The 72,089-nt window shown below is 39.6% G+C and overlaps 1 protein-coding gene and 2 pseudogenes across 1 annotated transcript; all 3 read left to right on the top strand.

Moving 5' to 3' along the window:
* Positions 1-13,106: 13,106 nt before the first annotated feature.
* LOC111880092 (leucine aminopeptidase 2, chloroplastic-like) lies at positions 13,107-42,631 on the top strand (annotated as a pseudogene).
* A 5,046-nt stretch (positions 42,632-47,677) lies between these two features.
* LOC111880091 (putative disease resistance protein RGA3) lies at positions 47,678-51,698 on the top strand. Its single transcript, XM_023876496.3, has one exon. The coding sequence runs from the start codon at positions 47,743-47,745 to the stop codon at positions 51,484-51,486; it is 3,744 nt and encodes a 1,247-aa protein (XP_023732264.1). The 5' UTR covers positions 47,678-47,742; the 3' UTR covers positions 51,487-51,698.
* A 2,524-nt stretch (positions 51,699-54,222) lies between these two features.
* LOC111880101 (AP-1 complex subunit gamma-2-like) lies at positions 54,223-61,666 on the top strand (annotated as a pseudogene).
* Positions 61,667-72,089: the final 10,423 nt, after the last annotated feature.

Raw genomic sequence — 72,089 nt, 5'->3', positions numbered from 1 at the left:
GCCCATCGGTCTGAGGATGAAACGATGTACTAAAATGCAACTGTGTGCCCAGTTCCTTGTGGAACTTCTGCCAGAATTGAGAAGTAAATCTAACATCCCGCTCGGAAACAATGGAGAGTGGAACCCTATGGCGAGCGACAATCTTGCGAACATACACGTCGGCCAACTTCTCGGCCGAGGAACCCTCTCATATAGCCAATAAATAGGCACTCTTGGTCAATCGATCTACGATGACCCATATAGCATCAAACCCCTTTGCCTTCCTCGGCAGTTTCGTAATGAAATCCATCGTGATCTGCTCCCATTTCCATATGGGAATCTCCAGAGGCTATATCATACCATGCGGCCTCTGATGCTCGGCCTTGACCATTCTACAGGTCAAGCACCTCTCAACGTACCAAGCGATTTCTCGCTTCATACATGGCCACCAGTAACTCAAACTCGGGTCCTGTACATCTTGGTGGCCCCGGGTGTATAGAGAAATGAGATTTATGAGCCTCCTCCATAACTGTCTGTTTGACCCCATCGGACATCGGAACCCAAAACTCGACCGCATCGGGTCAATAATCCTCAGCTATCCTGCACAAACTGGGTGTTCTCACCCTTGATCCTCTCCATCTTCCAGTTCTCCGATCGTATGCCCTCAGCTTGGGCATCTCGGATCAAACTCACAAGCGGAGAATCCACCACTATCCTCATACATGTCGCTGGGGTGGACGACCCAGCTGACTTGCGGCTTAAAGCATCTGCAACTACATTCTCTTTACAGGGGTGGTAAAGGATCTCGCAATTGTAGCCCTTGACTACATCCAGCCACTTGCGCTGCCTCATATTCAGGTTCGGCTAATCCATGATATGCCTCCAGCTCTTGTGGTTCGTATATATGGTACAACGGACCCCATACAAGTAATGTGACAACCCGAAATTTCTTCCATCATTTTTAACCCACCTCCGTAAATAAAAATTTAATTTTTTTTTAAATTTTTCGTCAACTTCTTGGGTTAGAAAATCAACTAAGGATTATAGTTATGATTCTATATGAGTCGCAAAAACCAAAAATCGTGCGAAAAACCTTCATTTTCTCGAAATCGACATGTTCACGGCCAGGACGAGTTTACGGCCGTAAACTCGTTTATGACCGTAAACTCGTTTACGGTCGGTGCCAGGTGGACCCCACCACCGACCATACCACATGGCCTATAAATATAGGACCCCCATCCTCATTTGAACTTTATTGGCCGAAAACACCCTCTTTCTCTCTCTAACCCTGTAACGCCCATAGATCCGGGCTAGTCAATTTAGAGATAATAGGGGTCGAAAATGACTTTTCGACAAAAGATTATTTAGAATAAATAATATTAACCAAGTTATAGTATATGTTACAAGGGTTCCGTACATATAAAGTGTTGGATTAGTGTCTAAGTCCATAACTATTTTGGTATGTACTTGACCCGATGGTGCATGGTCCTTTTGGGTTGCCTTCACCAAAGCAACTTGATAGGAGGAATTATGGAGAGAAAGGATTAAATATGATTTATTAATATATTATGGGAATAATATATTAAAGGAGAAATCATATTGTTTAATTAATATTAGTCAATAATTAATTGGTAATTAGTTTTGTGACTAAAAGAGATTAATTAAACTTAAGGGACTGGAATTGTAATTATAAGATAATTGCAATTTGGGCCATGGATTGTCTTAAATCAAGAGGTGGACGAATTCTTATGGGAAGCCCATAAGGAAATCGTCCAAGGGCTTGATTAAAGGAGTCTATGGGTTGCTTAGGGCTTAGGCAACCAAATTAGGGTTTCCTTGTTAGATAACCCTAATAGCCTTACTATATATAAGACCCTTATGACCCAAAAACGTGGGGAAGCTTTATTCTAGGGTTAGAACACGTTTTGGGAAGCCTCCATCCTCTCTCCTCTTCATCCTCTTGCTTATGGTGTTTGTGAGCCATTAGAGGAGTGACACTTGTGACTCTAAGCCTTCCAAAGTCAATTCAAGGAGGAATTGGGATTGTTATTGCTACATAACAATCAAGGTAACATTATAAACCTATTCTAATATCTAATATGATTACTTGTATGATAGAATTAGGGTTTGTAGTCTTGGATTCAAAGCATGTACAATAGAGAAACCTAGATCCAAGCATTAGGGTTTGTATGAGCACATATGATGTCTTATGACCAAAAACCCATCAGTGGTATCAGAGCCTAGCTTGGTTTCAATTGTATTGATGCATTATATAACTGGAAAATTCGTTTTTTGAGTTTCTGGAGGCTGGACTCGCCGAGTCCATAGCTGAACTCGCCGAGTCCATGCTGACTCAACGAGTCCAAGCCTGACTCGACGAGTCAACTCGTCAGATGGAGGGTTTCTCGGGTTTTCTTGTTGTTTTTGCTTATGGATTGTTACCTTATCACGTTAGATCAATATTAATCCGATTATATGATACATTTGACTATAATTTTGATCTAATTGAAGATATTTATCAATTAATAAGATAATTGTTTCCTTATGTGATAATTGATTAATTATTTTGAGTAAATTGATAAATTGTTTTGTAAGAAATCATTAAATAAATCAAATATGGATAATTATGTGATTAAATGTTAATTTGAATTATTTCTTATTTGATCCTTGTTGTTATGAAAAGTTTCATATTTTGCCCTTTAGGTTTTATAGTTTAAATTTGAACCCAAAAGTTTTGTTGTTTTGAAATTTAAATAGTTGAAACCCTAATGTTTTGAAAAAGGTTTCAAAACTTTCCCTCAAGTTTTGGAATTTAAATTTTGATTAATAGTTTAATTTTGATGCATATTTAAATTCTAAACCCTAATGTGTTGAAATGTTTAAAAACTTGCCCTCAAGTTTTGGAATTTAAAAGTTGATTAAAAGTTTAATTAGGAATGTTAAATTCTAAAACGCTAGTATAGTTTTGAAAAAGTTCAAATCATACTCTTATGGTTTTATTAATTAATTAAGGTGTATAATTAAAAGAGGTTTAATAAATCCATAAAAGTTTTGGTTTACAATTTAATTGAATTAAAGGTATAATTGTTAAATTTGACCACCTAATATTTTAAAAGTATAAAATACACCCTATACTATATATAACATTAAAAGTCTAACATTATATATATGTATGAGTAAAAGTCAGTCTTACCGTTAGTAGGCCTCATTCACGAAGCTGGTCTATAAGGGGTGTTTAAGGAAATTGCCTATAAAATGGCGATTGAATGGGTATCCACTCTTACCCACCGCACTCTTGACTAGTGGAGGGTCGTTAGCCGAACGGGTAGGATAGGACGAAACCTTCCATTATAAGTATAATGAATTATTAAAGTAACTAAATGTTTTCATAAAATTCCCAATCTTAGTTACTTAGGCAAAAGTGAATTGATGCAATTCCATGAAATTACACTTTGTACCCTTGCGAAGACGTTAGTGGAGCGTGTGTGGTTTACCGGCACACTAAATGGGTCTAAGCAAAGGTAGCAAAGGGTGACTCAATGTTTGTCATAGTTCGGTGGAGCGTGTGTGGTTTACCGGCACATCGAATAGGTGACTGTAACATGTGAGGGAACCATGTAAGTTTGCATGGTTATTCACACCCGCTTTGTGATCCTCGGCATCCCAGTCACAAAAAAGAGGGGCATATCGAGATTTAAACATGCCATTGAAAGTTCAATGAATCTCAAAGGATCTAGGAGTTTTCATAGATTTAAAACTTAAATTTCTTTTTCGTTTTTCGTGGTGGAAATTAGTGAATCTTCATTCACTTACCTTCAAATATTCTTCAATTAGGGTTACGACATCCCTATCCCGAGTTGTAGAATATTGTGTTGGGTCCTTGCCTTAGTATCTCATTTGGGTGATTTACTAAGGACTTAATCTATCAACTAACTTGAATTTGTTTCTCTCCCGTTTTGTAGATGTCAAAGTTTGACAACTATGGTCTTCTCAAATCCCGTGGAACAAGCATTCCACATGAAGATGATATTCCACGATTCGATCAAGGAACAAGAAATCATGCTTCACTTCCTCCTCCTCCTCCTCTCATTCTCCCTAACCCACAAGTTCAAAGGCTTGAAAAGTTCAAGATCACTCAAGCCCTTTTGGCAAGTAAACATAAAGAAGGAAAGTCGGTGTGTGCACATGTCCTAGGGATGAAGTCACACATTGATAGGTTAAGAATGTTGGGATCCGTTGTCTGTGAGGAAATAGCTGTTGATTGGGTTCTTCAGTCACTTCCTAACTCATATAGTGAGTTCGTAAGAGAGTACTATATGATGAACTGCGACGTGACCCTTATAGATCTCACCTATATGCTTATTGCTGCTGAATCAGCAATAGTTTGGCGCAATAGAAAAGCAAAGTTGATTGGTGAATCTACCTTCAAGACCTCTATGGATATAGACAATGGCAACGAAATACATGCTATGATCGAAAAGTTTGATCATAAAAGAAAGGCAATGTCTGAAGTAGTTCCATGTCATGTTCCAAAAGAGTCAATTTGCTTTTATTGCCAAGAGAAAGGACATTGGAGACGAAGTTGCCCCATTTACCTAAGAGATCTAAGAGATGGGAGAGTCGAAACGTATGGCTCTAATATAGGTAAAATCCATTAACTAACTCTTTTAAGCTTCTATTCTATATTCTTAATACATAATGTGATAAGATTACAATTGATGTTTTGTAGGATCGAAGAAAAGAAAGGAAGCTTAAGGGAAGAAGTGAGCAGAATCTAACCGTGAAGGAATAGATTTCGATCGCATTTCTCGAAGATTAGATTCTTGAGCTACTACTTAGAGTTAGAATTAGATTGTTAAGACAGATGTATTAGCATAGTTTTTCAATGAATTGCATTGTAAGGACAAATTTTTCCGCAATAAAATAAATTTTGATTTTATATTATTTATTTATCCTTGCAATGGCGTATATGAAAAATTGATCTTTGAATGTTTCTATTATTAGCAATAATGGATTTGGTTCTTATTATGTTATTTATGGAAAGTCGAGAATTTTACAAATAAGGAGAGTTTCTGATCGCCCAAGTTTCAATTGGACATAAATTTGGAATCATGCAACTTGGTTGCACGATGAATGAGAAATTTCATATTTGGAAATTAGACTAATTCATTGACAAAGTGTCAAGTGAAGGACTAGGAGATCGAGTACACAAAGTTGTGTGTTGATCAAGTTCACCATAAGAGTAACAAAGATATTCGTCATGATTTACTAAAAGCTTAGTAAATATGATTATACTTACAAGATTAAGTATAATTCTGAATTGATTAAAGGGTTTAGATCAATAGCAGAACGAATAAGAAGAATCAAGTAGGCAGAAAGATAAAAGTTTCTCCATTCTAAGAAGAAAGGAGAGTAGCTTTTATGCTTTATGATAGGTCTTAATGATTAAGAACCATATCTCAATTGATCCTCTAAGTGAGTCTTAGTACAATCGTATGTATAAGAAGAGGAATAAAGAATTGAAGAAATGGTTAAATCAAAAAGTCAATCATACTTCGTTCCAAAACAAGTCTTAAAGTTAAGATTGTGACATTGAGTGAAAAGTATTAAAGGTTTATAACATTCATCAAATGTGGAAAGTTGTGATGTCTTGGTTAAGAAAAAGACCAACTTAGACCAAATTTATGAAGTGCTTTGATAAAAACTACACTAACTCTTGAATATTTGTTTGTCAAGAAATGTTTTGACAAGAGAATCTTATATGTCAAGGAGTAAGTGAGAGTTTTAATGGTCTTGAAAGGTTTCAAGAACAAATCAAATAAACCTTATCGATCATCACTAGCACACGAGTTGAGGTTTACAACCTATCGTGTTGACATTGTTTTATTTCTGTGCCAATCCAATCGAGTTAATTATGCATGTGAGTTCTATGAGTTCTCATTTTGAACGCATAAAAGGGAAAGCACCTTAATCAATGAAAGGTACATTGATAGGAAAGAGTGAGCTGCTTAACTACTTGGAAGAAATGGTGGGCAGCTATGCTACCATAAGGCAAGAAATCAAGATTAAGAAAGTTCGGTCCATATGAGTTTGAATTTGTCGTAAACTTTAGTTTTGACAAATTCACATGGATAGGAACACATACACCGTTTAAATCTAAGTGTCATAAGATTTCCTCCTTCATGAAAATGATTGTGAGGAAATGCTTTCACTAAGAGAGATTTTAAGATGATAGTGATTGTAAAATTGCATTCTCGAATTCGATTATGGTTACGGTATCCCTTTCCATAATTTGAATTGTGAGGTTTGGCAATTGTTTACACACACATATGAACTATCTAAGGCAAAGGTGTATAAGTTCAAGAAGCCTTGATAAAAGATTATCAAAGCACTAAGTATTAGAAACATGAACTTAAGAAATTCAATAAGCATTGTTTTTCTGAAAGTTAAGATGTTTATGAATACATGTCGAAGCTAGTGGGATCATAAGTGTTATGTTTTATAATAATCATCATGATAGTGGGAGCATAAATGTTATTATTGTATGATTATTAAGGCACGTATTGCAAGTTGGCAATATTAATTATAGAAAACAAGAGTCATTCTTTGCAAAGTTGTAAGGATGGAATAGTTGTTTTGCTATAATTAAGGGAGAGAATATTATGCTTCATTTCAAATCTAAAGGCTTAGGTTGAGAAATGCAAATAAATTTAGTCAAGGGTACATAGTGTGTTCTTAAAATTTCGATTATGATTACGGCATTCCATCTTCACAATTCGAATTTTGAGAACATAGCAAATAAAACATGATGCGTCGTATCCCATACGCTTCGGGTATAGGATCGATTACAAATGCTTTAATGTTTGACCATTCTAAAATTTTCCAAATGTCGAGCGCATTTAGAGGGAAAAAGGGACTAGAATTGGTTTTGACTAAAATAATTAGGCAACTATCAAAGGACAATCCAAAGTTTGACAAGGATTGGTCGCTTGTGAGTAGTTGGAAGCATGGTATTGAATGGACCATATCGACATTATTATGAATAGATAAGATTCTATTAAGAATAAGTTGTCATATGGAAAATATGGAAGTGTGTCCGTATTGGGAATTGAATATGACTAGATTAGAAACCTTTATGCAAAAGGATGTTCAAAGGAATGTACTTTGAGTGAGAAACATCACGTCTATGGAATTGTCTTGTGACAGTCTCCGATAGAGGACTTTGTAATATCATTGGCAATAGTCTTTGTGACTTTGGTGTAGTGACATTACGAAAGGATAGTTGCATAGAATGTTAGAATCTGGCATATTCTATAAGTAGCAAGAATTTGATATTCTTTAACTTATGAAAAACGGATTTGGAGTTGTGAAATGAGAATGATTGGAAATGTGTTCAATTTGATCTATTTCACAAAGTGAGAACCATAGGTAAACATTGTGTGCATGCTAGGAGCATGGGACAAGTGTAATAATTCAAGTAAGAAGTTGATTACCCGAAACGACAAATAATGAGTAATCGATATGGTGATAAATAAAAGATGTTTTATTTATGCTCAAAGGTTTGAGGCCATATGGGATTAGTATTATTCTTGTGTTTCACTTTGCATGTTTTGACTTCCAGAATAATTGAGTTTATTAAGAATAATCGAATTATTCGAACGGGCCACAGTCGTTCATATGTTGGAAGTAGGTATGAATGAAGACTGTCATGAATTGGTGTGTGGATTGTCTAAAGAGCATTAGACATAAGCAAACGTTTGCTGCAACGTTCATGAGTGCTTATGAATGTGATTTGAGCATTGGATTAAACCCACGCTCACTTGGATCACTCCATGAATTGTATCACGAGTGATTGGTGAGACGATAACATCTTATATTCTTGAAACTGAGATGTGTGAGTTGTATCTTGCAAATCGGTTGCACATTGATAATATGTAAACGCACTAGTAACTTGGTGTTATAAAACATATTGTTGTGTGTGATTCGGTGCGTGAGTGCAAGAAAGCATTGTATCAAAGTTTATCCGTTCCTTTTATCCAAAGTAGGATAAAAGCGATATCTTTGGGCCCCTCGATGGTTTAGTGATGACAAACGTAAATGCTCGGCCGGGCTAGGGCTCATTTGATTTGTTCAATTAGTCAGTCGTCATAAATCGGAATCGAGATATAGTACAAAGAAAAGGATTAGAAATCATGTCTCATACGATATCTAGAATGGAGGAATATATGATCCCTTATCTAAGGACACACGTATCTGATAGGATCAGAGTTGACAACGGCTTTGGAAAGCTACGATTGTAGATCAGGATCTGAAGTCATACACAGAATAGTTATTAGACTTATCCAAGTGGGAGACTGTTGGATTAGTGTCTAAGTCCATAACTATTTTGGTATGTACTTGACCCGATGGTGCATGGTCCTTTTGGGTTGCCTTCACCAAAGCAACTTGATAGGATGAATTATGGAGAGAAAGGATTAAATATGATTTATTAATATATTATGGGAATAATATATTAAAGGAGAAATCATATTGTTTAATTAATATTAGTCAATAATTAATTGGTAATTAGTTTTGTGACTAAAAGAGATTAATTAAACTTAAGGGACTGGAATTGTAATTATAAGATAATTGCAATTTGGGCCATGGATTGTCTTAAATCAAGAGGTGGACGAATTCTTATGGGAAGCCCATAAGGAAATCGTCCAAGGGCTTGATTAAAGGAGTCTATGGGTTGCTTAGGGCTTAAACAACCAAATTAGGGTTTCCTTGTTAGATAACCCTAATAGCCTTACTATATATAAGACCATTATGACCCAAAAACGTGGGGAAGCTTTATTCTAGGGTTAGAACACGTTTTGGGCAGCCTCCATCCTCTCTCCTCTTCATCCTCTTGCTTATGGTGTTTGTGAGCCATTAGAGGAGTGACACTTGTGACTCTAAGCCTTCCAAAGTCAATTCAAGGAGGAATTGGGATTGTTATTGCTACATAACAATCAAGGTAACATTATAAACCTATTCTAATATCTAATATGATTACTTGTATGCTAGAATTAGGGTTTGTAGTCTTGGATTCAAAGCATGTACAATAGAGAAACCTAGATCCAAGCATTAGGGTTTGTATGAGCACATATGATGTCTTATGACCAAAACCCATCATAAAGAACGCTGAAATCCGAGTTATAACGAAGGAGTTATGACCCGTCGAAGTTTCGCGACAGAACCGGCACGACACCGGGAGACGTAAATAGTGAATTTATGATAGAGTGACTTTAGGCTTAGCAATCTAAATAAAAGTAGTAGAATGCATTAAACCGAGAGCGTGCATGAAAAGAACTCCCAAATCTGACTTCGTATGAGGAAGTTATGAATTTTCTAAGATTTGGCTTAGTAGTGCACGACCCGAAACTCGAATTTTAGTTCGAGCGGTTTTTGGCTTACGCGACCTAAATGAGAGTTGAAGATATCATTAATAGGAACTCAACGATAAAAGGAAAAACGGAAACGGAGTCTGTATGAAGAAGTTACGAATTTTCCGCGGTCATTTAACAGTCTAATCTCCTCCTACTGTTAAATTTAAGATCAGTCGATAATTAGCCGACGGAGTCAAAATGAAAGTTGTAGATCTTATTTTTACCTACGTGTGGATATAAAGAATTTCGAAAACGGAGCTCGTATACGAAATATATGAATTTTTGAAAACCGACTGTTTTACCCCTGTGTGTGATGCCACGTGTCAGCACCAGGCTTTGCCTTGGAGCCTAAGCAAGCTCACGAGGTGAACACTAAAAACTCACGAGGTGAGTGACCCCAATTCAGCCTATAAATAGAGATGCACCCCTCCTTCATTTCTCACACCATACCCTTTCTTTCCTCTCTCTAATACCCCCCCTCCCAAACCCCCCTAGCACGAGGCGAAAGCCCCGGAGCGCCTGACGGGTCCAAAAAGAAGAGCCTCCGGCTCAGAAACTTTGCTCCGACGAAGCCCGGTTTCCAAGGAAACCCGCTGTAAGTGAGCTATACCTACCCTATCTTTAGTATAACTTATGTTTTAATATAGTAACATTATTAGGACCTTAAAATAATTATTTGAGCTATTATTGTGAGTTATATAAGAGTTTTGCTTAACCTTATATAATAATAATAATAATAATAATAATAATAATAATAATAATAATAATAATAATAATAATAGTAATAGCTAGACTATTAATTAGTCGCGGTTAACGTTAGACTAAACCTTAGTGGTATTGATACTAGGTTTTGTCAAAGGAAAAATTATTTTGGGATAACGAAGTGCTGTCCGAGTACCGAGTCACCACCTAATCAGGTGAGTGCATAGTTACTTTCATCTTACACATAGATATGAAGTATTTTATATAAACTACGTGCTATGTGTGCATATTATCTGTATACTTGCTATCTATGCTGGATGAACGATTTTATACAAGTTTTAAATGATTTCAACTGTATATGTATTTTATATCTACAAATATGTTAGGTGTGACATGGGTAGATGAATAATGAGAGATAAAAAGATGATGTGAGTAAACATTGGCAGCTATAGACTTAGTGCCTAATAAATAACATCGACAGCTATGGACTTAGTGCCTATTGGACAAACACTGGTAGCTATGAACTTAGTACCTATTAGGTAAACACGGGTGGCTATGGACTTAGTACCTGTTAGGTGTTGGTAGCTATGGACTTAGTACCTGGTAGCTATGGGCTTAGTGCCTGTTAGATAAACATTGGTAGCTATGGACTTAGTACCTACACTGATAGCTATGGATTTAGTACCTGATGAGTGAACTTTAGCAGCTATGGATTTAGTGCATTGGTAGCTATGGAACTAGTTCCTGTCTTATAAAACCTGGAAGTAAGGGACTTCAAAATGAACGAATGCAGGATAGATGACTCTTAGGGTAGACCCTTAAGAGTAAAGAAGATAATGGGGATGGGTAATTGGGTTGATTGTTTGATGTTTAAACATAATAATTATATTATTGTGGGTTGAAAACCCTATGTACTCACCAGGTTTCCCAACCTGACCCACTCAAGCTTATTTGTATAACAAGTGTCGATATGAAGCTACTTTACACTGAGAGATTTAAAAGAGATGTAGATCACTAGTGTAAATGAATGTAAGTTCTGCTTATGCTTATATTTCTATATTGACGATGACATCCCAAGGTTTTGAAAATGAATAAAAATACATTTCTTTATAAATGCTTTGATAACGTATTTATCATGTTTTTCTGGGAACAAATTCCGCAACATTTTTATTAAAAGAGGTACTCTGATTTTTATAAAGCATAAACATAATCGGTCTTTTCTGGCCGTGAAAATGGGGATGTCACAAACCTCTTGACCGTAAACACCAAAAATCCCTCCTTTCACCCGAAAAACACTGGAAATCGTCATTTGGGAGCATCTGGAACACTTTTTCGTCGAAAACAAGAACCCTTGTTCTTGAGTTTACGGCCGTAAACCCTTCAATCTTCAAAAGCCGTAAACTCAGTTCACGACCGTTAACCCTGTTCACGGCCGTAAACCCAGTTCTCGGCGTAAACTCTATTCTAGGCCGCATACCCAGTTCATGGCCGTAAACCCCATTTACGGCCGTAAACAACTCTTTAGTGGTGAAAAGCCTGTTTCCTCGATTCAACCAAGTCCTAGTAACATTCCTTAACCAAAAACAAGTGTTTACCTGACACTTTATCTAATGAAATCGCTAATTTAGATACATATTGTAACACCGTAAAAATTTGAACAATTTTTCACTTTTTAAAAACATTAAATATCATTTGCATTCATAAATAAAACATTGTATCCATCATTGTAATAGTACAAATCCCAAGATCAAATATATATAAACTCCAATGCGCGTGTGTACTAATCATGTCGTCGCCTTCCCGTGATCATCACTGGTACCTGAAAAACATAACACATACAGTGTAAGCATAATTGCTTAGTGAGTTCCCAAAAATACCACTCTATCACACAATAGCCACTCGAGGATGCAACTCTGTTGACCCTTAGGTCAATGTGTCTCAGTGGGGCCCTCCAGCCCCAACTCTCTGTGGGCCCTCTGGCCCTAACTCTGTGGACCCGAAGGTCCTAACTCTGTAACTCTGAATCATACATATCACATATCACAACACATAATAACATGCAATTACACTGGCATATAACTCTAAAATACTCTATCACATAACTCTGTTACCATACTAGGTAAAGTATAGTGAGAAGACTCACCTCAAGCGTCTCGGAAATTCCCTTACTCGGTAGAAATATCGCCTACCCTCCGCCTATTCACATAAGGTAAATACTCACATAAATATAACTCTCGAGACTAGACTCACCCTCTATGGGCACCTTCGGAAGGGTAAAAGTACCCCTCTCTTGACTTAAAGACTCCATTGTTGGTCAAACCCTAAAAGTCAATCAAAAGTCAACGGTCAAACTTTGACCTAACTTGCCGAGTGCACTCTGACGACTCGGCGAGTACACACGATTACTAACTCTTTGTCCCGCTTGGCACGTTGAGTCCCTCCTTATGCTCGATGAGTCACACCGGTCATGAATCGCGGGGCCACCCCGACTCAACTCGCCGAGTCTCAAGAACAACTCGGCGAGTACCGCCTTGAACTCCAGTCCTCTGACCCCCTTCTGACTCACTGAGTTATCCCCCAACTCAGCTAGTCTACCCACTGAGTTATTTACGTGAAGCCCTAACTCTACTCGCCGAGTCTCAAGAACAACTCGGCGAGTTCATGGCATGCACAAACTCTATTGACCTCCTGAGGTCAGATCTGTGCCCCTAAGCCATAGATCTGGCCTTCCCAAGCATGATTGTCACGTAAAGGTCGAAACTTGATGCTTAAAAATCAACAACAAGGCATCAAATGGTGGTTTGGTCCCATAAATGGCAACCTAAGCCCAATAACCCCAAACTGATTCATAAAGCTCCAAGGGTTAAGGTCTCTGGACCTCTTTGAGTCCAGATCCAAGGCACAACTCGATGAGGGGCTATTTGTTCCACACCACCACCCTAAAAGGGGTTAGAAAACCCTATCTCTAAAGATCAACACCAAAACTGGAAAAAGGGGTCGACTATTACCTCAAAAATGAAGTCTCTGGACTCTGGAACTGCTAGAACCGCACCTCCTGTTGCTCTTGGTCACCTTCTTCTTGCTAAATCAAAGGTACAAGGTTCAAATGAGTCTTCTCCTTCCTCACAACGATTTGGCTCACTTAGGGTTCACTCAAGGGACTGGTAGCCGCAATGGGAGGCTATAAGTGCCCTTAAATAGGTCCTAAACCCGGGGGATTAGGGTTTCATAAAATAGCGTGGATTCGTCGAGTCTGCACGCGAACCCGGATGAACATCCGCGACCATACTCGGCGAGTCTTGGCACCAACTCGCCGAGTTCCTCCACAAACTTCAAAAATAAATGAACAAAATAGTATACCTGGGAGTCCGGATGTTACAATTCTCCCCCACTAGAATCAGACTTCGCCGTCGAAGTCTCACTCTGAAAATAACTCCGGATGCTGCTCACGCATCTCACGCTCCGGCTCCCAAGTAAGCTCTGACCCTTTCCGATGCTGCCACTGGACCTGCACCAGAGGCACCTCCTTGTTCCTCAGTACCTTGATCTTTCGATATACAATCGCAATTGGTTTCTCCACGTAGTTCAGGCTCGCATTTACCTGTATGTCCTCTAATGGCACTACCGCCTACTCGTCGGCTATACACTTCCTCAGCTGGGACACGTGGAAGGTATTATGAATTTGATCCAATTCCGCAGGTAGCTCCAAGCGATATGCTACCCTGCCCACCCTTGCGATCACTCTGAATGGCCCAATATACCGGGGCCCTAACTTGCCTCTCTTCCTGAATCGAATCACTCCTTTCCAAGGAGATACCTTCAGGAGAACAAAATCACCAACCTGGAACTCGAGCTCGGATCGGCGCCTATCAGCATAACTCTTCTGGCGACTCTAGGCGGTCAGCAATCTCTGGCTGACCTGCTGTATCAGCTCTGTCGTCTGAAGCACAATCTCCGTGCTACCCATCACACGTTGCCCTACTTCTCCCTAGCAAATGGGAGTCCGACACCTCCTCCCATACAACAGCTCAAAGGGTGGCATACCGATGCTCGAATGATGGCTGTTGTTGTAGGAAAACTCTGCTAAGGGCAAATACGTGTCCCAACTCCCTCCAAAATCCAACACACATGCTCAGAGCATGTCCTCGAGCGTCTGAATCGTCCGCTTGCTCTATCCATCCGTCTGTGGGTGGTATGTGGTGCTAAAATGCAGCCTCGTACCCAACTCCTCATGGAATTTTTTCCAGAATCTGGAAGTGAAACACACATCTCGATCTGACACAATCGAGATTGGCACCCCATGCCGCGATACCACCTCTCTCACATATAGTTGTGCCAATCTCTCCGCAGAAGAACTCTCACTAATGGCGAGAAAGTGAGCGCTCTTCGTCAAGCGGTCTACTATCACCCAAATTGCATCAACACCCCTTGTTGTTCTTGGCAATTTGGTGATAAAATCCATGGAAATCTGCTCCCATTTCCACTCCGTAACCTCCAGTGGCTGCAGCTTACCATGCGGTCTCTGATGTTCGGCCTTAACCCTTCGACAGGTTAGACACCTCTCAACGAACGACGCCACATCTCTCTTCATACAGGGCCACCAATACTCCCTATTAAGGTCTAGATATATCTTAGTGGCCCCGGGATGAATCGAGAACCTCGATCTATGCGCCTCCTCCATCAAGAGGGTACGCGTTCCGCCTACAAACGGTACCCAAATCCGGCCCTGAAAAGTCATAAGCCCCCTGCTATCGGTAACGAATTCTGACACCTTCCCGATAACCCGCTCTCTCTTACGGTTCTCCGGTCTCACTGCCTCAGCCTGAGCCCCTCTGATAGCGTCCAACACCAGAGTCATCACCGTCAATCTCATACAAATACCCTGAATCGGGGCACTCTCTGCCCTACGACTCAGGGCGTCAGCTACCACATTAGCCTTGCCCGGGTGGTACAGGATCTCGCAATCGTAATCCTTTACCACATCCAACCATCTCCACTGACGCATGTTCAGAATTGGCTGACCCATCAAATACTTCAAGCTCTTGTGGTCCGTATATATCGTACACCAAACCCCATACAGATAGTGACGCCAAATCTTGAGGGCGAAAACCACAGCCCCCAATTCTAGATCATGGGTAGGATACCTCATCTCATGAGGCTTCAGCTGCCTCGATGCATACGTGATCACATGCCCCCTCTACATTAACACCGCACCCAACCCTGATATCGATGCGTCACAATATACTACGAAGTCCTCCATCCCATCCGGAAGAGCCAACACCGGGGCTTCTCACAATCTCTGGCAAAGAGTCTCAAATGAGGACTGCTGCTCTGGACCCCAACAGAACGCTACCCCTTTCCGAGTCAACCTGGTGAGAGGAACAACAATCTTGGAGAAATCCCTGATGAACCTCCGATAGTAACCGGCAAATCCCAGAAAACTCCTGATCTCTGAAGGAGATTTCGGCACCTCCCAACTCATTACTGCCTCGATCTTGGCCGGATCGACCAGAATTCCATTCTGGTTAACGAGATGACCAAGGAACTGCACCTCTCGTAACCAGAAATCACACGTGGAGAATTTGGCATAAAGCCTCTTCGATCTCAACACACTGAGGATCTCTCGCAAATGCTCCTCGTGCTGCTCCCTGGATCTAGAATATACCAAGATGTCGTTAATGAATACAATCACCGATCGATCCAACATCGGTCTGCATACTTTGTTCATGAGATCCATGAATGCTGCAGGCGCATTGGTGAGCCCGAAGGGCATCACCACGAACTCGTAATGCCCATAACGAGTCCTAAATGCGGTCTTCTGGATATCCTCCTCTCGCACCCTCATCTGATGATATCCAGATCTTAGATCAATCTTGGAAAACCAAGATGCTCCATGCAACTGATTGAACAAATCCATGCAACTGATTGAACAAATCATCGATCCTCGGCAAAGGATAACGGTTCTTGACCGTTAACTTGTTCAGCTCTCGGTAATCTATGCACATCCGGTGCGAACCATCCTTTTTCTTCACAAAAAGGATCGGTGCTCTCCACGGCGAGCTGCTCGGCCGTATAAACCCCTTCCCCAGCAGCTCCTGAAGCTGCGAGGATAACTCCTGCATCTCTGGAGGTGTAAGGTGATAGGGCGCCTCGGCGATAGGTGTTGCCCCCGGAATCAAATCAATGCGGAACTCCACCTGCCTCTTGGGAGGCACACCTGGTAACTCTTAGGGAAAAACATCCGGGAACTCGCGCACTATCGGAACCTCCTCAACCGAACTAGGTCGCTCTGTATCAACTCTCGTATCCATCACATATGCCACAAAACCACTACAGCCCTGCTGTAGACTCTGCCTCGCTCTAGCAGCCGAACAAAACGCTGAATCTGGACGGGTACCCTCGCTGTACACCGTAAGAACTCCCCCACTAGGATCTCACATGATCACCAGCTATCGCTCGCAGTCGATGATCGCTCCAAATTGGCTCAATCAGTCCATGCCCACGATGACGCAGACATCTTCTATCGCAATGGGGACTAAATCGATCGGAAACTCTACCCCGAAGATCTCGAGTACACATCCTCGAATCACCTCCGTGGCATAAACTGCTCTCTCGTCAGCTATGGAAACTCTCAGAGGTCGAATCAACGCCTCTCGACTAATACTGATGTGCTGACTAAAAGCCAACGATATAAAAGATCGACTCACACCCGAGTCAAATAACACCAAAGCAGATACATCATTCACAAGAAAAGTACCTACGCATAACAGAATATAAGCACAACATCTCAATAATAAAATGAATACATGAAAGAATAGATACCGGCCACGACATCGGGTGCTGCGCGGACCTCCTCCGCAGTCAACTGGAAGGCTCTCCCTCGCGCCTTCGGTGCCTCGGCCTTCACCGGCCTACTGTCCGTAGCTCTCAATGCTGCAGGGGCAGATCCCAGAGGTGCTCCCTGCGCTGTCCCTCGCAACTGTGGACACTCCGCCTTCCGGTGTCCAGTCTGGTTGCAGTGAAAACACACTGCAAACCCCTTGGGGCAATCCTTGGCCATATGCCCCTCCTTGCCACATTTGTAGCAAGACCCTACTCTACACACTCCATCATGGCCCTTGTCGCACTTGCCACAAGTGCGGCCCTTCTGGTTCCCAGATCTCGAATCAGTGGGTTTGGCCCGCTTGGCTGCCGGCTGGGACTGAGCCGGCCGTTGATCCCTTCCCTGAGACTCAGCCTCCTCCCTAGCTTGGGTCTCCAACTCTATCTCCCTCTTCCGGGCATTTGCCTGAAGCTCGGCAAATGTCAGGTACGTCGATTTCGCCACGAACTCTCGTATATCCCTCCTCAGAATGCTCAAATATCGGCTCATACGTGCCTGCTCGGTCGACACGTGCTCAGGGCAGAACATCGCCCTCTCATGGAACATCCGTGTAATCGCTGTAACTGACTCAGTACCCTGCTTGAGGGTCAGAAACTCCTGTGCCAACCGCTCCCTCTCCACTTGGGGAACGTACTCATCTCGAAACATAGTAGTGAACCTCTCCCAGGTTACTGCAGCAAGCTCAACAGGCGTGAAGTGCGCCGTCACAAACTTCCACCAGTCCTTCGCTCCCAGGCGAAGCTGGTTCAAAGCGAACCGAACTCTCAAATTCTCAGGAGATGAGCAGGTAAAGAAACACCCCTCAATGTCTGATATCCACCTCATCGCTGCAATCGGGTCCTAAGTCCCATCGAACTCTGGTGGTTTCGTGTTGCTGAATTACCGGAACAGCAACGCATCACCACCCTGCGGCCTCGCCGCAGCTACAGCTGTAGTGGCCGCAACAACAGCAGCCTCAGAAACAGCAGCGTATCTCTCATCAAATGTCTCAATCAAAGTGGTCTTAATAGACCCGAACATCTCTGGTATCTCTGCTCTGATGGCCGCAACCACCTCCTCCTGGATGATCCTACGGATCTCAGCATCGCTCGAACTGCTGCCCTCAGGGTTATGGCGTGTCCCAACCATGATTTCCCTCTGAAATACAACATAAAAATATTAGGGACCCCCTTGAGTGTAATCAAACTCGATAACTCCAGCCTACTTGTTCCTTAGTGCTCTAAGGATTCTTACTTGGACTGCGCACCAACCCGGTATCTTCAGTAGTACGGGCCCAATACTACCGTCCATACCGCATCAGCACTCATCCCAAGTCCTCCTCCTTGAGCCCCAAATCCCAAGTACTCTACTCTCTCTATCATGTGCTACATACTAGAAAAACTCGCATATGCACCTCGCTGCTATCTAGACACTCTTAAACATCTCTAGCAGAAAAACCCCTAAACTAAGGCATTATATATCAGGTCACTCTAGTCCTAATGAGAATACCTAGTCTACTCTATCATGCATATCATAATTCAGCATATAGCATAACATATCATATTTGATAACACTTATTATGAGGGTATTTTGGGAAATCACCGTTCGAGCGCTGGCTGATCGTACACACGGCTCTGCTCTGTTTGTCTTAAAATTCTCTTTTTACTCTTTTCAAAAATTCATTATCAAAATTTCCCTCAAATCCTTAGTTTGAGTTCAGATGCGCCCGAAGATGCATCTGAATCCCTCAAACCAAGGCTCTGATACCAACTTGTAACACCGTAAAAATTTGAACAATTTTTCACTTTTTAAAAACATGAAATATCATTTGCATTCATAAATAAAACACTGTATCCATCATTGTAATAGTATAAATCCCAAGATCAAATATATATAAACTCCAATGCGCGTGTGTACGAATCATGCCGTTGCCTTCCCGCGATCATCACTGGTACCTGAAACACATAACACATACAATGTAAGCATAATTGCTTAGTGAGTTCCCCAAAATACCACTCTATCACACAATAGCCACTCGAGGTTGTAACTCTGTTGACCCTTAGGTCAATGTGTCTCAGTGGGGCCCTCTAGCCCAACTCTCTGTGGGCCCTCTGGCCCTAACTTTGTGGACCCGAAGGTCCTAACTCTGTGGGCCCTCTGGCCCTAACTCTATGGACCCAAAGGTCCCAACTCTCTGTGGACCGACAATCCCACACCTGAACTGTTAGCTACAGTTAGGCAGACATGCCTGGGGTGACAAATTTTGTAACGTACGACGCCTGAAGAAACGTCAAGGAGGTTCCCAGTCATATTAGTATGGTTATACGAACTCACAATAGTATAAACTAACCTTTGTTTACGGGATTTTCATTCTTCAATAGTTTTATTTTAATTAATAAGACTACCTACATACTACACTGGAGGGTATTCCAGGGATACAACCTTTGGTTTTATTTTAAGTAATAAAACTACCTTACGTACTGGCGGTAGCCAGGGTTTTCGAATAGAACATACCTTACATACTGGCGGTAGCCAGGGTTTTCAAACAAAACATACTCTACATACCGGTGGTAGCCAGGGTTTTCAAATGAAACATACTTCACTTACTAGTGGTAACCAAGGTTTCGATACAAATGATGTTTTACTTATAATGAAAAGAAATCATTTGTACAAATTCAGTGACTAGTTTCCAATACAAAACATGCTTATGAATTTACCAGCTTTATGCTGATACGTTTTCAAAACCGCTTGTATTCTCAGGACAACGATAGACAGGTACCATTGCCAACTTTTGGAGAAGACGGAGCACGTTAGAGTTGCGTCTTTTACTTTTGTTATATACTGATGTGTACAAAATATGTTTTCAAACAGATGTAAATATTTATATTGCAATGTAATGGTTGTGTTTACTTTGATTATTATGATACAATTGTTGTGATACTACGCATGACGTCAACCTCCCCCGGACGTTTCCGCCGTTATTTCTGACGGTTCGGGGGTGTGACAGATTGGTATCAGAGCGATTGTTTATAGTGAACTAAGTATACCAAACTTACATGGTACACAACTTTCAACACTAAGGGGCCGAAGCGCTCTGAACTAAAAGTATACTTTCAAAATATAAGTATTTTACAAGAAGTATACAAGTATACCTACGTACCAGAAACAATATCGTAAGTAAAACGAAACAATAGTATTTGGATGTTGGACACTGCGGTTAAACCTGTGCAGTTATGTAATCATGTTTAGGGTCAATATAGCCTGATCAACTATATTTATTCGAGACATGACCAACATGTGCTTGGGAGTGACTATGGTATTGCAGTAGGCCTATAACTTACCAAGTATTCCTACCACAAGAGATCGATAGAACGAAACATACAACTTAAAATACTATAGGAGTATTTTAGTCTGAGCCGAATACATTATAGAGATTCATTCCAAGTGTTGCTACTCATTCTTTCTTAGCGACAGTTTACTTGTATTAGTAGCTTTTCATTATTTATCGCTTAGTAGCACACTTTATCTATCAGATAGAGATATACCTTGTTTCGTATCTCTTAATTCGAAAGTCTAAGGGATTTACCATCTTCTTCTTCCTGATATAGACAAAGATGCCTCCAAAGAAAAGACCTAACAAGAAGAACAACAATCCTCCAACAGATCCAGCTCCACCACTGCCTCAGTTCGATCCTGCTATGTTTCAGGCAGCTGTTAATGCCGCTGTGGCTGCCGCAATGTCACAGATAAATTCTGGTGGCTCTAGCGGATCGGGAAGTGGTGCCCAACCCCTTAACCTCGATGGAAACCATGGACACCAGAAGGAGTGTTCCTACAAGGACTTTATGAACACAAAGCCTAGATCCTTTGACGGCAATGGAGGCGTCATTGCCTTAACCTGATGGATCGAGAAGATCGAATCAATCTTCAAGATCTGTGCATGCTCAGAAGCAAGTAAGGTGAAGTTCGCTGCTTGCACCTTCACAGACAGAGCACTGACCTGGTGGAATAGTCGAGTCAAATCCCTAACCCTGCCGATAGCGAATGCTATGGGTTGGGAGAGCTTGAAGGAGCTCATGCTTGCTGAGTACTGCCCGCGAGGCGAGATGCAGAAACTGGAGCACGAACTATGGAACTTGAAGATGAAAGGTTCCGACATTGCTTCCTACACTACTAGGTTTGAAGATCTAGCACTTCTCTGCCCGGGAATGGTCACCCCGGAAAGTAAGATGATAGAGAGATACATTTGGGGATTGACGCCCCCAACTCAAGGAAATGTCTTGGCTGCTAGGCCAACCACTTTTGATAGCACCAAGTGCCTGGCGCAGGCTCTCATAGATCACGAAGTTGATCTTGATAAAGTGACAGCCGCTCTCGAACCAACAAAGGGCAGTGGTGAGAAAAGAAAGTTCTGGAAGCAGCGAAAGGGTCAGTCTTCGCATGAGCCCTCCAAGAAACAACATACGGTGGCAGTTCACGCTGCTACTACTCCTGCCGCTGTTCCTGTAACTCAAGCACCTACCAGTGGATATGCTGGTACCCTCCCTCATTGCGACAAGTGAAACTATCATCATCACATTCCCGAACCATGCTGTGAAATGCTCTGCAACAACTGTGGCAAGAAGGTTCACACGGCTTGAGGCTGCAGTACACAAGTCCAACCATCCAATCAGGCACCTGGAGTAGGTGTTGGTCAAGCCTGTTATGGCTGTGGGGAAGTCGGGCATTATAGGAGAACTTATCCCAAGGCAACAACAACCGGTAGCACAGGGAGAGTGCTAGTGATGGGCCAGGAGGAGACAGTTGCAGATCCCACAGTTGTTAAGGGTACGTTCCTCCTTAACAACTCTTATGCACACATTCTTTTCAATTATGGTGCGGATAGAAGTTTTTTTAGTCATGCATTCAAGCATCTCCTCAAACATAAACCTCAACCCCTAACCGAAACGTTTACCGTCGAGATGGCCGATGAGAAAGAGATCACTAATGATATATTCGTGGGCTGTACCCTTATCCTAAACGATCATTCCTTTCCCATCGACATTGTGCCAGTTTCCATAAAGAGCTTCGATGTCATCATCAGCATGGATTGCCTGAGCCCCAATCGTGCTGATATCCTTTGTTACGAAAAAGCTATTCGTCTCAATCTTCCCTCTAGCGAAGCCCTCATGATTTATGGCGATAAACTCAGTTCAAACCGCCGTATTATTTCATGCATCAAAGCCCAGAAACTTCTGCGAAAGGAGTATCATGCATTCCTAGCCCATGTCATTAATGAGAAGCAGGAAGTTAAAGACCTCGAGAGCATCCCCGAAGTCTGTAACTTTCCTGATCTCTTTCTCGAAGAGCTTCCGGGAATTCCTCCAGAGCGCCAAGTCGAGTTTCACACCGATTTAATCCCCGGAGCTACCCTCGTAGCTAAATCCCCATACCGCCTAGCGCCAGCAGAATTGCAAGAATTATCCAGCCAGCTCAACGAGCTGCTCAGCAAAGGATTCATCAGACCGAGTTCCTCACCCTGTGGAGCCCCGGTTTTATTTGTGAAAAAGAAGGATGGATCTTTTCGAATGTGCATCGACTACCGCGAACTGAACAAGCTCACCGTCAAAAACTGTTACCCTCTTCCTCGAATCGATGACCTTTTCGACCAACTTCAAGGAGTCAACTACTTCTCCAAAATAGACCTAAGATCAGGGTACCATCAGCTGTGAGTCCACGAGAGTGATGTTCCTAAGACAACATTCCGGACTCGATATGGTCACTACGAATTCGTAGTAATGCTCTTCGGTCTAACCAACACACCGGCAATATTCATGGACCTGATGAATCGGGTGTGTCGTCCTTTCCTAGATAAGTTCGTTATCGTGTTCATCGACGATATACTTGTCTATTCCAGAAGCGAGGAAGATCACAGACAACACTTGAGATTGGTGCTGGAAACACTAAGGACGGAGAAGCTATACGCGAAATTCTCTAAGTGCGAATTCTGGATTTGAAAAGTAACCTTCCTAGGTCACGTGGTAAGCCAGGAAGGTATACACGTAGACCCGTCCAAAATCAAAGCGATAGAGAACTGGTCAGCACCAAAGACGCCCACATAAATCTGTCAGTTCTTGGGCCTTGCTGGCTATTATCGCATGTTTATCCAGAATTTCTCCAGAATTGCCAAACCCCTAACCACTCTGACTCAGAAAGGTGTACCCTTTTGTTGGAGTGAAAAGTAAGACATTGCGTTCCAAACGTTGAAGCAGGCGCTATGCAGCGCACCTATCATGTCTCTGCCCGAAGGGACGGAGGACTTCGTTGTCTACTTTGATGCAACTAATCAGGGCTTAGGTTGTGTGCTCATGCAACGAGGACAAGTTATTGCTTATGCCTCAAGACAACTGAAGGCACACAAAGTCAATTATACAACTCACGACCTGGAGTTGGGAGCAGTGGTCTTCGCATTGAAGATATGGAGACATTACATCTACAAAACAAAGTGCACAATCTTCACTGACCATAAAAGTCTGCAGCACATCTTCGACCAGAAGGAGTTGCACATGAGACAACGGCGATGGGTAGAGCTACTCAACGATTACAAGTGCGAAATACGCTACCATCTCGGGAAGGCCAATGTGGTGGCGGATGCCCTTAGCCGGAAGGAATGCTCAGGTCGTAGAGTGAAGGCACTGACAATGACTATCCATTCCCACTTATCCACCCAAATCAGAGAGGCTCAGCTGGAAGCCTTAAAACCAGAAAACATGCCAGGTGACGCCTTGAGAGGAACGGAAAAGAACTTAGAGATCAAGGGAGACGGAGTCTATTATTTCATGAACCGGATCTGGACCCCAAAGTTCGGTGGTTACAGAGAGGTTGTTATAAATGAAACTCACAAGACTAGATACTCCATTCACCTAGGTTCGGACAAGATGTACCTTGATCTCAAGAAATTATATTGGTGGCCAAACATGAAAGCAGAGGTCGCTACCTTCGTGGGCATGTGCCTGACTTGCGCCAAGGTGAAGGTTGAATATCAGAAGCCCTCAGGTCTGCTACAGCAGCCAGAGATACCTGAGTGGAAGTGGGAGAGGATTACTATGAATTTTATCACTAAATTTGCCAAATCTCCGAGTGGGTACGATACCATCTGGGTAGTAGTCGACCGATTGACAAAATCCGCCCACTTCCTGCCAATCATGGAAACTTTCAAAATGGAGAGACTCACGCGAATCTATATCCAAGAGATAGTCCGACTGCATGGTGTTCCGGTGCCCATTATTTCCGATCGAGAGAGTAGGTTTACTTCGAGATTTTGGCAATCACTGCAGAAAGCTCTTGGAACTAAGCTGGATATGAGCACAGCTTACCATACCTAGAAAGATGGGCAGAGTGAGAGAACCATCCATACCTTGGAAGACATGTTGAGAGCATGTCTCATCGATTTCGGTAAGTCGTGGGACACCCATTTTCCCTTGGTTGAGTTCTCCTACAACAACAGTTATCATACCAGCATCAAAGTTGCGCCTTTTGAAGCCCTGTATGGCCATAAGTGCAAATCCCCTCTGTGCTCGGCTGAGGTGCGCGACACACAGCTAGCCAAGGGGCAAGTCCTTGATAGCACTCTCACTGGTCCAGAAATCATCCGTGAAACCACAGAAAAGATCATACAAATCAGGGAACGACTAAAAGCTTCAAGAGATCGACAAAACAGCTACGCCGATAAAGGAAAAAAACCCTTGGAGTTCCAGGTCGGAGACCGTGTTCTGTTGAAGGTCTCACCCTGGAAAGGCATGATACGCTTTGGAAAGCGTCGAAAGCTAAATCCAAGATACATAGGACCCTTAGAGATCCTTGCTAGGATCGGTCCCGTAGCCTAAAAACTTCGTTTACCCCAAGAACTTAACAACATTCATCCTGTCTTCCACGTCTCGAATCTTAAGGAGTGCTTATCCGACGAAACCCTTATGATCCCTCTCGATGAGATTGAAATCAACGAGAACTTGAACTTCATGGAAGAACTGGTCGAAATCATGGATAGAGAGATCAAACGAATGAAACAAAGTCGCATCCCTATAGTGAAGGTTCGCTGGAATACCAAGCGGGGACCTGAATCCACTTGGGAGCGTGAAGACCAGATGAAACAGAAGTATCCGCATCTCTTTCCAAATCCATGATTCGTATTCTATGTTCGAATTTTGGGACGAAATTCCCTCTAACGGGGGGATGATGTGACAACCCGAAATTTCTTCCGTCAGTTTTAACCCACCTCCGTAAATAAAAATTTAATTTTATTAAATTTTCCATCAACTTCTTGGGTTAGAAAATCAACTAAGGATTATAGTTATGATTCTATATGAGTCGGAAAAACCAAAAATCGTGCGAAAAACCTTCATTTTCTCGAAAATCGACATGTTCACTGCCATGACGAGTTTACGGCAGTAAACTCGTGTACGGCCGTAAACCCGTTTACGGTCGGTGCCAGGTAGACCCCACCACCGACCATACCCCTAACCTATAAATACAGGACCCCCACCCTCATTTGAACTTTCTTGGCCGGAAACACCCTCTTTCTCTCTCTAACCCTCTTGACCGTAAACACCAAAAAACCCTCCTTTCACCCGAAAAACGCCGGAAATCATCATTTGGCGCCGTTTAGGAGCATCTGGAACACTTTTTTGTCGAAAACAAGCACCTTTGTTCTTGAGTTTATGGTCGTAAACCCTTCAATCTTCAAAAGCCGTAAACTCATTCACGGCCGTAAACCCTGTTCACGGCCGTAAACCCAGTTCTCGGCCGTAAACTCTATTCTCGGCCGCATACCCAGTTCACGGCCGTAAACAACTCTTTAGTGGTGAAAAGCCTGTTTCCTTGATTCAACCAAGTCCCGGTAACATTCCTTAACCGAAAACAAGTGTTTACCTGACACTTTATCTTACGAAATCACTAATTTAGATAAATATATGTATTTATTGATATTAGGATTCCGTTAAGTGTCACGTGCGTCGACCCAAGGATCTTCTGGTTCAATCCTTGCAACCAACAAACAGTGAGTTCATACCCTTACACTTTTATAGTTTTTAAAACATTTTCAGAGGGGGGGGGGGATACAAGCTAAACATAAAGGTTTTCACAAGTTTAAAAACTGATGCAAATTCAACGGTTTTACATAAAACATTTCGATACTTTATCCCTTGTGTAACATGCGGAGCATAAGGGACATTTTCTAAACATAATGGCATAGTTTTTCAGATCAATACATGAACACAACTTACCAGTCAAACTATAATAGGTATAGTTTGGGGAATCCATTACCGGTTTTACAAATTCAAACTACGTACAAAGTCAAACACTTAAACTATGACATATTTAGTTTATCCATTATTACGTACAGATAACAAGAGTATCATGCGAAATAATTATTTTACGTATAATTATTTATACTCTACACCGTATACAAACGATTTCGAGCACGAGAACAACAGAACAACACGTAAACTAGTTAATACAGGATTGTGAGACCTCTCTTCATTGTAGCCTTCGGGGTACTGGTAAATCCTCACCTTTAGTATAACCAGAGTCTCCTGGAGGGAGAACGTGAAATTTATGAATAGATCTATTCGGGACCGACAATCCCACACCTGAACTGTAAGCTACAGTTAGGCATGCATGCCTGGGGTGACAAATTTTGTAACGTATGACGCCTGAAGAAACTTCAAGGAGGTTCTCAGTCATATTAGTATGGTTATACGAACTCACAATAGTATACTAACCTTTGTTTATGGTATTTTCATTCTTCAATAGTTCTATTTTAATTAATAAGACTACCTACATACTACACTGGAGGGTATTCCAGGGATACAACCTTTGGTTTTATTTTAAGTAATAAAACTACCTTACATACTGACGGTAGCCAGGGTTTTCGAATAGAACAAACCTTACATCCTGGTGGTAGCCAGGGTTTTCAAACAAAACATACTCTACATATTGGTGATAGCCAGGGTTTTCAAATGAAACATACTTCACTTACTAGTGGTAACCAGGGTTTTGATACAAACGATGTTTTACTTATAATGAAAAGAAATCATTTGTACAAATTCAGTGACTAGTTTCCAATTCAAAACATGCTTATGAACTCATCAGATTTATGCTGATACGTTTTCAAAATCGCTTGTATTCTCAGGACAACGATAGACAGGTACCATTGCCAACTTTTGGAGAAGACGGAGCACGTTAGAGTTGCGTCTTTTACTTTTGTTATATACTGATGTGTACGAACTATGTTTTCAAACAAATGTAAATATTCATATTGCAGTGTAATGGTTGTGTTTACTTTGATTACTATGATACGATTGTTGTGATACTACGCATGACGTCAACCGCCCCCAGATGTTTCCGCCGTTATTTATGATGGTTTGGGGGTGTGACAGTTAATGTCTCCATATCTTGAGGGTGAACACCACCGCTCCCAGCTCTAAGTCATGAGTAGGGTATCTCGTCTCATGCGGCTTCAACTGTCGCAACGCGTAGGCTATCACCCGTCCTCTCTGCATGAGGACTGCCCCCAACCCTGTGATGGATGCATCACAGAATACTACAAAATCCTCCACTCCCTCCGGGAGCATTAAAACCGGGGCCTTAGATAACCGCTGACGGAGGGTCTCAAACGCCCTCTACTGCTCAGGGCCCTACCGGAAATCCACCCCCTTCCTCATCAGATGAGTGAGGGGTACTGCAATTTTGGAGAAATCTCGAATGAATCTCCGGTAGTACCCTGCCAATCCCAGAAAACTCCTGATGTCCGAGGGAGATCTCGGTACCTCCCACTGCATGCCTGCCTCGATCTTGGCCGGGTCAACCAAAATCCCCTCCTAGTTGACGAGATGTCCGAGGAACTGGACCTCTCGCAACCAAAACTCGTACTTAGAGAACTTGGCATACAGCCGTTCTCGTCTTAGAACTCCTAACAACTCCCTGAGGTGCTCCTCGTGCTGCTCTCGGGTCTTGGAATACACCAAGATATCATCTATGAACACAATGACCGAACGATCAAGCATCGGTCTGCAGACCCGATTCATCAGGTCCATGAATATTGCCGGTGCGTTGGTGAGCCCAAATGACATCACCACAAACACGTAGTGACCATAGCGAGTCTGAAACGCAGTCTTCTCGACATCATCCTCTCTAACCCAAACCTAATGATACCCCGACCTCAAATCAATCTTGGAGAACCAAGATGCACTCAGGAGTGGATAACGGTTCTTCACCGTCAACTTGTTCAACTCCCTATAGTCAATGCACATCCGGTGCGATCCGTCCTTCTTCCTGATGAAGAGGATCGGTGCTCCCCATGGAGAACTGCTAGGTCGAATGAACTATTTGCCCAACAGTTCCTGCAGCTGTGACGACAACTCCTGCATCTCTAGCGGTGCCAACCGGTATGGCGCCTTGGCGATAGGGGCCGCACCCGGCACCAGGTCGATCCGAAACTCGACCTGCCTCTCTAGAGGTATCCCTGGCAACTCCTTCGGAAACACGTCTACAAACTCCCTGACCACAGGAACCCTAGAAACTGAAATCTGATCCCTGACCCGCGTATCCACCACATACGTTAGATAAGCCGCACACCCGTGCTGAATATATTGCCGAGCCCTGGAGGTGGAACAAAACTCTGATCCCACTCTGGTGCCCTCGCCATATACAATCAGTTCTCCCCACTTGGGGTTCGAACTACCACTCGTTGGCCTTCGCAATCTATCATGGCACCAAATCGACTAAGCCTGTCCATCCCGACAATCACGCATACTTCCCCCATGGGAATCAGAATCAAATCAATCGGGAAGGACACTCTGAAGATCTCCAACTTGCATCCTCGGTAAACCGAAGAAGCGGAAAATCCGTGTTCGTTAGCGATAGAAACTCGCAACGGACACTCTAGCTCGCCCACTGGCGCACTAAACTCCCTACTAAAAGCCTGGGATACGAAGGACCGACTCGCCCCCGAGTCAGATAGAACCAAAGAGGGCAATGAGTTTACTAAAAACGTACCTAAACACAGGTACAACAGTTAAGCATAACACAGACATAATAAATGAGATAAGGGAGAGAAACGTACCAGCAACCACATCTGGTGCTGCCCTGGCCTCCTCGGCACTAAGCTGGAAGGCACGACCCCGAGCGTTCGGAGGCTCTGCCTTAGCTGGCCTCCCGTTTGTAATCCTCAGAGTAGCCGACGCTGGAGCCAGTGCCGGCTTGGCAGCTAGAAGAGGACATTGGGGCTTCATATGGCCCACCTGCTCACAGTGATAACAAAGTCTGACTCCGGAAGCTGGAGTATGCTGTCTGCAATCCCTGGCCAAATTGCCCTGCTTGCCACACCGGTGGCACCCACTCCCTGATCGGCACGTCCCTGAATGAGCCTTTCCGCACTTTCCATAAGTGCGGCCTGGCTGTCCCCCAGTCCTGGTATCGGTGGTCTTGGACCGCTTTGGCGCCGACTGCGACTGTGCCGGGGCCTGCCACTGCTCCCTCAACTGCAGCTCGATCTCCAACTCACACCGTCTCGCGGCCTCTTGTAACTCCAGAAGAGTATCACATCGCTGGGTAGACACAAATTGTCGGATATCGGTCTTGAGCATGCTCAGATAATGGGTCATCTGAGCTTGCTCGGAAGCAAACTCTGGGCAAAACATTGCCCTCTCAGTGAACATACGGGTGATCTATGTCATCGACTCCCCATCCTATCTCAGACTCAAAAACTCATGAGCTAATCGTTCCCGCTCAACCCTTGGAATGTATTGGGCGCAGAACATATCCCGGAACCGCTCCTAAGTAACAACAACTCCCTGCTCATCAGAATACGACCCTGTCATCAACCTCCACCAGTCCTTGGCCCCGAGCCTGAGCAGGTTCAGGACATATCTGACCTTCAGGTCAGAAGGACATGAACATGTAAAGAAACATCCTTCCACATCGGAGACCCATCACATAGCCTTGATGGGGTCCTGGGTCCCATAAAAAGTAGAGGGCTTCGTGTTGTCGAACTCCCTATACTAGAAGCCCCGACCTGCTCCTACTCCACCTCCTACCACTATTACAGCTGATGTAGCTGCCGCGACAGCTGTCTCCGCAAGGGCAGCGTATATGTCATCAAAGTACTCAATCATGGCAGACTTAATAGTCCCAAACAACGCCGATACTACCTTCCACACCTACCCATATTTGTCTCAAGTACATCACCACAACACCCTAACAATATACATAATCATAGCGGGCGCTCAATCCGCAGTCCTAGAGGAATGCTAAAAATCTAATAACTGGCCACCCGGCCTCTCACAACCCACCCATCCATTAGACTTCCACCACCTATGCAGCGCTAGTGTATACTAGCCATACATAATGTTGGATCCCATAGACTTTCGAATATCCGATCCTACCCTAAGCCCTAATCAAGAGAACAGAACATAAGGCCAAATCAACATTCTCAGGCTATAAGATCATAATTATGTGCAGTCATGATCCATACACAAGTAACTACAGTAATGATATCAATCTCATATAAAGAAAACCCTAGGCTAGCAGGCATTATGTAATCAGGCAATACTATCATACGATTCCTGAAGATTCCTAGCCTAGCACTAGCATGCTGTTCTAACATATCACATAATCAATTATTGTATGGTATTTTGGGGTCTACTTACTGGCTTTGGTTGATCGTACACCCTACATCCTCATTTACTTATTTTGAAAACCATTTAAAACCATTTTGAAAATCTTTCCTCGATTTGAGATTGGATTCACACGAATGTTCCTCCAATTCACTCAAACCAAGGCTCTGATACCAACTTGTAACACCCATAAAATTCAAGCCAAATTTAAACTTTTCAAAAACACTTTAAATCAATAATCATTACAACTTTGTTTCCAAAATAGTTTATATCAGAGTTTTCCCAACAATCATAACAAAAGCTGAGGAGCTGTACGATCACGCCTTAGCTTTGCCGCGATCCCCCGATGTACCTGAAACAATAAACTGAAACTGTAAGCCCGAAAGCTTAGTGAGTTCCCCCAAAATACCCATACACACAGCTATACACATAGAATCACAAACAACATACTATGAGTCCAATCAACCATCGGGTTGGAATACCCCAGGCTCACAACCAACAGGTTGGAATGCCAACATACTATGGGTCCAATCATCCTCGGGATGGAATACCCCAGGCCCACAACCAACAGGTTGGAATGCCCACATACTATGAGTCCAATCATCATCGGGATGGAATACTCACGGCCCACAACCAACAGGTTGGAATGCCCAGGTCTATTGGCCTCCGCACAAAGCAGATAAGCCTCAACCGCCAAACAAATATGTGCACATATATATAACAGATAATCACATAACAGTCTATAGATAACAACTAATCTACCGGATCATACCACATGGCACATAATACAATCCTATCTACAAGGATACCGATCTAACAGATCAACATATACCACGTAATATTATCCTACCCTCTAGGATACTGATCTAACAGTTCATACGAACATAACATAACCAGATCTGAAGTTACAACTTCAGATCTTAGCTCAAACATAAGAAGCCTTTCATAACACCCATCCAAAAGAGGTTTTTGATGAACATAAGCCAAAGAGAAAAGTCTAATACCTTCAAGAGAATGCTCACTGATGTAGATCTTGGATCCCACGAGTCCTTGCTTCTACTTGCTTGATTTCCCAAAGTGTTTCCTTCTCCAAAATTCCTCCTTCAACCTTGAACACACCAAAAGAACACACACACTCGATTTAGGGTTTGAGAGGGACAAGAGGCAGTAAAGGGGAGGCTGGGGGAGGCCAATTATCCTTTAAATAGGGTGAAATGCCCCGAAATCTAGGGTTTCATCTGCCAGCTCCTACTCGTCGAGTCCACTCTTGGACTCGGCGAGTACATCATTAAAACACGCGGACCAACCCACTACTACTCGACGAGTAGGGTAGCCAACTCATTGAGTAGACCCAAAAACCAAAAAGATTCATACATAAATCAATACATGAGAAGGGGGTGTTACAGTTTTTGTGGAAATCACCATCATCTTTGTTTGTTCATCTAGGTAATTGACTCCCCTCTTTCTATAGTTGCAGTTGTAAGTTTGTAACAACTTCAAATGGTGAATCGAATAGGCAGAGCAAGTAATGTCGGTAAGTAATGTAACACCGTAAATTTCAAAACAATTTTTCATTTAAAAATAATCGTTTAATTCTTAAAAACACTATTCTTAAAATCTCATTCATAATCGAATTACAAAACATAACTCCCTTTTCACTTGCATAATAAACCAGGATCCTCAAAACATGACTCTTTCTTTGGTGTGTACACTCGAGCCGGTGCCGTCCCGTGATCCTGAGAGAAACCTGAAACACATAACACAAAACACTGTAAGCACAAAGCTTAGTGAGTTCCCCAAAATACCACACATAACACATATTAGCCACTCGAGGCTATAACTCTGTGGGTCCGTGGACCCTACTCTGTGAACCTTCCGGTTCTAACTCTGTGAACCTTCCGGTTCTAACTCTGGGAACCTTCCGGTTCTAACTCTGTAAACATGCACAGCATAAATCACATAGAAATAATGTAGTACAACACATAACATACATAGCATACAAATACTCTGTCACATAACTCTGGTTACCTACTCAAGGTAAAGTATAGTGAGAAGACTCACCTGGCAATCAGAAAGCAATTATCTGCACATGCGAACCTCGGACTCGCCACCGCCTAACACATAAGGCAATTATCTCTAATTAATGCTCGAAGTCCCAACTCTAATCAACCGGCGATTACTCTTTCCCTCTCTAGGCAGGTAATGGGTAAAAGACCATTTTACCCCTCCCTGACCTCTATTACCTCTGTTGACCAAAACTCCTAAAGTCAACATAAGACAACTCAAGTCAACGGTCAACATTGACCAGACTCGGCGAGTACACAAGAGTGACTCAGCAAGTCCATGCGGGTTCTCTAAATCGTTTTTAAACCTCTTAGACACGACGAGTTCCCTCTCCACTGAAGGCCATAAGGGCCTTTAAATAGGTCCCAAACCCGGACAATTAGGGTTTTCCTTGACAGCGCCGACTTGGCGAGTCCAAATACCCGACTCGTCGAGTCCCTTCATTAAACTGGTCCCCAGAACGCGATCCTACTCGACGAGTTGAGGCGTCAACTCGCCGAGTCTCCTCATTCCCCAATATAAAATACTCAAATTCCCATACCTGGATATCCGAATGTTACAATTCTCCCCCACTTGAATTAGATTTCGTCCCCGAATTCACTCCCGAACCACCGAAAACTAAAATCATTAACCTGAATGTCACCACCGAAATGATCCTCATACCGCCCGGATATCTTTCTCTAGAGACATCCAAAATCACATGGAACCTCCAAAACAAAGTCTAAACCAACACTTTTGTCGCTAGAAATACGCCTTCCCAATAACCGGAAACTCTAGTGGCCTGAACCGCCTCCAGACCGCCTACTCAAGTGATCACCATGATAATTTTTCCTCGAATAACAACCCTGCTTTCTCACTGGTTTTCCGATTCTCATACGACCATCTCCAACAACCGACTATCTCTCCACCAAAACTGATCATGCCATAACTGACGAACCCCACCCCTGCGAATAAAAGGGTTCACACTCCATCGGGGCACATCTTCTAAAACTGCTATCAGAAACCATCCGAACAAAAATCCCGACACTCTGCCCTTAGACACAGCAGCATAACCATGCTTGCTCAGAAGTGTCCTCAACATCTCATTCATAAGCCTTTGCTCCAAATTCCATATCTCTTTTAACACCACACAAGGTCTGACCTCAGCCCCAAAAATTGAACCTCCACATTTACCCATAATCATGATCCAAAATGTCTCACTGAATTCCTCCTCGCATCAACTATCTCAGCCTAATGGCACACCAGTCACGAAATCCTCATTAACTCATACAAGGACTGCAACCCAACCGAAGATCAACTCAACCCCGACCTCGGATGTTAGCTGCGTACATCTCCTATGCATCTCGTGATATCTCTTGCACCCGAGTACTGACCTATACAGGTATCCGACGATAACACTACCTCCCATCCGAGAATTTACCTCAGAAGTCTAGAATCTCATCTCGTTATCCTCCCACTATCAAAGCCAAACTCAACTCAAGAGTTTGGGTCCGACCCAAAGTTGAAACCTCGTGTCCCAATAAAACATTAGTCTCATGACTCACCCTACACCCTGCGCGAATACCATTTCCCAATTTCCTCATGCTGCGACAAACACAACTCAACTCAACTCAAAATATTATAATTCCCGAGAGAGAAGGAAACCCCCGTCTCGCCCCTCGCCTAACCACCAAGCTCCAACAACTTGATACTAGGCTACTCGAGCCTAAAACTCCTCTGCATCATACTCTGATTGGAGAACACTTCATCATCACACTCTCTTGCCGCCTAGAATACTACGGCTCCTCAACATCTCCAAAAACTTCTGACCAGTGAGTACTATGGCTCCCCGTAGCATCACAACACCCTCTAACCAGTGAATACTACAGCTCACCGTAGCATCACAACATCCTCTAACTAGTGAATACTACAGCTCCCCGTAGCATCACAACATCCTCTAACTAGTGAATACTACAGCTCCCCGTAGCATCACAACATCCTCTAACTAGTGAATACTACAGCTCCCCGTAGCATCACAACACTCTCTGACTAGTGAATACTACGACTCCCCGTAGCATCACAATACTCTCTGACTAGTGAATACTACGGCTCCCCGTAGCATCACAACACTCGCTCCCAATACCCCATAATCTAATTCTCATATCACACCACACTATGTCCACTAGCTCATGCTCCGCGGACTATCATAGTTGTCTACACACACTTGCCCCAATTATGCATCATAAATTATGACGACAATCGTCATAATAAAATACCTCTTTCTTCAGAAAATCCACATTCTTAAATAATCCTTCCTGATGACAACTCCCAAGGCTACCACTGGAACCGTAGATACTTGATACACCACAAGTCGTCTCAACTCAAGATTCTCGAATAACTCCGAAATCAAGATATCATACCTGGATACCTCAGAACACCCTAACAGAACATCACAAGATCCTACCACAACCACTGATCTCCTGCCCCAAGCATCATATAGATACAATAATACATTTCCTCTTAACCCCATAATCAGATCTTCATTTTTCCCGATGCGCAACTTCGATGTATCCAAATACTCAATTGGAACACGAGAAAACGCTAACGCTATGGAATACGTTGATAATTCTCCTAACCCCCTTTTTCCTACTGCTCAAAATCCAACAAGAATACGCATACCGACCCGGGAGTTGGCCGCTCAATCATTCTCTACCTACTTGCAACGACCCTGACCACTACCAGGTTCCTGACCATTGACCATTTGCCGTGGAGACATTCATCCTTCTCAAACAAGTACTTCCTGCATTAGCTCACTCTGACCCTTTCCTCGATCACCAATAACTCTGGTCTCATGAATTCTTACCGCAGATCTCTATACCCCGCTTATAACCGCTCTTGACAAATCTCTGCTTTCTTCCATACGGTACCCGGTTCTCCCCCACTTGGGGTTCAAACCATCACCAATTGGCACACAACCATCCCACAAACTATTTTCACCAGCAAAATCGCACCTGCCCCTGGAAAGTGCTACGCAACGCCCGATAATCCCTTTAAGGAAATCAATCGATCTCATATACTCTGAACCTCAGATTAAATCCTCAAGAACTTCTCGTCACGACTGCCTCTAGTCGTTCCAAGTCTCATACCAATCCAATACCAAACAACTCAACTGTCCAATAACATCACTGACTCATAGACTGAACCACGAAATCACCATACTCCCCCACCTCGACTCATCAACCAACGTTCCAACACATGGATCATCCTAAGAATAGGGACCCACTTCCATATTCAATACCCAACATAGATAGAAAAACCACTGCACTGATAAACTCGACTAGACTCCCCACTGATACCACTACAATACGCCCTACTATACTCAAATAGGTGCAACGTGGTCCTCGACTATCTCAGTTCCAACTGACTATCTGCTCATGGTAAATCACTGCCTCGCGGCACACATGCTACCTGATACTCTGGTGGAAAATCATCATCAATGACAACCTGCAGGGTTTACCCCCAAACCCAAAACTTAAACATCATGCCTCTCATGTTTCGCACACGAACATAAATAGCACCACCCAGGTCATAGAAGGTGACATCTCCTCTATCGACTGATTGCTCAAGTCAGACCGAAATTCTCCCCTCCCTCTGACTCCTTACCAAAATACTCTGAAAGGCTCTCGACCTCCCTCTCAAGGGACGCCTCTTCGTACTCAATCATGGCCCACAGGCCTAAAACCCATAGCGTCCAATCTCTACCTCATCAATCATGACCGGATAACCGGAGAACCACAAGCATCATTCACTACGAACCATGGTACTCATCCCATGACATCTCTTCTTAATATGCTCCGGTGTATGGTACCCGAACCATAGCATCACTCCTCCATCGGCTCCGATGTATGGTACTCGAACCATAACATCACTCCTCCATCCGCTCTGATGTATGGTACTCGAACCATAACATCACTCCTCAATCCGCTCCATTGTATGGTACTTGATCCATAACATAACTCCTTAATCCGCTCCGATGTATGGTACTCGAACTATAACATCACTCCTCAATCCGCTCCGATGTATGGTACTCGAACCATAACATAACTCCTCAATCCGCTCCGATGTATGGTACTCGAACCATAACATCACTCCTCAATCCGCTCCGATGTATGGTACTCGAACCATAACATCACTCCTCAATCCGCTCCAATGTATGGTACTCGAACCATAACATCACTCCTCAATCCGCTCCTTAGAACCTTCAGAACACTCCCTGTATCAAGTATGGGTCCTCTGCTTTCAGTAGTACGGGCCCATACTACCTGCCACATCTACCCATACTTTCCACACGGACTATCTTGGAGCTCCTAAGTAGCTACTCGGCCTTCTCGTTCACCAATCCCGTCGCGCGTGATCGCTCCCCAGCGAAATTCTCTACTCTGCCAGCGCACTCATCTGGCTAAGGTTACTCCCTAGGCTCTTCCTAGATTCCCACACTTCTCTGCCATCAGCTGCTAAAGAACTCCTAATGATGTCAGCCATCTACCTCCTGAATATCGTCATATTCACTTAATAGCTGACTCCCATCATTGAGAGCTCCACAAAGCACGAAGCAAGCAGCATTCGGGCATTGAAGCGTCCCCTTCAGCACGAAAAACCTCCTTAGGTTATTATCCACTCGCTTTCCTCATACGTGATGGATATCACTGCACTCTAACAACTCCGCCCCACGTGGGCATCTGGCTACCCTCTCGGCAAGCTCCTCATATGCTCATATAGATACCTCTTCCATATTACTCCTCTAATCGAATCCCTTAAAAAGATTCCTGCTGGACACTCTCACTCAGCACATACTCGAAAGCACATCACATATAACAGCAACCCTAGGCTAAGGCATCACAAATCAGGCCACTCTAGTCCTAAGATATGAATTGCCTAGCCTGTCTCTAGCATGCATAATATCTCATAAAATGTATCACAAATATCTCATAACACAAAATAAGGGTGTTTTTGGGAAATCACAGTTCGGGCTCTGGCTGATTGTACACACTTCTCTTTTTGCTTTTTCTTTGAAACTCTTATTCGCTTTATAAAAACACATTTCTTTTTGAAAAATTGTCTTAAATCCTCAGTTTGAGTCCAGATTTACCCGAAGGTGCATCCGAATCCCTCAAACCAAGGCTCTGATACCAACTTGTAACACCGTAAATTTCAAAATAATTTTTCATTTAAAAATAATCGTTTAATTCTTAAAAACACTTTTCTTAAAATCTCATTCATAATCGAATTACAAAACATAACTCCATTTTCACTTGCATAATAAACCAGGAACCTCAAAACATGACTCTTTCTCTGGTGTGTACAATCGAGCCGGTGCCGTCCCATGATCCTGAGAGAAACCTGAAACACATAACACAAAACACTGTAAGCACGAAGCTTAGTGAGTTCCCCAAAATACCACACATAACACATATTAGCCACTCGAGGCTATAACTCTGTGGGTCCGTGGACCCTACTCTGTGAACCTTCCGGTTCTAACTCTGGGAACCTTCCGGTTCTAACTCTGTAAACATGCACATCATAAATCACATAGAAATAATGTAGTACAACACATAACATACATAACATACAAATACTCTGTCACATAACTCTGGTTACCTACTCAAGGTAAAGTATAGTGAGAAGACTCACCTGGCAATCAGAAAGCAATTATCTGCACATGCGAACCTCGGACTCGCCACCGCCTAACACATAAGGCAATTATCTCTAATTAATGCTCGAAGTCCCAACTCTAATCAACCGGCGATTACTCTTTCCCTCTCTAGTCAGGTAATGGGTAAAAGACCATTTTACCCCTCCCTGACCTCTATTACCTATGTTGACCAAAACTCCCAAAGTCAACATAAGACAACTCAAGTCAACGGTCAAATCTGACCAGACTCGGCGAGTACACAAGAGTGACTCGGCGAGTCCATGCGGGTTCTCTAAATCCTTTTTAAACCTCTTAGACACGACGAGTTCCCTCTCCACTCGTCGAGTTACTCGGCAACGAATCGTGGGGCAACCCCGACTCGACTCGTCGAGTCTGCCTATGGATTCGGCGAGTTGCTCCCATGACAACCCTCATATGACCTTCTGAGGTCAGATCTGCTTCACCAAACCATAGATCTTACTCCCTCAAAGCCAATAACCACAAAAAGGTCGAACCTTGGGCACTCATTCAAGGTTCTACAAGCTCATTTGGGTGAAACCCTTCATTACATAACAACCCTAGCTCAAAACTCCAAATAGAATGCATAAAGTAAGATGGAAGGGACTCTCTGGACCTCTTTGGGTCCAGATCTATGGCTTCACACTCAAAGGGACACTATACTCCACAAATCAAGCCATAAAAGAAGCCAGAAAACCCTAAAATCACCAATCTTACCCAAAACAGAAAAGGGAGAACGATTTCTTACCTCTATGGTGAAGATGCAAGCTCAGAAGCTTTGAATCGACACCCCCTTGACCTCCCTTTGCTGGAAATGACTACTCCATTGCACAACCACCTCAAGAATGCTCCAAAATGGCTCTTCTTCACTCTCTCATCTATCTGGTTCGATAGGAGTCTCTCAAAGGTGTAGGTGGCCGCCACTGAAGGCCATAAGGGCCTTTAAATAGGTCCCAAACACGGACAATTAGGGTTTTCCTTGACAGCGACGACTCGGCGAGTCCAAATACCCGACTCGTCGAGTCCCTTCATTAAACTGGTCCCCAGAACATGATCCTACTCGACGAGTTGAGGCGTCAACTCGCCGAGTCTCCTCATTCCCCAATATAAAATACTCAAATTCCCATACCTGGATATCCGGATGTTACAAGTAAAGAAGATTTTCTCTAATTATACAAGAAGATTTTTTTACTTGTAATTTGAAATTTTGTTCTAATGATGTCTTTTTTTTAGGGTTTTGATTGAACAATGGTGGCCACGAGAGGTTAAAATAAAAAAATTATGTGTTGAAAGGTAATGATATTCATTCCCGATGTTTTAATTTGTTTTGATTCTAATTTTCCATTCTCTTATTTTCGGCTATCATAGTTTAAGTTTTTTTTTTCATTTCCTTTCCCCGGTTTGATTTCAATTTTCCAACCTGGGATTCGATTTATCTTGGGATTAGCATAGCTTGTGGGTTTGTAATTTGTTGGAAAATATCTTTATGTATCTTGAGATTAGAAATTAGGGTTCTTAGTCATTTTCTTTTGTCATTCCATTCATTTTTTATTTCATTCTATCCAACCAAATTGGTTTTTGAGTTTCTGACAAAAATTTGATTATTTTTACCATATTATTATGCTTATATAAGTGGTTTGTTTTTGTATATTTTTGTGTAGGCAAAGAAGAAAATGAGATATTTTGTTCTTGGATGTTCTATGGTTAGCTCTTTGATATTTAATGTATGTTTTATGAAAAAGTTTCAAATGATCTTATGTTCAAGGATGAAAATACCCTTATAGAATTATGAAATCTCACTATGCTTATTTATTGTTTCATTGATAGAATGTATCATCTGATAATGTGAAGAAGATTCCGTTAACACTTAATGTTGGTCAAGTTGCATCCAACATATGTTTAGCTACTGAATCAAAGCTTGCTACTGCTTCACCAATAACAAAAGGTAATTTGTTTCTTATCTTTTATTAGGTAGGTTGCACCTTGAATTTTATAGATAATTAAGTCTGTTGACCCTTTTTGGTCTTGGATCTGGACCCAAGCTAGAAAATAAACTTAAGTACACACAAGAAATTTGCTCAGGGGTAATTTTGGGAAAAGAGCTTGTAAATGCCCTTGCTAATGTTCTCAATCTTGTTTGGTCATCCTTTTTTACTAACTTTTTTACCCTTCTTGGGCCCATTTGTTACATGTTTAAGTTTATGCTTCAGGGGTATTAGCGGAAGAAGTTGAAAAGATTGATGCAACATATAGTGATGTGCTTACAACAAATATATTGGATATAGAACAATGCAAAGAATTGAAAATGGGTTCATATCTTGGTGTTGCTGCTTCTGCAAATCCCCCAAAATTTATCCATTTATGTTATAAACCTCCAAGTGGTTCCATTAAAACCAAGCTTACTTTAGTAGGAAAGGGGTAGACTTTTGACAGGTGATAATAATATTCTCTTATTTTGTTTTCAGATGTTATTAGTTAGAGAATGTATATTTAATATTTTCTTCTAAATGTGACATTTCTTTGTTATTTTTTTGTTTGCATGGTGGCTATAACATTAAGAGAGGACCTGGTTGTTTAATTGAGCTGATGAAATTTGATATGGGTGGCTCTGCAGCGATTTTATGTGCAGCAAAAGCCCTTGGTTAAATTAAACCGCTTGGTGTAAAGGTGAGATGATATGTTCTAAAGAAAATTTATAAAAAAGATAGGAGTTAATAGGAAAATCTATAAAAAAAACTTACCTGATAAGGACAAGTTTCTTCCTTCTTTTCCCATTAATTTCTGTATGGATAAAGTGTTGAATGGTAAATAGTAAGTGTTGTATAATGTATACACAAAGTTTTTTTTTTTTGGATTGAATGAAGTGTCTTAATGTGAATCCTTTAAGTAAAAAAGTAATAACAACTTTTTATACCTGTGATATATAACTTGGCTTATAAATTATGGTATCACATGTTCATTTTATTGTAGCAGCTTGTGAGAACATGATAAGTGGAACTGGTATGAATCCTGGAGATATATTGAAAACCTCAAATGAAAGACAATTGTGGTACACATTTACAAAAAAAAATCATGAAATTTGATAAATCATAACAAAGTATAATACAATTATGAAGTTTGAAATTCCCATCTTGTATATATAATTGAAATTTTTTATTGAATCTTTCATGTTAATGTAGGTTAACAACACTGATGTTGAAGGTGGACTTACACTTGCTGATGCTTTAGTGTATGCTTGTAATCAAGGAGTAGACAAGGTAACTTTTACTATTCAGTTACATCTTTTATTTGGTTAAAATTGGGTACCTTTTTCAAAGTATAATATCCTAATAAGATTTTTTGTAAAGTATAATGCTAGAATTTGGTAAAATTTTCAAAATACAATGTTTTAATAAAAAAAATATGCAATTACAATGTTGTAATAGTAAAAAATGAAAGTCGAATGCTAAAATATACAAAGCAATGAAAAGTACATTGGTGACATGGCATATTCCATAATTTCCTCATATTGTTGTTTTGGCAACTTTGACTAGAGCTTATGTGGTTGCTCTTGGGCCCTCAATTGCACGTATACATGAATACATTGATAACATAATTTGGGATAAAAAAAAGGATATATAAAAAAAGGAGTAAATTACTAAAATAGTCCTTATGGTTTGGTCAAAAGTGCACGTTTGGTCCCTAACCTTTTTTTTGCACTCGGATCGTCCCTGTGGTTTGATTTTGTTGCGTTTTTCATCCCTATGGTTTGGTCAAAATTGCACGTTTGTTCCCTAAATTTATGTATGTAAGGGACAAAAAACGCAACAAAATATACTATAGGGACGATCTGAGTGCAAAAAAAAAGTTAGGGACCAAACGTGCAATTTTGACCAAACCATAGGGACGATTTAAGTAATTTACTCTAAAAAAGTCATTATTGATATTTTGCTTAAATAATAAAACATACATTTTCACACCGGGTGATGAGTTGTCAAAGGAAGTGGTTGTGGCCTCGGAAGTCGCTGGAGAAAAGCTTTGGAGGTTGCCAATGGAGAAAAGTTATTGGGAATCCATGAAACCTGGAGTGGCTGATATGGTCAACACTGGTGGTCGTCAGGGTGGTTCTATTACTGCAGCTTTTTTCTTGAAGCAATTATCGTGTTTTCTCCAAATAATTTAAGGTTAATTGCAAAATTACATTTTTACCCTTTGTGCTAATCAGAAAGAACAAGTATTTTCATTTTAGATATTTGATTATTGGTCAAATAATTTTCATCAAGACAATCTAGTATTGCGTTTGTTATGTATTGGACTTTATCTTTATTATTATTATTATTATTTATTATTATTATTATTATTATTATTATTATTATTAATGTACCAATTTTTTTATAGCTTTATATGTATTTTTTTATACGTTCCCCGTGTTTTACGTGGGTCATAATCTAGTTCATTCTGAAAGAATATTATTGTTGACATTAATAACGAATTTAATTAGTTTCCATAAAAATGAATTATAAGTATGGATAGTATTTAATATACATATAATTAATACTAAATTCTTATTGGTGCATTCTAGCACACAGTAAATGTGAGAAACATTTGAACTTGCCTCTCTCTCTCTCTCTCTCTCTCTCTATATATATATATATATATATATATATATATATATATATATATATATATATATAATTTGATTATAATGGAGACAATGTCACCGATGGATGGAATAGGAAGAGTATTTCCACCATCTGTATGAATCTTGGAAATCTTGAGATTTCAATGTATTTATTTACATTGGTAAGGACATCAATATTATTTGTCATGTGATTGGAAGCACCCGAATCAAAGTATCAAGCATAAGATTTAGTTAAAATTTAACCTAGAAATCCCTAATGTGGAGAATGCAAAAATGATCATTTGTTGAATAGTTTTCAGGGATATGGATTGCGAACAAGCATGAGCATTGTGTCTGGAAAGTAGTATTTACAAAACTAGCAACAACATCTGTGGAGTCGACTAAAGCAAATCAGTATATGGTGTTTGATACTTCTTGAGGGCATAAGTAGGACAATCTTTGATGATATGGTCATCTTTTTTGCGACAATTGCAAATCTTTTTGGAACAATTTAAGGACATATCATTTGCAAGAAAACAATTAACACTATCCATATCTTTTACTCTTGACTTACTTTGAGCTGCATATGGTATAGAAACAAGATTGGTTTCATCATGCTCCATGTTGGTTTGTATGCAAGTCATTAACAAATGAGGAATCATATCTTTCTGAAGACATGATGCTATAGAATAATGGACCAATAATTGAGCAAAATATTAATAGATGAAATTGGCCTAAAACTCAAATAATAAATAACTCAGGAAGTCACAACCGGGCTTTGATCTGATGCCATGACAAAAGAAAAAAGGAATGGAAGAGAGTGCTCTCAAAATTGTGTATTCTAATTATGAAGAGACTTCTTCTTACAACCTAATTACCAGCTAAATCTGAGATTAATATCAACTAACTACAACATATTACGAGGCCCAGATTCAGCAAATCAAAATATCATGCCGTATAAAGTCCTTCCATTTCATCTTTCCATATAAAATGCTGAACAAAATTTTCCATATATCGGTTGATTCCTTTGACAATAAGTACCCAAAGCAAATGTCTTTCGAAGTATGCTACATCTTTTTCAAGCAAACCAGAGTTTATTAACAAAAGTAAAAAATTAATCAAAATATATTACCTTTTTAATGTAATTCTCCTTATAAATCCGCATGAACATGGAGCCATGGAGGTTGTAGGAAAACATGTGGGAAGCATGGACATTCATCCTTAACTTTCATTTTCTATAGTTTTTTGTACATATAAAATTAAAGAATTCATTAATTAGTTTGTGGTTAGGTGGTCCACTTTAAAAACTATATTCATATTTCATTTAAATCTTCCATGGTTATATATGTAGCCGAATAGTGAATAATAAATAGTACATAGTAAACAATGAATAGTGAATTTGTTTGAAAAGTAAGTTTCACTTATTTTAAGAGTTTGGTGATAAATAACTTTTCACTATAATGTACTAATTGTATACATACTAACATACGTGACTTCAAGTCTTTTTTTGTAACGCCCCGATTCTCAGGTATTGCTTAAATATGAGTTATTGGGTTAAGCCCTACTCGACGAGTTGGTTGATCTACTCGTCGAGTAGCAGCGGGAAGGATCGTGTGTTAAGTAACCTACTCGACAAGTCCATATTGGGACTCGGCGAGTAGGAGCTGGCAGCTGAAACCCTAAATTCCAGGGTTGTGCACCCTATTTAAGGGAACATAAACCTCTTTCACCCTCTTTGTAGTCTCTTAGCAAACCCTAATACGTGTGTGTGTGCCCATTGTGTGTTTGAAGCCTTGGAAGAGGATTTTTGGTGAAAAGAGCTAGGGAAAGCAAGTGGTTTGAAGTAAGGAGCTTGGGGGAAATCCGGATCTACTCCAGTTGTCATCTCTTGGGAAGGTATCAAGCTGTTATCCTCCTTTCTATTTCGTTCTAGACCTCCTTGGTTGAAGATTAGGGTTCTTGGTTGGGTTATAAAGTCATTTCTTGGAGTATGAGCCAAGATCTGAAGTTGTAACTTCATATCTGAACTCTCTATAGATTGAAGGACCATAAAGTTCTTAGCCTTGGCAAGTTTAAGCCCCTCCCTAAGTGTAAAACCCCATTCCAAGCATAGTTTGGGCTTTTTGAGTCATTGGAGCCTTGCATCCACGTAAAGTTTGCAACTTTACATGGTAAGCATGCCTAAGGAAGTTGGATCTACAATTTAGGGCCTTGCCATGGCTTAAAAGTTGTCTGCATGATAAAAGGACTGAATGGACTCGGCGAGTCACATGAAGATGGCCGTGAACTCGACGAATTGGTTGAACAACTCGGCGAGTCCGATGAAGATCACCATAAGACTCGACGAGTTGAAGAACAACTCGGCGAGTCGGATGGGTTTCCTCTTGGATCTGTATGAGTGTGTATCCATCGAGTCGCAAGGAGGGAACTCGACGGGTGGCATTAAAAGTTCGAACGAGAATCAAAGGAACTCGACGAGTCACCCCGATGACTCAGCGAGTTGGATTGTACTGCAAGGAACTCGGTGAGTAGCCGATGGTACTCGGCGAGTTGGGGTCAACATGGACTGTTGACCTTGACTGAGGGCTTTGACCTTGACTAGGGGTTGACTAGTGGGTTATGGGGTACCTTAAAAGGTTAAGGACTTATGAGTATGACGTACTATGATGATAGGTGGTGGAGCCTGTGTCAAGTGGTCTGAGAGTTGGAGTTACCTTTCGTGTCGACATCTGCGAGGTGAGTTATCTTCACTATATCGATAGGGTTTACGACACCAAGGCCGACCCTTTAGTTGTGATTGTTATGGTATGCTACATGTGGTTATGATATATTAGATCGGTATCCAGATAGACAGTATGATGTCATGGATTGACATGTTAGTGACCTGGTTGGGTCGGTGTTTTGGTTATGAGAGATTACTATGATCGATGATCTACAAGATAGTTATATCTAATATTTGTACATGTACGGGTTGATGTGCTTATTGATCTGATTAGATCGGCGTCCTGGTAATTAGGACAGTATTATGTTAGTGACCTGGTTTAGGTTGGTGTCCTGGTATATAGGATGATGGTATGTTAGTGACCGGATAGGTCGGTATCCTGGTTAGGATGTTGTTATGCCTTATGATCTGCTAGATCTACTTGTTTGTCTATGGACTGTTATGTGATTACCTGTTATATGTGCACATGGTTATTTTCTTGTGGTTGGGTTGAGGCGGTCCTGCTTTGTGCTGAAGGCCAATATACCCAATAAGCGATTCGGGAAGACTGTAGGCCCACGTGGCAGACCAGTCATGTCGAAGGCTCAGGATAGTTTCAGACAGACTGCAGGCCCGACAGGGTGTTCCAGTCAGGCCGATGGCCCAGTATGCATGTTGATTGATTAATTATTACTAATATGGTATTATTATTTTGGGGGTAGCTCACTAAGCCCAATAAGCTGAAAACTGTAAGCCCTCGGGCTTACAGTTTTCAGCTTATTGTTTCAGGTACTTTAGGAGGTCATGGAAAGGCGAAGGCGTGACCGTACCGCTCCTCATCCTTATGTTATGATTTTTGGGACACTCTGATGGGAAATGATTTGAAAACATTTTGTAAACAATGTTATATGGTTTTTATTTATGATTTAAAAAGATTAAATTTGGCGTAAAATTTATGGTTATTACATTTTTTCTTCACAACTACTAAATTTGATCTTCTAAATTTCGAATCATTTCTTTGCAAAGAAGACGAATGAAAGGGATAGAACTCTACGTACAGGAAATATTTTTACAAGTATATATTTAGATATTGGTAATGATTTGTATTATGTGTGCTTAGTGTATACAATCCATTCATTTGTTGGTCCAATCCCGTTATAGATTCTAAAATAAAACTTAAATAATGAATCCATTATGCCTCTTCGTTTTACTTGTCTGATCTCAAAATATAGCCATGAATATGGATTTGTATAAGAACATCAAAAAGTGGTCAGCGACGGACGCAGGAATACATAGTAGGTGTTGCCGGGATGAATATGTGTTGTCGATACATGAAAAATAGTTTAAAAAAATCGAAAAATCAAAAAATTTTACATTGCGGCCAGAAAAGTTAAGGGTTGCCAGTGCCACACCGGGAACCCTTAAAACTATCCCTGAAAGTGGCTATAGTTTACTTTTTGCATATTAACTTTTGTATGTGTGTGTGTGTTGATGCTTTCTTCTGTGTATATTGTAACATGGCACGATAAAAACAACCTATATTTCGGTCTTAAAGTGAAAACGATATTTATAAGGCTTGGACGGTGTTGACGAGGGAAATGGTGATTGAAACTTTTCCTCTCAGTTGAACACCGCACTTTGAGTGAGAGAAAGGTGGTGAGGGAGCTCATTCCCTCACTCTCTCTCCTATTCCTATTGATCAAATTTTTTTTTATTATTTTTTTTTAATACCTTATTAAATTGTATATCTTCTAAAAATTATAAAAAAAATATATCAAAACCCATGGTTTTTAATTTCCTAATATTTATAGAAAATATATTTAAGAAAAATAGTAAGAAAATTTTTCCATCTATTTGTTTAGGTAAGTTTAGATAAAGAAAAGAAAAATGAGGGAAATGATATTAAAAATAAGAGAATTTGCCACCCACACCTCCCTCATGTCTATTTGCTACCACGAATCTAGATAACGTTGAAATCTATTTGTAACTACATCTATTTGCTACCACGAATCTGGATAACGTTAGAAATCTATTTGTAACTACTCTCTCTCTCTCTCTCTCTCTCATTTTGTTAACAGTGAAAATGGCCGAAGCTTTAGTCACTATTGCTGCGGAGGGGATACTGAAAAAGGTGTTGACTATCGCTGCCAGCGAAATCGCCACTGCTTGGAATTACGAAGAAAAGCTCAACAGCCTCCACCAAAAATTGGAGCTGATTCGGGCCAGATTGCGCGATGCAGAGAAACGAAAGGAAACAGAGGCTGTGAGGGCGTGGTTGAAACAACTAAAAGAAGCAGTGGTCAAAGCTGACGATGTGTTGGACGAGGTTGATTATGAAATTTTAAGGCGTCAGATAAGGAAACAAGATCAGGTGGCAAGAAAGGTAGCCTGTCTTCCAAGCTTAAAAAAGCTTTCATTTCGTAATGAAATTGGTCATAAAATCGAAAAAATTAATGAAGACTTGGATGAAATATTTAAGAATGCAAACGGTTTACAACTACAAATTGATCAACAGCCTGCTGGCACTGTTCCAGATCCAGATCGGGAGACTGTTCCAGATCTAGATCGGGAGACTGTACCTTATCCAGAAAAATTCCAAATTTTTGGGAGGGATGATGAGAAACAACGAATCGTAGAGCTATTAACCGAGTCAAGAAAGGAAGAAGAACTTACAATTTTGCCCATTGTGGGAATGGGTGGTATTGGGAAGACAGCTTTGGCGAAGTTGGTTTACAATGACGAAAAAATCGAGCAGTATTTTGATGTGAGAAAATGGTTGTGTGTGTCGGTTAAAGTTAGCATCGTCAAACTTCTCGAAATGATCTACGAATCTGTTGCTGGCAAGGAACCTCAGTTGCACACTAAGGTCTATTTAATTGATAGTCTTAAAGAGCTGTTGGCATCAAAAAGATATCTGCTTGTCTTGGATGACGTTTGGGTCGAAGAGAGGCAATATTGGGAAGATTTTAGGAAAGAAATGCTATATGTAAACTCACAAAATGGAAGTGGCATTCTTATCACTACACGAAAACTTGCAATCGGAACTCATGATATGATCAGGGATTCGTGTAATCTAGAAGGTCTTTCCAATGATGAGTGTTGGTCAATCTTTAGAGGAAGAGCATTTGTGCCAGGAAAATCACCGCCTCCAGAACTAGAAGCGATAGGGCGTGAGATTGTGAAAAAATGTTGTGGTTTACCATTGTTATTAAATGTAATAGGTGGCATGTTGGCAAATGACACTGATCCAGAGAAGTGGTTGTCCATCAAAACCAACAATGTTTGGGATATAGAAGAAGGGAATAAAGTTCAAAGGATCTTGGAACTGAGCTTTGATAATCTCCCCAATTCTACAGTCAAGCAATGTTTTGTATATTGTTCCATCTTTAAGAAAGACGAGGTCATGGAAAGGGAAGAACTGGTCCGACTTTGGATAGCTTTAGGGTTGGTTCATGAGGAAAAAAACAAGGAGATGGAGGATGTCGGAAATGATGTTTTTCAGATTTTAGTAAGTAATTCGTTGTTCCAAGATGTTCGAAGGGATGAGCATGGTCACATCACTCATTGTAGCATGCATGATCTGGTGCATGACCTTTCATTATCACTTTCAAATCATGAAAGCCGATGTCTGGTGGATGCAACTAATGATGATATTGCACGTATCCCTCATGTTAAACATCTCTCTTTTTACCAAGAACTGATCGAGGATGATGAATTCAAATCCAAGGTTTCTATGTTCATTGAAAGGAAGCCGGTAGCTAGAACTTTGCATACATTGTTCATCAAAGTTGAAATTGAGAAGAAATTTCCATTTCAACAATTCAAGTGCATACGAGTCCTAAAACTCAAAGGTTATAAAAGAGGGAAGTTAGACGATTCAATTGGAGGGTTGGTGCATCTCAGGTATCTAGATTTGACATATACGAAAATCCTTGTTCTTCCTGAATCTATTGGTAAATTATACCACTTGCAAACTCTGAAGTTGCCTAAAGACATTGAGCAGTTTCCAGAAACCATGAGAAATTTGATATGCCTGCAATATCTAATCTCTCACACAAACATTCCTGCCAATATCTTGGGGCAGTTGATTTATCTTCGAAAACTGTCTTCCGTCAAAGTGGTTGGAAGGAAGGGACATGGTATTGAAGAGCTACGCAATTTGAATAACCTCACTGGAACGCTCTGTATTTTCAATCTAGAAAATGTTGAGAGCAAAGAGGATGCTGTCAATGCAAATTTAAGTAGAAAGAAAAACTTATACAATATTGAATTCAGTTGGAGTGGGAACAATGATGAAGATGCTACCCGAAACAACAAGGATGTATTGGAAGGCTTGCAACCCCCTAGAGATGTGAAAAAGTTGACATTTAGAAATTTTTCAGGTGATAATTTTGCAGAATGGGTAACGAAGATGGCAATCCATATTGAAGGGAAATGGACACCCCTTGACAAGCTCGTGGAGATCAGGTTATTTGGATGTAGGCGCTGCCTCTCTCTTCCAACGCTTGAGCACCTGCCTCATCTTCAGGATCTGGTGTTGGAGTCTATGGTCAGCTTGACAAGCTTAAGGAGTACTTCCGATGTTACTGGATCTACGAAGCCTTTATCTCCATCGTTGAGAACTCTCACACTATGGAATATGGAAAGACTTGAAAAGTGGATAGATGGAGCAACCAACAGCTCAAAAATGATTTCGCCTGTCCTCGAGGAGTTGGTAATTGCTAATTGCCCAAAGATTATTCTCTTAGATGAATGCCATCCCCATCCTCTTGTTTCCTTAAGCATATCTGACTGCACAGGTATGGAGTCCATTAAGAGCATACAAGGCCTTACATCTCTTGAATTTTTATATATCTGGAATTGCCCTAGTCTTTTAGGAATACCCAGTTTTTCTTGTGATGATTACCCAGCATCAGTAACGAACGTGGCAATCGATATCGAACGGAAATGGACGACCCTTGACAAGCTGGTGAAAATCACATTATCTAACTGTTGTAGCTTCCTCTCTCTTCCAATGCTTGAGCACCTACCACATCTTCAGGATCTTTGGTTAGCGAACATGAACACGTTGACATGCTTAAGGAGTTCCGATGTTACTGGATCTATGAAGCCTTTGTCTCCATCGTTGAGATCTCTCAGACTATATAATATGGAAAGCCTGGAAAAGTGGATAGATGGAGCAACCAACAGCTCAAAAATGATATCGCCTGTCCTCCAGAGATTGAATATCAAGAATTGTCCAAAGATTATTCTCTTAGATGAATGCCATCTCCATCCTCTTGTTTCCTTAAGCATATCTGACTGCACAGGTCTGGAGTCCATTAAGAGCATACAAGGCCTTACATCTCTTGAATCTTTATCTATCTGGAGGTGTCCTAGTCTTTTAGGAATAGCTAATTTGCCCAACCAGTGTCATTCTTTGAAGACTTTGTATATTTTCCATTGCGAAAAGCTGACTTCCTTCGCTCAAGAAATGTGTGACTGTTTTGCCTTCTTAAATGACTTGAAACTTGGTCCGTTCTCAAAGGAGCTGGATTCTTTCCCAAGTCTCCAAGGCATCGAGAAGTTAAGGAACCACCTTCACTCGTTAACATTATTTGGTGACAATCAGTGGGAGTCAATGCCAGAAGAAATACAACACCTCACCTCACTGACTTCATTAACCATAAGTGGATTCAGAATGCGAGAACTGCCCAAGTGGTTAAAAAACATGTCATCTATCCGAAAATTAGATTTCTATGGTTGCAAAGGGCTAAATAAAGAAATATTTAGACAGGGAGCACCGCGTGAAGCAACTTATGTCGAACTAAATTTTCAAAGGTGTTAATAATGTTGTATCACTCATTCCTCCTGTTACTCACTCACTAATAAACTCTGTTTTCACTTTCACCTCCCTTGTGATCCAATTGGTACTGAAACATTTGTCTTGTTCAATAAGAGAAGTACAAAAGAGATGTAAAAGTCCAAACGTTAATTTTTTAAATTTGTTACTTACACTTTATACTAAATTACTAAATATCTCAAAACTCCTCTCACTTATTCCTTACAACTATTGACTTTTATTTGCAATTGCTGGACCAATTTTTCAACATTCAGTAGTGCTTAGTATTTTTTTTCATAGAGAGGTCATCATTGGACCAGTTCATTGGATAATGGTTTTCGTTCATTGTAACTGATTTCTACTAGACTACTAATATGTTTAATTGCAATATATGATTTCAAAATTTCTCATCCTTCTTTGACTTGATCTGCATAAACCATCGGTATAATGTTCCTTAGGATTATACACTTATCAATACTGTCAATATTTCTAATTTTAATTGCGTATTAAATTTAATATCTTATAAACACAAATAACAGTACTCAATATGTAATGTTTAAACTGGCTGGTTAAGAATTTATTGCATGGTATTAGACTTAGCACTATTGAGTAGTATAATTTATTATTTATAGTTTAAAAAGAGTGAACTGTTTTTCTTGATTTCCGATTGATGAATAAGGAAAATGGAAAAAGATCCAACTTCCTTGTCAGTTGGACAATAAAACAGATAGCTAAATGTTGCTAGTGACTACAATCAGTGATGAAAAAAAACAAACTTTATTTTATCATCATTACCAATGAAAACACCAAATTTCAAGAAAACAGAACAAGCCAAATACCAAAAAGTTAAAAATAAATAAAAATTAAACATAAACAAAAACAAAAACAAAAATTTGTCAACCAAAATCAACATGTAGTGTTGCATTTATTCCAAAACATGAGGGACAGCAAACACATACAAATTAACCACACAAAGGTTAAAAACTTGTACGGTTGTACCCCTACACATGTATGGTTTTGATTTACCTTTGTGTGGTTAATTGGTAAGTCTATGTTGTCCCCACTTTTTTTAGAATACATACAACACTACATGTTGATTTTGATTGGCATTTTTGTTTATTTATCATTTTGGTGCAGTTTTTCCCTTTATAAAAACTGCATGGTTCGGTTTTTCCTGTAGTTTGGTTTTCAATTTTTGAATGCAGTTCAATATCTAGTAGTTGCGGTTTGGTTTTTAAACTGCATATATGTGGTTCGATTTTTTTTTTCAGGGGTTCGGTTTTTAAAAACCATGCACCATTGTTAATTTGTTTTTTGCTTTAACTATCCAAAAACAAAGTGTTTCTTAGAAGCAATTACAACTATTAGCAACTATCCAATCATTTCAATTAGCCATTGCAACTATCAGTCAACTATCCAACATATTTCGATTATCAAACATGAAAACTATAAAATCTATTTAACCAAATAATCGATCCTATATAATATTGATGAAAACTATAAAATCTATTTAACCAAATAATCGATCCTATATAATATTGCTAAAGAATGATTAATGTTATTACTCTTTATAGATTAGTGAACTAAATAACCAACCATGAAAACTATGAGCATAAGTAGCATACAAACGATCAGACCAAATTTTATATAAATGGTGTACCTCTCTACTTAACAACCATCAACTATTTAATCCTACAAGTTTATACCAATTTGTTTCAACATAGGTTGTATTCACTCCACCTGCCAATAATATATGAATGTTTATATGGCATTGATTCAATAAACCAAGTTTGTTAAACTAAACAAATTTTCTAAAAAGAAGAGCAGAACAAAAGTACATTTCAATCTCAATTCCAATATAAACTAGTAGCATAAGCTGGAATATGTTGCTCGTGTCTTATAGAAAATTGTCAAATTACTTTTTATCATTTTTTTTAATAATTGATATTTAACATTTTATACCTTATATGGATGGAATCAATGTTTCAAGTTGTTATTACCAGGTTTCATGAGCAGAAAACTAGAAATCAAGAACGTTTTTCCAATAGTTACAACCTAAACAAAAGTTTAAATCTTGAAATAAGATGTCCTTTAATATATGGAGAAAAAAAATGTAATAAAACAAAAATCACGCAGCTTCTAAGCAACCAACAATGGCCAGAACACAAATTAGATTATATGAAGCCATGATTCAAATTATTACAAATTTATGCAGCCAAATTGATAAACTATAGCATAAACTGGTATCAACATGAAAAATGGCTACCTAGATAGGTAAAAAAATCCTGGTAAATTAAAAGTTAAGTTAGCTTTATCTTTGCCAACATGATCCTGATCCTGTCAAAGGCGTTAAGTGAGGCTCTCGTCTTCTGTACAATGAGTTAATTTCTTACCCAAGAACTGCTCACTCACTTGTTCTTAGCATCTGCAATTAATCATATTCAGGTATCTAACAACACACAAGAACAACATGTCAGGTGCTTCTAAAAGAACATATCAATCAAAACAAGAGCATCATAAAAAGCATGCTAAATAAGACTTCTTCCATATAAATAAACCCATTTAATACATGGTAAAAAAGTGTCATCTCTTCAAAAAATTTAAGGATTTAGGTCACGCATTATTGCGTTCCCTTAAATTAGCGTCATACGAGAAAAAATTAAAAACACGGAGGGCGCTGTATCTTAAATGGGCATCCTCTATGAGAGTCACTTTATAATTTTAATTAAAAGCGCGTTTAGTAGATAGGGGAAAATGAAATCCCTAAAATTTTGAACACCCGCCTTCTTTTTTATCCTCCACTTTTGTTTCCTTCTTGCCCTAATTACGATCCTTTCTTCCCCCTCCATAGATTCGACTGTCGCCTTGCCTAGTTATCGACACTCCTTCCTTCGTTCCTCACTTGCCTTCTTTGCCTGACAATATCTCAAGAAGTACAATTCCGAAAAGCGTACAAGTCGGACTTATCTGTCGGAACTCCGGTAGACTGAAATTCAGGCAACATGTAGCCTCGTGTGACCTTGAATTTCACGAATCTTGAATTTGGCTTAGTTGAATCTCATTCCAAGCTGCTATCGGTTTCGCCACAGAGTTACGTCGTTCCAAAATCGCATATTTTCGCGTTGAGTGACTATGATTGGGTTACAATTATGCTTGAGCCGACGATTGGGTTACAATTATGCTTGAAAGTGTGAAGAACTTACATGCTCCATCTACTTCTATCCTAGAGCCGACGATTTAGGGCCTTACAGCTTCTCATCCCACACAACGCCGGCGACTTAGGGCCTTAAAAGCCCTAGCTCGGATTGAACTAAGGTATGCTTTACTGAGCATGATTTGTAATGATTTTTTGTTCTGCTTACAAGCCCTAGGTCCGATTTCAAGAAATATCTCATTCTATTCAATGAAGCAGGTCTAATTCTTCTCTTCTGGTTGCACTAAGGTATGTCGTGCTTACCGTTATTCATCTAGTCTCTTCTTCTTCTTCTTCTTCTTCTTCTTCTTCTTCTTCTTCTTCTTCTTCTTCTTCTTCTTCTTCTTCTTCTTCTTCTTCTTCTTCTTCCCTGATATCTTAATTTTTCGTGTAACACCTACAATTTCTTCACTATTGGAACACGTACAATTTCTTCACTTCTTCTTCTTCTTCTTCTTCCCTGATATCTTAAGCCATATTAGAACCCTAATTCCAGAAGAATCCGATTGGTTTTATAATATTTCATACATCTTTTTTGATGTTTTTACCGATTTGTTTCTACAAAAACAATAAACGAAATGGGTCTAGGAAAAACCATTGAGATGCTTGCCTGTATATTTGCACAATAGAAAATCGGACATACATGTTGATGATATAAGAAACAAGACAATACAAGTTGCTGGAGAGAAGAAATCTAACATCAAAAGAATGAAGAAAGACTGTGTGTGTGGGGCTGTAAGTGAAATCTCAAAGTACAAAGTTTTTTTGGGTACAATGTGATGTCTGTGATGCTTGCGACATGCAAATTGTGTAGGCTATCGGTATAAAGAAACAAATTCAGAACCAATAAAAGATTCAGAAAGCCTGAATGGTGATTCAAGAAAACGCAAAAGTTAGGGCTCCAAAATCGTTATCTGTGATGGGGATCACATTTGTCCATTTTGCTTAGAATTGAGTCAAGCAACCAGTTCCCCTGTTCCTACTGGTTCAACTCTTGTAGTATGTCCAGCACCAATATTGCCACAGTGACATGCTGAAATAACTCGGTAAACCTCAACTATTACTATTTATTGATTCAACTTTATTGTACATATGCATGCTCCTTCATGTAAATGGTTTATTTCTTTTTGCAGTCATACAAGTCGAGGTTCACAAAAATATAAAAGAATACGATTTGAGAAATGAAAGAAATAAAATGAGACAGTGTTGCATACTTTCATTTGATTTAAGTGCTTTGTATTCTATACATTGTCTTCCGCTTTTCAAAAAGGGAAAAATAAAGATAGATGCATACTCGCTTACATCTCTCCCACCGAAGCGAAAGTGGAAGAATTTAGCGAGAGAAATCAAGATTTTTGGTCATCATCATCACGTTTGCATTAGCATCTATAGGCTACAGATCTCAAATTCCTCTTCAGATCCTCGTAATTGACCTTTCCCCAGATCTTGATTTGATCAAACATACATATAATTGCAGTCACCGGTCTATGACCCGGTTATATAGTTTTTTTTTGCACTAAACATCTCTGGATCTGATCGAGCTTTCTTGCAGTTTCAAAACCGAACCAATCATGAATTCCTTTTCGTCTGGGACGCGTCTAAGGTGAGTTGCTTGTTTAAAACTGATCTTATGTTTTAAAGCTTTTCCTTGTGATCAATTTTGAACTAGTTCTTCATTTTGACCTAATTTGTATTAACGTTATCTCAAGTTGTCTATATTGAGAGTTAGTTCGCGTTCGTAATAGTTGGGGCATTTGATTTGCGTACATTTAATGGAATTCATCCATATATTTCCCGATTGGATGGGTCACTCAAATGAGTAAGACACTATCACCAACTTATAAGATCCTAATCTGGGTATGAAGATAATCCATGAACTCTGTCATGAACCATCCCTCGCAAACCATATGTCTCTCTACTTAAGATTTTCATCTTTTTGGTTTATCCTTCACCTGCAAAAGATTTGACTACATTTCATACCGCATGCGTAATTTGCTGTTAATTAGTTGGGTCTAAAACTGTAAATGAAACATTATTGGTCTACTGTAGGGACATGATTAGGGCAATACGAGCCTGCAAAACTGCTGCAGAAGAGCGTGCTGTTGTTAGAAAAGAATGTGCTTCTATTCGTGCATCAGTTAGTGATAATGATAATGATTACAGACACCGTAACTTGGCAAAGCTCATGTTCATTCACATGTTAGGATACCCCACACATTTTGGCCAAATGGAATGCTTGAAACTTATAGCAGCTCCTGGATTCCCTGAAAAGAGAATAGGATATCTGGGACTTCTGTTGGTTCTTGATGAAAGACAAGAAGTTTTGATGCTTGTCACCAATTCACTAAAGCAGTATGCTCTTGTCTTTCTTCACTCTTATCTTTCTTATATCTTGTGTTCAAGCAGCATGGTTGACTTGAGAATCTTTTTTTTTCATCATCTGCAGAGATCTTAACCACACCAATCAGTACATTGTGGGACTAGCTCTTTGTGCTTTGGGTAATATATGTTCAGCAGAAATGGCTCGTGATCTTGCACCTGAAGTTGAAAGATTGCTGCAATTTTGAGATCCAAATATTCGTAAGAAAGTAAGTTGATGTTAACATTTATTTCATTTCATGATCTCTCAAGGATGTTTCATCTAATTCTCACATTTCATATGAAGAATCATACTCACATAAGTTCTTACAATTTACAGGCAGCATTGTGCTCAATAAAGATTGTAAAGAAGGTCCCTGACCTTGTAGAAAATTTTGTCAACCCTGTTGTTTCCTTACTTAAAGAAAAACATCATGGGGTTCTTTTAACAGCAATCCAGCTCTGTACAGATCTCTGTAACCTTAATGAAGAGGCTCTTGAATTTTTCAGGAAGGTAAATATACTTGATCTTGTTAAAGATCCTCTATTATTTTTTGGGATTGTCTTCTTCTAGTTCTTGTTCTCTTTCTTTATCTTTCTACCGTGTATTTGTGCTAAGAACTATTTGACATATGATTCTATAAGTGCAAATTAGTAATTTTAGTGATGAGATATATTTTCTTTTTTCTTCCTTTGGTATAGAAATGCACAGAGGTGTTGGTGAAAGTTTTGAAGGATGTTGTCAACAACCCATATGCTCCTGAATATGATGTTTCAGGTATTGCAGACCCTTTTCTTCATATAAGACTGCTTCGCCTTTTGCCTGTTTTGGGCCATGGAGATGCTAATGCTAGTGATTCCATGAATGACATTCTTGCCCAGGTTAGCTTTTATTTTAATAAAGCTCATTGTGAATTGTGATATATAATTCAAAACTATAAGAATTTATGAAATTCCTTGTGTAGGTGGCAACAAAAACTGAGTCAAACAAGAATGCAGGGAATGCAATACTTTATGAATGTGTAGAAACCATTATGAGCATTGAAGATAGCAGTGGTTTATGTGTTCTTGCAATCAATATATTGGGAAGATTCTTGTCTAATCGTGACAACAATATCAGGTGAGTTATGTCTTAATATGTGTTATGAGTATTCCCTTTATTATGGTCTAAAATATTAGGATTTGTTATATGGCAGATATGTTGCATTGAACATGCTGATGAAAGCAATTTCAGTAGATGATCAAGCAGTTCAGAGACATCGTGCAACAATCTTGGAATGTGTAAAGGTAAAACTTTTCTCTTAACAAAAAGAAATATCAATCAAGTTATATAAGCTTGTTGTGGTTTCTGAATGCTTCTTTATGATTCAGGATTCAGATGCTTCAATTCGTAAAAGAGCTCTTGAACTTGTATATCTTCTGGTGAATGAGACGAATGTCAAACCTTTGACCAAGGAGTTAATTGATTATCTACATGTAAGTGACCAGGACTTCAAGGGAGATCTTACTGAAACAATTTTCTCAATTTTTTCATTGTAGAAAAGTAAGTTGAAGGTTTCATTTTTATCTTTTAATTTGGTGAATGTAATATTGTTATAGCATATTTTGATGATTTTGAAAGTATCATACACACAATAACATTTCTTGATTGGTGTTGTAGGCTTTCCCCTGATAAGATTTGGTACATTGATCAGATGCTCATGGTTCTTTCTGAGGTATGTATTATGGTAGTAGGTTCTTGTAAATGATGAATTTCATTTTCCATGCATTTCTAGTGACCTCTAAATTGTTATAAAAACCTTGGTGGAATGGAAGTTATTAGTATGCTACTAAAGACTTATAAGGGACTCCTAATTCTTGTTTAGGGTTAGTTAGTTATTTATACAACAATGTTTCACATTTTTTTTTATTTATAATGTTTGTTGTTATACATAATATGCAATGGTGTTTCAAAATAGGACAATGGTTCATGCAACCTGCTATGACTTATGTGTATGATGTGGCATAAGTTTTTAAATTTTTTGACACATCAGCTGCTTAGTTGTATTTTAACAGACATAAATAAATGATTTATGGCATGTCAATTCCTCAACTCCACTCCATTATGCAAGATGATCACCATTGGTTCTACCATGTTATTGGATATTTGCAGAATTGGTTGTTTTAGGGAAGATATCCTGCTATTTTTTTTCTTTATTATTATTTTTTTTATATTTTGTGACATGGATTTTTTGCAGGTTAATATCATAAAAGACCTTATATATTGGGTTTTTTTCCGGATTAAACCTCAAATTTATTTTTTCCTGAAAAAGACCTTGCATTTTCACATTTTTCCAAAAAAACCCCTCAACTTTTTATTTTTTCCGAAAAAACCCTCAACTTTTTATTTTTTCCGAAAAAACCCTCAACTTTTTATTTTCTTTACTTAAAAAACCCTCACATTTGACAAGCTTTCTCGAAAAAAAAAAACTGCTAAAAGGGCCAAAGAGGAAAACATAGAAAAATGCAAGGTATTTTTCAGGAAAAAATAAAGTTGAGGTTTAATCCAGAAAAAAAAAACACAGTATATAAGGTCTTTTATAATATTAACCTTTTTTACAAGCGGAATGTCCATGTAATAGTTAAAATATAAAAAATTACACATCTTCCCCCTTTTTTGACTTCAATTTTTTCCATTACACATCTTTACTAATATTGTCTGTATTGGAATTAGGATTCCTATAATTGTGTAATATTTTTAAAGTACATTTTTGAAATACACGGAAACAAAACTGGATGCAAAACAAATATATAAAAGTATATTACTTTTTTTTTGTATTCAACCTTAAATTCATGGATAAAATAAAATAAATTTATATAATTTGGGACACATACAAAAAAGTATATATATATATATATATATATATATATATATATATATATATATATATATATATATATATATATATTACTAACCAACTATATTTCTCATTGAGTGTGATATCTCTGCTTTTCTGATGAGCCTTCAACTTCTTCCATCCAAAAAGCACTTAAGCGACATCTCACCTCATATGAACCATAACCAATAAATAGACACTTTTATCTTAAATATGAACCTTAACTATGTTCCAATTAAATGTGGGAGTTGTGTTGTACTTGTGATTAACGGGTATGCAATGTAATCTCTCTTGCTTAGTTGCTTCTTGCCTTTTGATAAGTGTTTCTTACCCTATACATTAACATTTTAAGGGAAGTCAGAACTCAGAAGCTATCTATATGCATATTGTTTTATCTTTTTCAAAGTAAATAAGATTGCTAATTATGTATATTCTTTTTAGCAAATTGGATTTGTGATTTGAAAATTGTAAATCTCAGATTAGGGAGGACATTTGTAATGGAACTGATGATTGTTGCTGGAAAGGTTGTTCCTATTTTACAGCTGGAACATGGAGTACCTGTTGTTACAGTGTATGCAGGGTCATTCATGACTTCTCTTGATATGGGAGGTTTGTTAAGTTCATTTTGTTTTCTGATGCAAAAAAGTGGCTAATATCTTTGTGTTGTGTTGTGGTGTAGCGTTTTCAATATCTATAATTAAGGCAGAGCAAGCAATTCTACAATGCCTGGATGTTGCAGCTAAGGCTCCGCATTGGCCTATTGGTGTTGATGGTTAGTAATTCCACCTGGCCTCGTTAAGGTAACAACATATCTGTTGTTCAAACTTCAAAACCCTACTTGAATTTATATTCCATTCATCATCTAGAAAATAGTTTCAATTCGAAACCATGTCAACTTAGTCAAGTTAGTTGGCTTAATTGCCCTATGTAGAAGGAATTCATATGAACAAAAAATTTCATGAAAATGCTTTGTCTTCACCTTCAGTTCAGTCACCGGTATGTCAAATGACAAATCTACCCCCATAGGACGCCTCCCCATGTTACCATATGCATAGAAAAATATAATATATTCAACAGGGAGCTTCAGTACATGAACAAAGTGAGGAGACATTATCCCTATCAACCCTACAAATAGTAACATTATTTCTACCAATAATGCCCTTGGTGTTGGTCAAGCTCATAGATAATAGCCTTCTGGACGTGTATGTCATCATATTACATCCTCCAAATACTACCTTAACATATATTTGTTTTTTTTGCAGCTCTCAATCTTATCTGGAAGCTAATTTGTTTAAGGTATATATATCTATCCCTGTTATCTCCATTATAGCCATGTCTGAGTTTTTACAATATACCCTTCACATCCTTATCATTATAAATACTATGTTTTGTTTTGAAAATGAACTTGCCTCTACAATGGATGTTGCTCTTGGGATTTTGATTATTGAGTAAAGACTTGGAGTTGAATTTTATTTAAATCTTGTAGCATTATCAGCAAGATGCAGTAAAGACTTGGAGTTGAATTTGGCTAAGTCATTATTGAGTGAGATGGGCCAATGCACAACTGCTTATCCATATAATCAGCTGTTTGGAGCATTAGTCTTAAATAATTATGAAAGGCAAGATGCAACTTTAGTTAGTTGGAATTCGATGTACATAGTAGATTAGATGCAAATTTATATATTGTAAGAAATAGAATTGTATGACATTAAAGTTATGCAATGGATTCTATTTTTTGTATATGATATTTTATTTTCTATTATGAAACATTAAATAAAAATTTAATTTGAAAATAAGTAAATCTATAAATTATATTTTTTTTAACATTTAAAATTATGATACGCAAAAATGTGTGTCATCTTCATTTATGACATGGCCTTTCTTGACGGGGGCTTTCTTGATACGCATTGCGTGTCATTAACATGCGCGTCGTAAGGTTACGACACGCGAATGCGTGTCGTCTTCCTTTATGACAGGGCCTTCCTTGATACACATTGTGTGTCGTAAACGCGTGTCGTAATTGCGTGTCGTAAATGCGCGTCGTAAATGCGCGTCGTCTATAGACGACGTGCAAAAGCGCGTCGTCTCTCTTTATGACATGGCCTTCCTTGATGCGCATTTGCGCGTCGTCTGAGCCTTTTACGACACGAAATGAGCGTCGTAAAAGGCCGTTTTTCTAGTAGTGTAGAGTCATAAAGCTCCGAATTTGGACATGTATGAAGCCTCTTTTAGTATGAAACCCCATTGTGAGCTTGGATTTGACATTTAGAGCCTTTGTAGCTATGCATGCACGTAAAGTTTGCAACTTTACGTGAAAAGCATGCCTTAGAAGCTTGGATCTGTAATTTGGAGCCATTGCATGGCTTAAAAGAGTCTGTGTGGCTTAAGGACTGATGGAAATCGGCAAGTCGCAAGGTTGACTCAGCGAGTCTCATGAAGATGATCCTGGACCCGATGAGTTGGATGAACAACTCGGCGAGTCCGATGAATATTTTTGTAGACTCGACGAGTTGGATGAACAACTCGACGAGTCGGTTGAGGTTTCCCCAATTTATGTATGCATGTGTAACCATCGAGTTGCAAGAAGGAAACTCGATGAGTGGCCTTATGGTTTCGATCATAAACCGAAGGAACTCGACGAGTCACTCCGGTGACTCGACAAGTGGGCAAGTACTTCAAGGAACTCGGCGAGTAGCCGAGGGTACTCGGCGAGTTAGGGTCAACATGGATTGTTGACCTTGACTAATGACTTTGACTTTGATCAGGGTTTGATTAGTTGGCTTATGGGATACCTTGAAAGGTTGGGAACTTATGGGTATGATTATGCTATGGTAATAGGTGGTGGAGTTTGTGGCGGTGATCCGAGGGTTGAAGTTTATCTATGAAGCCGACATCTGCAAGGTGAGTTATCCTCACTATATCAATAGGGTCTAAGGCACTAAGTCCGGCCCTTTACTTGTTATTGTTATGGTATGCTACCTATGGTTATGATCTGTTAGATCAGAATCAGGATAGATATTATGTTATGCTCTTATGATCCGTAGGGATTGGTATGATAGTGACCTGCTAGGTCGATGCTCTAGTTATGAAGGATTGCTATGATTGATGATCAATGAGATAGATTATTTGATGTTTGTATATGACAGTATATGCTAGTTATGCACACATGGTTATTTGCTTGTTGTTTGGGTTGAGGCGGTCATGCTTTGTGCTGAAGGACAACACACCCTATGAGCGGTCCGGGAACACTGTAGACCCACGTGGCGGTCCAGTTATGCCGAAGGCTCGGGATAGATTCAGATAGACTGTAGGCCCTGCAGGGCGGTCTAGTCAGGTCGATGGCCCAGTATGCATGTTGTTGTTTGTCTGTTGTTGATATGATATTATCGGTGTGGTATTGGTATTTTTGGGGTAGCTTACTAAGCCCTTGGGTTTACAACTTTTAGTTTAATGTTTCAGGTACTTCAGGAGATCATGGCAAGGCGAAGGCGTGACCGTACCGCTCCTCATCTGTAACGCCCGTAGATCCGGGCTAGTCAATTTAGGGATAATAGGTGTCGAAAACGACTTTTCGGAAAAATATTATTTAGAATAAATAATCTTAACCACGTTATAATATATGTCACAAGGTTTCCATACATATAAAGAACGCCGAAATCCGAGTTATAACGAAGAAGTTATGGCCCGTCGAAGTTTTACGGCAAAACCGGCATGACACCGGGAAGCGTAAAAAGTGAATTTACGATAGAAGAATTTTTAGCCTTAGTTATCTAAACCAAAGTCATAGAGTATGTTAAAACGAGAAAATCCATAAAAAGAACGCCCAAATCTGACTTCGTATGAGGAGTTATGATTTTTCAAAGTTTCGGCTTAGCAATGTACAACTTGAAACTCGAATTTTAGTTCGAGCGGTTTTTGGCTTACGCGACCTAAATGAGAGTTAAAGATCTCATTAATAGGAACTCAACGGTAAAAAGATGGACGAAAACGGAGTTCGTATGAAGGAGTTACGAATTCTTCGCGGTCATTTAATAGTCTAAACGCCTCCTACTGTTAAATTTATGATCGGTCGAGAATTAGCCAACGGAGTCAAAATGAAAGTTGTAGATATTATTTTTACCTAAGCATGGATATAAAGAACGTCGAAAACGGAGATAGTATGAGATAGATATGGACAAAGCTTAGTCTCTACTCTTCGAGCGCGATAATTTGATACAGTTTTGTAAATCCAAGATAGAATGCGAATTAGCCAACGAGGTCTAAATGAAAGTTGTAGTACTCGTAAATCCCAACGCATGGATATAAATATCGACAAAAACGGAGTTCGTATGCGGAAGTTATGGACGAAGCTTAGTCTCTACTTTTCCAGCGCGACGAATTCGATACAATTTTTGTAAATATGAGATAGAAGGAGAATTAGCCGACGGGGTCTAAATGAAAGTTGTTGTACTCGTAAATACCAACGCGTGGATATAAATAACGTAGAAAATGGAGCTCGTATGCGGAAGATACGGACGAAGCTTAGAGACTACTTTACTATAAAACTCCTATAAATACAAGGGTGAACTCCTCATATTTTCTTCACACCATAAGCCTTTCTTTCTCTCTCTAACTTCTCTCTAGCCTCCCTAAACCCCTTCCAAGTCTAGGGAACCTCCCTAGCACGAGAAGAAAGCCCCGGAGCGCCCGACGGCTCCGAGAAGAAAAGCTTTCGGCTCGGAAACGCTGCTCTAGCGAAGCCCGGTTTTTAATAAAAACCCGCTGTAAGTGAGCTACGCCTATACTATATTTAATATAGATTTTATTTAATTATAGTAACATTATTAGGACCTTAAAATAATTATTTGGGCTATTATTATGAGTTATATTGAGTGTTATTTAACGCTTATATAATAGTAATAACAGCTAGACTATTAATTAGTCGAGGTTAACGTTAAAAACTAAACCCTAGTGGTATTGATACTAGGTTTTGTCGAGGAAAATTGTTTTGAGATAACGAAGTGTTGTCTGAGTTCGGAATCACCACCTAATCAGGTGAGTGCATGGTCCCTTTTATCTTACACATAGATATGAAGTATTTTAATGTAAATTACGTGTTATGTGTGCATATTGTCTGAATACTTGTTGTCTATGCTGGTGAAAGATTTTTATACATGTTTTAAATGATGTAAACTGTATAAAGTATTTTATATCTACAACATATGTTGGGTAAAACATGGGTAGATGAATGATGAGGGATAAAAGCTGAAATAGAGGAACATTAGTAGTACGGACCTAGTGCCCTATAGGTATACATTGGCAGCAGTGGACCTAGTACCCTATAGATGAGCACTAGCAGCTGCGCCACAACCCGTAGATGATTTAGATCTACGGTAAGCGTCCTAGCAGGTGCGCTCTAAGGACAGTATCGGCAGCTGCGCCTAATAAGGAGCCTTATGACCATGACAGTAGTGTTTAAAGGTCAATACCGGCAGAAGCGCCTCATCGAAAATGTCCCAATTCTGGCAGATGTGCCTAAGTGACAATATTAGCAGCTGCGCTTGACCAATGTGTCATCGGCAACAATGGACTTCATGTTGTTTCCTTAGGATGATCCTTAGGAATGAATGAATGCGAAATAGCTGATTCTTAGGGTAGATCCTTAAGAATAAAGAAGATAATGGGGATGGGTAATTGGGTTGATTGTCTGATTGTTTAAACATAATAATTATATTATTGTGGGTTGAAAACACTATGTACTCACTAGGTTTCCCAACCTGACCCACTCAGTTTATTTATATCACAGGTGTTAATATGAAGTCACATTACACTGAGAGATTTAAAAGAGATGTAGATCACTAGTGTAAATGAATGTAAGTTCTGTTTATGCTTATGTTTCTGTATTGACGATGACATCCCAAATGTTTTAAAAGTGAATAAAAATATATTTCTTTAGAAATGCTTTGATAACCGATTATCATGTTTTTCTGGGAACAAATTCCGCAACTTTTTTTTTTTATTAAAAGAGATACTCTGATTTTTATAAAGCATAAACAAAATCGGTCTTTTCTGGCCGTAAAAATGGGGATGTCACAGTTGGTATCAGAGCATTAGTTTAAGCGAACTAGGAATTTGTAGGAAATTTCTAGACTTAAACTTAGAATGCTAAGCGATGAATGTAAGATGAGTGTCTGCTATAATTTAGACACGAGCACTATTTTATTTTAGGAAAGATGCCTAAAATGTTTTATATGCTAAATGATTTATGTTATAGCTATAAAAATGCCTTATATGCTCTTATTTGTTTGGATCTATGGTCTGTTGCCGACCGGATCTGGAAACCTTATGTGTTCAGGATTCTAAGCGTATGATAACGATATTAGAACTAGCATGTAACGTTTTAGAATCATAAGGAGATTTATACGTCTATCGTAAATAAGATCTTTCCTATCTTAAATTCTCATCTCGGTACACCGAACGTCTGCTTGGGTGTACAAAACAAGAGGAAGATGACAACCTAAGCCTAAGAATGTGATGGGTCATACATCGGTCGTTGTGCCTACACCTAACCTATCACAATGGTAGAAGTTCAGGAAGTGATGCGAACCATGATAGACTAAGAAAATAGAGGAAATGAAAAGGCATACGATACTAAATGGTACCTATCGGAAGATATCATAAGAGTGATATCATGCCTTTAGAATGCGTCTAATAAATAATATGTCTAGTACGGGAGAAGTACATGTTCGATTAGCAGAAAGAAAGATTTTTGGTATGATCCATGAAGTTATCCCATCGTCTGACGTTTCCATCACCAACCGAGTGAAGCAGAATTGATGATTAAAGATACGCATGGAAGAAATCCTAGTAGAGTCTATGGAAAATTATATGATTGTTTGGACACATTTCTATGTGTTAAAATTGTTTATGTGATAATGACTTGGAAAATTGCGAGACAATAATTGGGACGAGTATGAGTAGGTGTGAAATGTAGTAGATGCATATACTACCAGAAGCACAGGACTCACGCTCGGATCAGGGAAAGTCACAAGGTTACCAAGAAGCCAATAATTGATTCCGTTTTATTCAAGCATGTCGTTACCATCGTTTCGGTAACAACTAAGAGGATGATTGTTATTCCGACCCTAGTGGTCATATCGAATTGAGTCCGACTACGATGAGAATGTTACGTGGTTCAGAGAACCAAGTTTGATGTAGCATCTGACTTAAGCCGGAATATCGAAATAAAAGATCATAAAAGCGATCGATAGAGGTATCACGATAGTTGCTTGTAGCTAGAAATGCTACCTTTTAAGATGAGATTAGAACATGAAGAAATGTATAGTCTGTTCTGGAAGACTCTAAGAGACCTAAGCCTAAGCGTGGGAACATACGATGATAAGTCATTAGAAGATGACACATCGGGCCATTTTAGTAATAAAATAACTTATCTTATGTTTGTTAAGAAGAAGGAGCAGTTTCCAGTAAGGATCGAGATTGTGACTTGAAGGTCATAATTTGGAATCTAACGTGAGATAGGGAGCAAGTACAAGATCGAGCACCGCCTGCAATCAGGAAGTCTTAGAGTTAGATATTCGTTTGAAGAAACATAGAAATTACAGTTATTACCTAGGATGTAGAGATAACGTATGGAGTCATTATACTGCCCTGTTTCGTTGATGATTCTGGGACGTAATCATCCTAAGGGGGAGATAATTGTAGCGCCCGTAGATCCGGGCTAGTCAATTTAGGGATAATAGGGGTCGAAAACGACTTTTCAGAAAAAGATTATTTAGAATAAATAATCTTAACCAAATTATATTATATGTCACAACGTTTCCGTACATATAAAGAACGCCAAAATCCGAGTTATAACGAAAAAGTTATGGCTAGTCGAAATTTTACGGCAAAACCGGCACGACACCGGGAAGCGTAAAAAGTGAATTTACGATAGAAGACTTTTTAGACTTAGTTATCTAAACCAAAGTCATAGAGTATGTTAAAACGAGAAAATCCATAAAAATAACGCCCAAATCTGACTTCGTATGAGGAAGTTATGATTTTTCAAAGTTTCGGCTTAGCAGTGTACAACCCGAAACTCGAATTTTAGTTCGAGCGGTTTTTGGCTTACGTGACCTAAATGAGAGTTAAAGATCTCATTAATAGGAACTCAACGGTAAAAAGATGGACGAAAACGGAGTTATGAATTCTTCGCGGTCATTTAACAGTCTAAACGCCTCCTACTGTTAAATTTATGATCGGTCGAGAATTAGCCGACGGAGTCAAAATGAAAGTTGTAGATATTATTTTTACCTACGCATGGATATAAAGAACATCGAGACTGGAGATAGTATGAGATAGATATGGACGAAGCTTAGTCTCTACTCGTCGAGCGCGATAAATTTGATACAGTTTTGTAAATCCGAGATAAAATGAGAATTAGCCAATGAGGTCTAAATGAAAGTTGTAGTACTCATAAATACCAACGCGTGGATATAAATATCGACAAAAATGGAGATCGTATGCGACAGTTATGGACGAAGCTTAGTCTCTACTTTTCGAGCGCGGCGAATTCGATACAGTTTTTGTAAATATGAGATAGAAGGAGAATTAGCCGACGGGGTCTAAATGAAAGTTGTAGTACTCGTAAATACCAACGCATGGATATAAATAACGTAAAAAACGGAGATCGTACGCAGAAGATACGGTCGAAGCTTAGAGACTACTTTACTATAAAACTCCTATAAATACAAGGGTGAACTCCTCATATTTTCTTCACACCATAAGCCTCTCTTTCTCTCTCTAACTTCTCTCTAGCCTCCCTAAACCCCTCCCAAGTCTAGGGAACCTCCCTATCACGAGAAGAAAGCCCCGGAGAGCCCGACGGCTCCGAGAAGAAAAGCTTTCAGCTCGGAAACGTTGCTCCAGCGAAGCCCAGATTTTAATAAAAACCCGCTGTAAGTGAGCTACGCCTATACTATATTTAATATAGATTTTATTTAATTATAGTAACATTATTAGGACCTTAAAATAATTATTTGGGCTATTATATGAGTTATATTGAGTGTTATTTAACGCTTATATAATAGTAATAATAGCTAGACTATTAATTAGTCGCGGTTAACGTTAAAAACTAAACCCTAGTGGTATTGATACTAGGTTTTGTCGAGGAAATTTGTTTTGAGATAACGAAGTGCTGTCTGAGTTCGGAATCACCACCTAATCAGGTGAGTGCATGGTCCCTTTCATCTTACACATAGATATGAAGTATTTTAATATAAATTACGTGTTATGTGTGCATATTGTCTGAATACTTGCTGTCTATGCTGGTGAAAGATTTTTATACATGTTTTAATTGATGTAAACTGTATAAAGTATTTGATATCTACAAAATATGTTGGGTAAAACATGGGTAGATGAATGATGAGGGATAAAAGCTGAAATAGAGGAACATTAGTAGTACGGACCTAGTGCCCTATAGGTGTACATTGGCAGCAGTGGACCTAGTACCCTATAGATGAGCACTGGCAGCTGCGCCACAACCCGTAGATGATTTAGATCTATGGTAAGCGTCCTAGCAGCTGCGCTCTAAGGACAGTATCGGAAGCTGCGCCTAATAAGGAGCCTTATGACCATGATAGTAGTGTTTAAAGGTCAATACCGGCAAAAGCACCTCATCAAAAATGTCCCAATTCTGGCAGATGTGCCTAAGTGACAATATTAGCAGCTGCGCTTGACCAATGTGTCATCGGCAACAATGGACTTCATGTTGTTTCCTTAGGATGATCCTTAGGAATGAATGAATGCGAAATAGCTGATTCTTAGGGTAGATCCTTAAGAATAAAGAAGATAATAGGGATGGGTAATTGGGTTGATTGTTTGATTGTTTAAACATAATAATTATATTTTGATGGGTTTTGGTCCTAAGAACATCCTATGTGCTCATACAAACCCTAATGCTTGGATCTAGGTTTCTCTATTGTACATGCAAGTTATCCAAAACTATAAACCCTAATTCTAGCATACAAGTAATCATATTAACATAAGAATGGATTTAAGATATCACCTTGATTGTTATGTAGCAATAACAATCCCAAATCTCCTTGTATTGACTTTAGAAAGCTTAGAGTCACAAATCTCACTCCTCTAATGGTTCAAAAACACCATAAGCAAGAGGATGAAGAGGAGAGAGGATGGAGGCTGCCCTAAAACATGTGAAACCCTAGAAGGATGCTTAGCCACGTTTTTGGTCCTTAAGGGGTCTATATATAGTGAGGCTATTAGGGTTATCTAACAAGGAAACCCTAATTTGGCTGCTTAAGCCCTAAGCAACCCAGTGACTCCTTTCCTTAAGGCCTTGGACGATTTCCTTATGGGTTTCCCCATAGAATTCGTCCACTCCTTAATACAAGACAATCCATGGCCCAAATTGCAATTATCTTATAATTACAATTCCGGTCCCTTAAGTTCAATTAATCTCTTTTAGTCACAAAACTAATTACCAATTAATTATTGACTAATATTAATTAAACAATATGATTTCTCCTTTAATATAGTATTCTCATAATATATTAATAAATCATATTTAATCCTTTCTCTCCATAATTCATCCTATCAAGTTGCTTTGGTGAAGGCAACCCAAAAGGACCATGCACCATCGAGTCAAATACATACCAAAATAGTTATGGACTTAGACACTAATCCAACAGTCTCCCACTTGGATAAGTCTAATAACTATTATGCGTATAACTTCAGATCCTGATCTGCAATCATAGCTTTCCAAAGCCGTTGTCAACTCTAATCCTATCAGATACGCGTGTCCTTTGATAAGGGATCATATATTCCTCCATTCTAGATATCGTAAGACATGATTTCTAATCATTCTCTTTGTACTATATCTCGACTTTCGATTTATGACAAATGACTAATTGAACAAATCAAATTAGCCCTAGCCCGGCCGAGCATTTACGTTTGTCATCACTAAATCATCGAGGGGCCCAAAGATATTGCTTTTATCCAACTTTGGATAAAAGGAACGGATAAACTTTGATACAATGCTTGCTTGCACTCACTCACCGAATCACACACAACAATATGTTTTATAACACCAAGTTACTAGTGCGTTTACATATTATCAATGTGCAACCGATTTGCAAGATACAACTCACACATCTCGGTTTCAAGAATATAAGATGTTATCGTCTCACCAATCACTCGTGATACAATTCATGGAGTGATCCAAGTGAGCGTGGGTTTGATCCAATGCTCAAATCATATTCATAAGCACTCATGAATGTTGCAGCAAACATTTGATTATGTCTAATACTCTTTTAGACATTCCACACACCAATTCACGACAATCTTCTTTCATATCTACTTCCAACATATGAATGACTGTGGCCCGTTTAAATAATTTGACTGTTCTTAACCAATTAAATTATTCTGGAAGTCAAAACATGCAAAGTGAAACACAAGAATAATACTAATCCCATATGGCCTCAAACCTTTGAGCATAAATAAAACACCTTTTATTTATCACCATATTGACTACTCATTATTTTTTGTTTTGGTTAATCAACTTCTTACTTGAATTACAACACTTGTCCCATGCTCCTAGCATGCACACAATGTTTACCTATGGTTCTTACTTTGTGAAATAGATCACATTGAACACATTTCCAATCCTTCTTATTTCACAACTCCAAATCCTTTTTCCATAAGTGAAAGAATATCAAATTCTTGCTACTTATAGAATATGCTAGATTCTAACATTCTATGCAACGATCCTTTCGTAATGTCACTGCACCAAAGTCACAAAGACTATTGCCAATGATATTACAAAGTCCTCTATCGGAGATTGTTACAAGACAATTCCTTAGATATGATGTCTCTCACTCAAAGTACTTCCTTTGAACATCCTTTTGCATAAAAGTTTCTAATCTAGTCATAGATTTTTCAATATTCAATTTCCAATATGGATACATTTCCATATTTTCCATATGACAACTTATTCTTAATAGAATCTTATCTATTCATAATAATGTTGATATGGTCCATTCAATACCATGCTTCCAACTACTCATAAGCAACCAATCCTCGTTGAACTTTTTATTGTCCTTTCATAGTTGTTTAATTATTTTAGTCAAAACGATTCTTTTCCTTTTTCCCTCTAAATGCGCTAGACATTTGGAAAATTTTAGAAT

Source organism: Lactuca sativa, chromosome 2, assembly GCF_002870075.4.
Source record: "Lactuca sativa cultivar Salinas chromosome 2, Lsat_Salinas_v11, whole genome shotgun sequence".
Classification (NCBI taxonomy): domain Eukaryota; kingdom Viridiplantae; phylum Streptophyta; class Magnoliopsida; order Asterales; family Asteraceae; genus Lactuca; species Lactuca sativa.
Note: the sequence above shows the minus strand (reverse complement) of the source record. Positions and strands in the feature narration are given on the sequence as shown.

Bases quoted from the DNA above. Each gene is read 5' to 3' on its own strand.
- LOC111880091 (XM_023876496.3), top strand. From the start codon at position 47,743: ATGGCCGAAGCTTTAGTCACTATTGCTGCGGAGGGGATACTGAAAAAG.